The sequence below is a fragment of the Chrysemys picta genome, chromosome 1 (assembly GCF_011386835.1).
Source record: "Chrysemys picta bellii isolate R12L10 chromosome 1, ASM1138683v2, whole genome shotgun sequence".
Lineage (NCBI taxonomy): Eukaryota > Metazoa > Chordata > Testudines > Emydidae > Chrysemys > Chrysemys picta.
The window spans coordinates 187,012,218-187,084,306 of record NC_088791.1 but is presented as its reverse complement, the minus strand read 5'-3'; the positions used below and the strand labels follow the sequence as shown (position 1 = coordinate 187,084,306).

Here is a 72,089-nt window from a genome sequence, read left to right as displayed (position 1 = left end):
TTCCAGATCATTAATGAATATGTAGAACAGCCCTGGTCCCGATAGGGATCCTATTGGCTACTCTGATCTCAACTAAGTTCCTTTCTCACTTGTCCATTCACTCTAATAAAAAGAACATTCTATCTCAGGGGTCGGCAACCTTTCAGAGGTGGTGTGCCGAGTCTTCATTTATTCACTCTAATTTAAGGTTTCGCGTGCCAGTAATACATTTTTAACATTTTTAGAAGGTCTCTTTCTATAAATCTATAATATATAACTAAACCATTGTTGTATGTAAAGTAAATAAGGTTTTTAAAATGTCCAAGAAGCTTCATTTAAAATTAAATTAAAATGCAGAGCCCCCCTGGACCGGTGGCCAGGACCCAAGCAGTGAGTGCCACTGAAAATCAGCTCACGTGCCACCTTTGGTATGAGTGCCATAGGTTGCCTACCCCTGTTCTAACTTATGTCTGCTTCCTTTGAAGCAATAAGCCTGGGCAGGGCTTCCAGGATGACTGCTGGCCAAAAAGAAGGAAGCTCAGGCCCATGGCAGCCAAAACTACGCTCCCTGAGAGACACTGACGGTATGCAAACAACCTGCTGGTGATCAGAAATAGAAGGGGAACCCACATAAACAGGGTGGTGGTAGGCCACACTATTTCATTCTCCTGAACAGGGAAACACTAAATGCCTGTGATGAAACATCCGAGCAGGAGAAAACAGATTCCAAAGACAGCACCTGTTATTGACATGTTATTAAAACAACTGCAAATTTGATGTAGGAGATTTGGAAAGGACAAAGTGTAACAAATATGCTGAAAGGTCACAAAGCTTCCCCAGTGCTTTTTAGTGTCGTTTTCTTTGTGGAGAGAGTCAGAGGCTAAGGTGGAGGGGAAAAAATGTAGGTTGAACGTACTGCCAGATAATGTTAATCACCTGTGTCAGTAAAACACCAGGTCTCCCAGGCTCAAATTGTCGCATTATAATTCTGTGTCCTTCTCATGTCTGCCTCTCTCCAGAGGAACAGGTGGGTTTCCTTTATTTTCAATATTATAATCATTTTCACAGGCAGTTTTCAAAGGCATGGAGAGTATCAGCATAACATGAAAGACCTGTATTAAACTTCCAGACATCTTGGTGACCTGATCTCTTGGAAAAAGAAGTGAGGTTTTTGTTTTAGCAGCAAGAAGAGATTTTTATTTCATATTCAGTTCAGCAGATATTGCATAGAAAGTACTCTGGAGGGGGAAGGGAAAATCCTATGAAATAAATTGGGAAATAATGACTTTAAATTTCAGTAAAACCTTGGCTAAACTCCAAATCAATAAGATAAGTACATAACACACAACAAGAAACCTTTTAAAATACTTTGTGGCTTTCTAAATCTAGAACAAAACATAGGCAATCTTATCTTCAAATCCGTTTATGTACTCTAATCCAGAATGCATCCATGTTTGATTTTGTTTAGAGAAGTAAGAGGGGTTTATAGGAATGTTTCCTTATTTTAAATTGATCTAATGAGACCCAAATTTTGTGTAGATTTCAAACAAAAATCAGGTGCAGCCAGACACAGATATTCCATGCTTTGTTTATCCATCTGTTTCTAGGTATTGGAAGTAAATAGGGAATGTGGCAGAACTATTTCATATAAATGGTAGTGAGCATATGGAATAAGTTACTATGGTTGGGAGCTGAAGTGAGGAGTGTTCAAATCAAGAAATACCTAGATTTGTTTCTCTGGTAGGAGAGTACTGAGGAATGAAAAAGCTAAAGTGTGGTTCAGCTAAATGAAACAAAGTGGCCGATACTGCAGTGTGTACCAGATGGCTGTGTCCTAGAAAGCCCTTATGTCCAAATGTTTCAAGAGAAAACCAGTTGCCTGTGAAGATCAGAGTTCTTAATTCTAGTTCTGGAAATGACAATGACATGCTGTGTGACCTTGGGCAAATTACATGACTGCTGTGGGCCTCATGTACTCCTCTGTAAAATCAGGGTAGTAATAAAGGGATCCTGTGAGGCTTAATTAAGGGATAGATTCTGGCCAGGCCTATGGAGGCATGCAATGAGGGAGAGGGAGTAGTAAGAAGACTTCCCTACACTTCATGGTCTGAGGGAGAACCAGACAGAATTAAATTCCCTGTGCGCAGGAGAGTGCATGGCTGCTGCTGTGATGCATTCCATGGGGAACCCAATGCCCCAAAGGGGGCAGGGTATAGGCAAAGCCATGGTTTTGTAGTGTTCAGTATTTACTCTGAGCCAAGGAGTCTCGACAGAGCTCTGCTTCATGTAGTATCTGAGTTCTAACTGATCAGCATTGAATAACGTGAACCTCTACAGAACATAACAAGTAGATCCAACTAGCTCTTGCCAGAGCCTTTTAAATGTATAGTTCCCCACAGCTCCGCTGTGCTAACCAAATCTGCCAGGAGGGATTATGCTGCATGCATTAACTGAAAATAAAAATTTCTGTACTGTCCCATGCACCAAAGAACTCCGGGAGGTATCTTTCCTCTATGAGGCAAAATGACACCAAAGCTGCCATGGGACCAGTGCACCACCCTCAGTGCACAGGTGTGCATCACCTCATCCTGTGGCTATGAAGGGCTTTATGTGTGTCGGTCCCAGAATCTTAGAGAGACAAGGTGGGTGAGGTAATATCTTTTTTTGGACCAACTTCTGTTGGTGAGAGAGACAAGCTCAAAAGCGTGTCTCTCTCACCAACAGAAGCTAGTCTAATACAAGGTATTACCTCATCCATCTCGTCTCTGTGAAGATCTTTGATGTTCTCAGATAAGTAAAAAAGTACAAAGGATGCTCTGAAATGTTCCTTTGGTTGTGACTGTTGTGGCAGTGTGGGTGGGGCAGGTGTATTCATTCCAGTTTTAAAGCAGCATTTTGCAAACTATGGTGCAGAAATGGATGGCTCTGGAAATATCATTACAAAACCCACCATTCTGGAATTCCCCAGGTCAGTGGTATGGATCTGAAGAATTCTGCTGCGGACAGCTCAAAAGGATTGCATTTCTTTCTCAAAACTCATGTTGCTGCTAAATGTTTAGAATGCTAACAACTATATACATGCTGTGGCTGAAGGCTCTCCTCTGGTTTCTCTGTAATCCAGCAAACCCAGAGGCTGGAGAATGAAAGAGATTTGCTTTCAGACATGTTAACTAAATGAAAACCTCATCACCACCAAATATGCATGCATGTGTGCCTGCACATACACACACAATACACTTTTACCTCCAATAAGAGTATCACATTCAAAATAATGGCAGGATTTACTGGAATTCATAAGATTACGTGAATGGAGGGTGTTCACAACACACCACAATTAATACCATCAGAGCTCCAACTTTATATAGTCTTTAGAGCCCCAACAGTGTCTGTTTGCTCTGGAGTTTTGCCTATGACCTAATGCAAGTCACTGCTTCCAGAGAAATATATAAAGGAGTCAAATCCAAAGTTTGTGGAGCAGAAAGATCTTAACTGAGGTATTTTAATACTTTGGCACCACAGGCTCATACATGTTCGAGATGAGTCCTTTATTCTGTTCCTGGATGTGACACTGACATGCTGTGTGACCTTGGGCAAATCACTTCAGTGCTCTGGGCCTCATTTGACTCTTCTGTAAAATCAGAGTAGTAACAAAAGGTAAATCTACACTGGAATAAAAGATCCATGGTATGGCCATGGCTGGCCCAGATCAGCTGACTCTGGTTCGTGGGCAGGGGCGCTGGAACACTTTGTATAGTGGGGGTGCTGAGAACCATTGAATCAAACTGTAAACCCTGTATACAATGGAAACCACTTCAAGCCAGTGGGTGCTGCCACACCCCAGCACCTTGACTTCCAGCACCTATGCTCGTGGGGCTTGAGCTGTGGGGCTAACAATTGCAGTGTAGACATTCAGGCTCAGGCTGGAGCCTGGGTTCTGGGACTCTCCTCCCTCATGGCATTCCCGAGCTCAGGCTCCACCCCAAGCCCAAACATCCACACAGCAATTTTACAGCCCTATGAGCCCAAGTCAGCGACCTGGGCCAACTCTGAATGTTTAATTGTGGTGTAAACATACCCAAAGGGGTCCTGTGAGACTTATGTGGGAGCCAGGTTAAACACTGTGCAGATAGAGGGGAAACAAGGGGGATGATTCTCTGTGACCTTGCACTTCGTTTAGTCCGTTACCCCTGTGCAAAGTGGATGCAAAACCCTACCAAGTCAGCATGCTCCAGTCATTTAATGGTGGTAGTGTTTTATACCCACTTTGCACCAATGTAAATAACTGCATAAGGAGGATCAGGCCCACAATCCTGATCTCAAGAATAAAGCCGGGTGAAATTTTTCAGACAAAACTTGTTTTGCCTAAAAATTCAGATTTGGTTCAACCAAAACATATTTTTGAATTAATTCACAGAGTTGGTACAGTCAAAAAAAGTTTTTAAAAATTCCAAGATATTCTAAATAATTTTTTTCAGTTCAAAATGACTTCATTTTGAAATTTACTTCACTTTTATTAAAATACAATTTAAAAACAGTGAAAAAAAAATCCCTCAAGTGAAATGAAAAATTTCATTTCAAGTTGAACATAATGTTTGTTTTGAGCTGAAACAAAAAACCTTTTTTAGGTTGCCAAAAATTTAAAAAAAAAAAAATTGGGGTTGCCACAAAATGATTTTTGGGGGGGGGGGTACAGCCAGTGAACTGAAAAATCAGTTGTTTGCACAGCTCTTTTATGGAGCTCCCGGTCTAAAAAAGAGACAGCAAATACAGTTCGGACAAATGCAATACACATACTGAGGATATATCTCAAGGATGTGCGGATATGTTTTTGTTTGTTTGTTTTTACCCCTTACAGAAGGAGTGAAAGGGAATTCCCAGCATAATGGATGGCATGGAAGAAGATAATCAGAGGTGAAAGGTGACCTTGGATTTATAACAGAGGAATATTGAGTAGGTATAAGGAGATTATCTTACTTCTGTATTTGGAGTTCATGCAACTGCTACTGGAATATTGAGTCCAGTTTGAGTTTCCACAATTCAACATGAATGTTGCAAAATTGGAAAGGGTTCAGAGACGAGCCACGAGAATGATTAAAGAATTGGAAAACATGCCTTATAGTGAAAGATTCAATGAGCTCAATCTATTTACCTTATCAAAGAGAAGGTTAAGAGGTGTCTTGATCACTGTCTATAAGTGTGACCTACATATGGAACAGAAATTTGATAATTTAGGATTCTTCAGTCTAGCAAACAAAGATATAACAAGATCCAATAACTGGAAGTCAAAACTAGACAATTTTAGACTCAAAATAAGGTGCACATTTTTAATAGTGAGGGTCACTGACCATTAGAACAACTTACCAAGGGTCATGGTGGCTTCTCCGTCACTGGAAACCTTTAAATCAGGATTGGATGCTTTTCTAAAAGATAGGCTGTAGTTCAAACAGGAATTAATTCAAGAAAATACTATGGCTTATGTTATACCAGAGGTCAGACTAAACAATCACAATGGTCTCTTCTGTCCTTAGAATCTATGTATTTACATCAGGTTAGGATCTAGTCCTACATTTATACTGATATTTTGAACCAAACCTTAGGAGTAACCCCTTATGTTATTTCTGGTCTGTATAGTTTCATCTGTATGCTGAAGTTTAAAGATACAGCCATTTCTGAATGTTTGACAATTAAGGGCCTGATTCACCATTGTCCTGAACTTTGCATAATCATTCAAATCAGGGTAAAGTGATCTATAATGGTGGAATGCTACCAAATCAGAATGACCGCATTCTACAGTCATACTGTTGTGACTTTTCATGGGGCATAAATAACTGAATAAGGTACAGGGCAGCCGTGAATTGGGCCCACAGTTTGCTGATTTAAAGCTGCGGTGTCCATGGCAAATACAACAACACCACTTAGCACAAGTTATATAACTGCATCTGGAGCCACGCGGTTAACCAGGTGCCCAAACTGGTCAATTTTCCAAGATTTGTATAAAAATATGTTGCCATATGGTTCCCCTGTTTTGAAGTTGTGAACTCTTGCTCTTCACAAAGGAGAATAGCCCCTTTACAAATGGGATGGATGAGATTTTATGAGCCATGGAAGATCGTGCTTCTCACTGACACGACTCAGTATGCATATTTTTCAGTTCACGTTGGAGAGAACACAGAAACTGGCAAATGCTTCGCTCTCTCTCTCTCTCTTTTTTTTTTTTTTTGGTAGTGGTGGTTGTGATCTGAATATTGAAATGTAAATATCAATATGTCCCTCTAAAACAATCTGAAGACACAGAAGATAATACAGTGAAATCAAGTGGGAGCAGAGGGCGGGGGGAATTTCTCAGAACTAGAGAGAGGGTCCAGTGAGAGAGAATTTAAGAAGAATCTTTTAAAATGTGTACTGGTTAAAAAGTTTAGGACTCCAGATAAACAGGAAAGCAGAAGTATGGGCTGTTTCAGAGAGTTTTCTTGCCTTGTTTTGTATTCTCCCTATGCAGGGCCGGCTCCAGGCACCAGCCCACCAAGCTTGTGCTTGGGGCGGCACCTGGAGGGGGGCGGCGCGGTGCTCCGGCTCCGGCTGCGGGGGAGAGCGGGGCCACGTCCGGGGCTCGCCGCCCTCCCCCCGGCGCTCTGGCCGCCGGGGAGAGCGGAGCCGCGGCGGACTCACCGCCTTCCCCCGGCGCTCTGGCCGCCGGGGACAGCGGAGCCCCAGCCGGGGCTCGCCACCCTCCCCCCTGGCGCTCTGGCCGCCGGGGACAGCGGAGCCGCGGCGGGCTCGCCGCCCTCCCCCCGGCGCCGGGGAGAGAGGAGCCCCGACCGGGGCTCGCTGCCCTCCCCCCGGGGCTCCGGCTGCCCTCCCCTGCCGCGCTGGGGCGGGGCGGGGGGGGGGCGGCCGGAGGCTTTTTTGCCTGGGGCGGCAAAAAAGCCAGAGCCGGCCCTGTCCCTATGTCTTTACTTTCACACTAATATCAAAAGACAGGCTGTCCTTTACCCCATGTGCACATGCCCTATAATGTAATGTAAATCTGATGAATCTGACTTAGAGCTAGTGACTGAGATGCAGGATCACATCTAAAACTGACAAACTCCAAGTTTAAAGAAAGAGAAAAGAAATGGGAGATCATGCTCCCATTGAAGTTCATGAGATTTCTGCCAGAGACTTCACTGAGATGAGAATTAAATAACAACTTGGGAACTGATCTTCAGAGGCACTGAGCACCCACTACTCTTGGATTTCTGTGGGAGCTGTAGGTGTTCAACACTTCTCTAAATCAAGCCGATGGTTTGCACAGACAATACACCTATTTAGCAATCAGTTTTTCACTTCTTCATAAATTAATGGGTACTTGTTGAAAGCTATCAAGCATCACATTTCACAACATACATTGGTCTCTGGCTGGGGTTGCAGAGAAATTATTTCCTATAGTATAGTATAGTATAGTATGATGTAATTTTTCAGGTGCACTCTGGGGGTGAGGGTGGGTTTACCCTTTCCTCTAAACCATCTTAAAGAATGGAGGAAATGGCGTGGAAGAAATACATGAATACACGGGGAGTTCCACTGTTCCAGTCATTGAAATGGAAACCCAGACTAAAATATTGTGCACACTGACCCTCAGAAAAAGGATCCTCAAGTTGTTACCAGGCTGGTTGTTCCTATAGAGGTTGCATCTACAGTGGTATAACAAGATGTGCTGCACATTGTGTAGTTTTGCCCTGCACTGCAACCACTTGGATTAAAGTTTCTTGGCGTACTGAAGCAATAAATAATAAACATAATTAATAAATAAAAAGACAGACTTCTCTTATGCTACTTTTATTTCAGAGAGATATTAAGTACAAAGAGAGTTTTGCTCTCAGTGGAAAATATCCAACTGACTCCAGTTTACTGTATAATCATTAGGAACTGGAAAATCTCAAACTTCTTGTCTGTAGTAGCTTGGATAACACCAGTTGGGTTCATTCCAGAAATGAATATTGCAGCTGTGATGAGACATGCTTTGTCTCTCCTTTTAGGGTGAATTTTATCCCTGTGCACAGGCCAGATTAAGCCATATACAACTCTTGAGTTCCATTTAAGCCCCCAAAATAAGGATTGAGTGAGATTTGAATGGTGCATATACCTTCTCGTCATTTGCATAAGGATGAATGTTATCATTAAGGTCTATGATTTTCACTATTAATGACAATAAAATATAGACAGAGAAAGACTTCATTTGTTTCTTTTTATCATTTGAATAGTTTATAAAAGTGTCTGAGATTTTGCAACTGAAAAGGAATATTAGTACTTCAGCGTTCAGCTGGCACTCCACCCTTTTTGTCTGTAGATATTTGTCTTCTGATGCTCATCTACAATTGTCTGCTCACTTCGGGTTGTAAGATAGAACCAAACAAAAAACCCTTGCACCAAATTCTGGACCAACATGGAAATAGCACCAAAATGAGAGCACATTAGCGGCAGAAGCAACATCACAGAGCATCAGTGTTCTGACTAGCAGTGTTCCCTTCATCCCCCACCAAGCCCAGGATATATTATAGATACTCCTACTGGGAGGAAGAATAAGCTACATGAATACTTGTGTCAAACCTCAGCCCACTCTGAGAATGCTCTTCTCTGACTGCTGTCTCAGAGGACTTGCAAAGTTCTCTCTCTGCTAGTTTTTGGGGAACCAGAATTCAGATGAAAAATTTGTTCATATGGCAACCAGAACTCGATCCCTTAATGGGGCTTTGTGTGCATTATTGCCAGGTAATATCCAGCAATAGAATTTTTGTTTTAAATTTCTCTTTAACGACTCCTTCAGTTTTACCTTTGAAGTATAGAGAAGCATATTTTCTAGGTTATGTCTCTGATAACATAGAAAAAGACTTCAGCCTCCAGTATTTGAATACCATTTATGGTGTCAAACCCTCAACTGGTGTAAATCCACACCAGCTGAGAATCTGCCCCATAGTTTTAAAAAAATCCTTTGACATTTATTTTATAATAAATCACCAGTATTGTGGCTTTAGTGTATGTTCAAGAATATACCCAAAATTGGGGAAAGACAGTGTGAGCTAGATATTTTTTTATTGGATTAATTGGAGCTAAATCAGTTTTTAACTCCTTCTGTTGTGACATGGCCCCATTTAAATGTAAAGACGTATCACTGACTGAAAGGGTAAGCTTGCGAATGAGGGGGAAAGGAGTTGAATGTTCAAATCTTTGGAAAACCATTTAAAGAAATAATAGTAAAAATACGGAAGTTTTTTAAATACACTCAGATTTATTTAAGTTCTGCTTTTTGTGCCACAGATGTTCTGTTAACTAGAAGAGAGATGTTCAAAAACCACATCTTGGCTGTTAAACTCTGGAGCTGAGATTAATTAAATGTCTGCTGCTTTCAATCCTTCCAGTCTGCTGAAGAAACATCTGTAGAATACATCATGTGTATATCTTGTAGTCTTAAAATGTATCCTTATAACTAATGTCATTTTTATAAGGAAAATTTAACATTTTACCCTTCCTCTCATTAACTTGCTGCTGTTCAGAGAAAAAGGATAAGCGTCCAGCAGCAGCATCTGATACTTCCTGCAGACTGCTGCCTCCACCCAACATATGTTTTAAACAAAATTCATATTATGTTCAATAGTCATGATTCTTCATTTTATTTTATGGCTTGTGAGTTCAGCAGTTGCATCAGAGGCGGGAAGGTGAGAGAACCTGGTCTGTTCCAAGGTGCTCTATATTAATATAGAGGAAGTACCCTTTGTCATTTGTGTCTTCTTTTACTAGTCCCCTTTTGTACAGTTCTTAGTGGACAGGACAGAGAGTGTTCCTTCGGACATTGAACAAAATATTGTACTGCCGACAGAGAGACATTTGAATCTTTGACGCAGTATGTGGGATGTCAATTAAATTGGATTGTGTTATGGAAGTAAATGCGATACTATAAGATGTGATACTATCCTGCATGATTAATTTTATAGTTAGTCACACTAACAACTTTTTTTTTCCTCCCCCAAAAGTGGATACCCTGAACAACCTGATTTTCAGCGGGGCCTCAACTCAGCTTCCTAATTTTAATGTTATTTTGTGTTGCAAATTCACAGCATCCTTCTGTCACTGTAATACAACAATAAAACCATATAAATTTTGCTCAATCCAGCATGAAACTCATATCCCACAAGGCCAGTTCCCTTAGCCCTTAGGGGCTAAATGAAACTGATGTCAAATATAGAATTTTCAGCCTGCTGAAACTGTTAGACACATGCTATGTTACTTACACACACCACTTACAAAAACATAAGGCCTAAGCCAAAGGCGTCTCCTTTGCTTCCCACACGGCTGTAGTTGAGGAAGATGTCATTGACCATAAAGAGAAAGTAAAACATTTCCCCTTAAAGCTATAGTATTCCACACCAAGAAGACTTAACTTTCCTTACTAAGGCACAGCTGTGACGCTGTCTGTAAAGTTTTGGTCTTCTTGTAATTGAATAAGTTTATCTTGGAATACTAAATTAAGTTACAATAAAAGCAGGTGGTTAACTATCACTTTGCAATCCCATGAAAGAAACAACTGGACAATTGTGGTGTTCATGAAATAACATGAATCAGTGCCAGTGTATAGCTCTTCACTGTGATGATATTTAATCCACTTTAATATTTCAATCTTAATGCTTTATAAGGCAAATATAGTCTCTACTTCCACAGTCTCTTAATTTAAAATAATATTACAAATAAGTTAGGACCTACAAAAATGGTGAACTGGCAGCCTTTGAAACTGAAGTCCTTCTTCTAAAAAAAAAAGTAGTACAGAGGCAGCTGGAATGCAAGCTTCTCTATGTTACTTCTCCAGGTGCAGGGTGGGTGAGAAGAAGATGTTAGTTCAATCTCCAGATGTATTCAGTCTTGGTTGTCTGCAGAGACTGCCAGTATGAGCGCAGCTCAGTGCTAATTGTGGTGATGGCTTACTTATTTACTACAGACTGGACCATGCCCACAAACTCATTTCAGTATCAGATGGTAACAACTACTAGCGGTTACTGGTAACAATTTTTAGTCACTATCAAGCATGGCTAAATATAAACTAGTGGTAGAATTTTCAAAAGCCCCTAATTGTCTTAGAAGCATAGTTCCAAGGAGAGTCAACGGGACTTGTGCTCCTATGTCACTTAGGTGCTTTTGTAAACCCCAGCCTGGCAACCTATAGGTGAAAGGATGTATATTCCATTACAAACCCCGACTCACCTAGTCCTTATTAAAATACAAAAGAAACAAAAACACATCTCTTAGAACTGTTTGCAAAATGATCTTGTAACATATTTCCTTTAATAATGAGCACTTTCCATGGAAATTGCTTACTTGGTTTTGAATGCATTTTCATAAGAAATGTTTAAAACAAATTGACTAAAAATTAAGGTCTATATGCTTGGATTGTTAAAATTTCTGACCAAATCAATATGCTGCAGTGATGGATTTTTATTGCAAAGACTACAAAGAATTACCTGTAGATTATAATAATCTTAATAATTATTAAGAAGAAGAAAAGGATTAGAATTACCGGTAGGCACTATGGAGGTATCTTGTGGGTAAAAAGGATGTTGTAATTGATAGGGTACAAGCCTGGTACTCATAAAAGCTTGGGGGTAGATAGCAAAATTTGCTAAGTGCTGTCTATATGTTGTGTGTCTGCTTATATTATTTTTGAATTTTCTAAAAAGCCCATTGCAGAAACATCTGGGTTTGGGTTGACATTCTTTGCACTAAAAACAGTCGGTTTTACATTTTATAAACAAATTAATAATTAAAATAGTCTCCATCCAGTGAATTACAGGGTCTCAGCTATTCTTAGCGTCAAAAATTTTTTATTCACAAGGAAGAATTAATGAAGAAGTGTAGTTAAAATGGAGGCGGCCAGATTGCGCTGAATAGGAAGTCTTTACATTGAGCCTTGACTACAACCAAGGGATTCCAGCAAACAGCGTTGGGGAGAGATTTCCATAGATGGAAATCTATCTGCAATTTTCCCCTTCCTAAAGGACTTGTCTGGTTTTTGTTCTTAATTATTGTTAAAGCCAACATTATAAAAAAAATATGGAATAACTACTCCAAATGATCAAAATAAATTGTTTAAAATTAAGCCAAAATAGCTATGTTTGCACTGGTGTAACTTGCTACAGAAGGTGGTAGGCAGTGGGAAATCAGGCCCACTGTGTTTCCCCATAATCAAAGAGGAGGAACTGAATGACTATTTAAACATGTCACTGTCTAAGAAAGAAGATAATAGACATGTCGCTGTCTAAGAAAGAAGGTGCCATAAGAGCATGAAAACTTTCTGTATTTATTGACCAATCTACAAATGGATTTTAATATATGAAACTTATTATCACAAATAAAGTAAAGGACTTATTATCAAGCACATATTAAACAAATGTCATAGCAATTGTTCCAAAGGAAAAAACAAAGAGAAACCAACTCATGACATGAAAAAAAAATTGTCATAGGCCATCACCACAGTAATCTCTCTTCAAGAAGAAATGAATGGGCCCAATCCTGAGAACGCTGAAACATGGGAGTAACATAGTGAGTTGAGTTATTAGCGTGTGAGTAGTTCCATTGGACTCATTGTACACCCTATTACTACTGCACCAGTAGTTGATACTTAGTTTTCCAATGCAATATCTTTCTAATATTAGTTACAATCCATTGTCAGGTCTGATCCTACAGTGAATTACACAGTGGGACTATTCACATGAATAAAATTATTCAGGGGCTTTAGTATTTGCAGGACCAACCCTGATTATAAAGACTAGGGGTCATAATTTTTTTCACTTCCTGTTTTAAACTACTGAGCACTATTACTGTGTGTGAGGTTTAACAATTGCCCTGTTCCAACTCAGGTGGGGCTACAATTCATTTGTAAGGCACTTCTGGATTAAAGGAATTACGTAAAAGTATGATGTTATCATAAATTAATAAAAATAAATTCAAAACATAAAAAAGACAATAAGAATAGTAACAATGTCCAGAAAAAAATGAAAAAGTCTCTGTCTTTATACTTTACAGCATAAGCTGATCAACTGGAATCAGAAAAAATGTTTTGTGATGATATTGCACATATAAGTGCAGTATGGAGTTTATTCCCCCCCTGAAGCATCCAGTATTAGTCATGGTTGTAAATATGCTATTGAACTACAAAGGCCACTAGAGCATTTTTATATGACAGTTTTTATTCTCCTTTGTAGGCTTTCTTATGGGGAGTTCGCCTGAAAATCAATAAAGGAAAATGAAAATGTTAAGGCTATGAGTTTAATATGAATATGTGAAGAGGAGAAACAAATGGGAATAATATCTCAGACTTGATTAACACAAGAAACAGATTTGCCACCAGTCATAGATTAAAAATGACCCACTGGAGATATAAATACAATCAAATATATAGAGATTAATGATAAATTATTTTTTGATACCTCAGGTCCATGGTTTTCATTCAGGCCCACCTTTGTTAATAAGATTGAAAACCCAAAAAGTGAGAAAATAAGACACGGACATTTTATAGAAAGACTTCTGAGGGAAGAGCAGCTAAACGGATTAACATCATATCAACATTTTCTAAGGCTCGTGGTGGATTCTCCATCGCTTATAATTTTTCAGTCAAGATGGGATGTTTTTTCTAAAGGAAATGTTCTAGGAATTATTTTTGGAGAAGTTCTATGGCCTGTGATATACAGAAGGTCAGACTAGATGGTCACAGTGGTCCCTTCTGATCTTGGAATCTCTGAAACTAAACATCTAAATGTCCTCTCAAGAAATATAGGCAGCCTAAGTTGTTCAATGATAGGAGAAAATACCTCAATGCTGTGATTTGTTACTTCATGGTGAAATATCTCCCATGCAGCAAAACTCCTTTAATCAGAAATCCCATGCTACTGGTACAAATTCATCAGAAGGATTCTAAGCTTTTTCTTGGTCAATAGACAAAGGGTGAGATACAACCTTGATATAAGCAGCTCCTGCTGCTCTATAGTCAATATGACTGGGTCTGTTTAAACCAGTGCTGAAATTGGTCTAAAGTATTTAACTACTTAAGTTGTGCTTTAGATCTAATTGAGGATTTGTGGCCTTGTATCTTTCAGTTGGGAAAGGTCAGTCCCGTGATTTCCAGGTCAGAACTGTTTGACAAGGATTGGTGCTATCCACAACTTGAGATGTGCTACCAGGCTCTCTAGTTTAAAGGGAACACTGTGAGTGTAAAAGGGGCTAAGAAAGCAAAATATAGAGGAAAAGAAAACTATCTTAAGTTATTTACAGAGACTTGAAAATTCTGAGAATAGAAGGCATAATTGAACTAGCTTTCAGTTATCACAGTGCTGAATCATTACAATTCTGAAATGTAAATTGTAGAGCTTGCCAATACTGTTTCCATGGAATAGTATGTTATAAGCCTGAGTCTTTCTTAAGAATCTAGATCCTTTCTGGGGGAAATGGTGTCTTATATATGCTAAAATTTGGTGGAGTTTCTCTAGCTATAGGACAATCAAGGGCAACAGAATGGATAAGCAATAACATAAACCAATCTGAATAATCATTTTAACATTTTTCTCTTTTTCCTGGGCTATAATAAGGCAGTTGGAATTATATTATAATGTGAAAGAACATTACATTGGTCTCTTCAGTTCTGTATTTCCTTTGAGAACTCACACTATTAATAAGAGTTCTGCATTGGTTATTCAAGCAACTTTTTTATCATCCATCTCGTCATTAGCCCATCTCTCGAAGGTACTTTGAGGGTTCAGACTGGTGCTAAATATGTACCAAGGGCCTATTCCAGCTCCTACTAAAGTAAATATAAAAAGATTTCATTGAGGGTGACTAGGCCTACCCATGACTAAAAATCACTGATGCCAGGTGTTCAAAAAAGGGAAGGAAGGAAATTGTGAATATTTTCTCAAAATCTTCCTCTCTTCCCCCCTCCCCTTTTTAATGTCAAAAATTGTAAACACTTCTATCAGTTCTGCAGCTGTCAAATTGAAAGGTGGGAAAACCATGAAAATGTTGACTTTTCATAAATTTACAAAATTCAGAAAGTATTGACCAGCTCTGGCAAGTAGCTCAAGAAACTTCAAATGATGAGCCATTCCTGAAGCATAATGTATCTAGCTCTGCAAATCCACAGATATCCACTTTATATCCACAGATAACCACATCCGATGATGCAGATATCCATGGACCATTTTTTTCAGATTGCGGATGGATGCAGATTCAAATTTTATATCTAAAGCCCTGCAAATCGGTGGATATCCGCTTTATATCCACAGATCTTGGCATCCGCGGATGCGGATATCAACAGATTATTTTTGCGGATCAGATGTGGATACAAGTTTTGTATCCATGCAGGGCTCTAATAATGTAGCCTACCTTTCATAGCCAACAATTTCTGATGGTCGCAAATTACTGCAACAGGGAATAAGTAGCATCAGGTTTCCAAGAAATTAACTATTGAATCCAAGTACTAGTATCTCCAGGAAAATGAAGGATTGCATAGAGAAATGAACAGCTGCAAACTTTCATTTGTGAACTCTCATCCTGGCATAATCATTGAATGATATAATTTAAGACTAGGGATATGTCAATTATATTACTTAGCACTTATATGGCAATATTTGTGTTCTAAATGGTTTACAAATGTTAACTTGTGGTCTAGATAGTTATTTAAAGAAGTATTCTATTGTTTAAGGAGTTTCCAGGAATGCTGAATTCAAACCCTAATCTGACATTCTTTTAATTGCCTGATAATATGGGTCCTGATCCTGCAAGAATTTACACATGTGCTTAAATATAATTCCTGTGAGTAGTTCCATTAACTACCATGGACTATTTGAAGTATGTAAAGTTAAACACCTGTGTGAGATGGCACCTAGATGTACTAACCTGAAAAGACTGGAAAGCTAAGTAGCATGGGCTCTTGGAACCCTTGTAAAGCACCTGATGCAATCTGTCCTTTTCTGGAGAACCTCAAAGGACACACAGAAAATGCATCACACTAAACTCCTTTGCTTTAAGCAATGATTTATCTTTGAGTTACTGCAAAAGAAAGTGTGTGATTTGACCTTCTCTCAGGTAGGTGAATGGGAACAGCAAAAGCAATGCCCTCCTATGTCTGTGTGCCCTCCTTTTCTTCAAGTGGAACAGGTTAGATGAACATCCATGAGGGATGGTCAAGGTGTACTTAATCCTGCTTCAACAAAGGGAGGTGGACTAGATGACCTCTTGAGGTCCCTTCCAGTTGTAGTTTTCTATGATTCACTGAGAGCTGCCTTATAGTGATTCTTCCTTCCCTTCTCAGGAACTGTCATACTGTTTATCAGACAATTCACCTTGGCTGGGTATGCATGGCTTTACATGTTGTGGTCAGATGAAAAAGTAAATTGTCAATTAATTCAGATATCCTCCCTTTGTGGTGTCTCTGCTGGAGCACAAGGACTAGGGCGGAGGGTAGAGGGGTTAATGTGTGTGTGGAACTAGGGGGATGATCTAAGTATCTGAAAGCATTCCAAAGGTTAAAGTAAGAGTTAACTCTTCCCCACCCTCTCTCCTCCTTGGGAATTGAGGGAAATTACAGCCCACCCAGACTAAATAACAGTTTGCTTGAAATAATGACAGGCGTGTGTGCAGAAGAATCACAGTCATACAGACAAAGGGAGGACATTTTTTGCATTTTCTTCTGACCGGGTAAATGTGGCAGCTCCTGTCCAGAGAAGAGAGGCATGAATCTCCCCAACTTCCCCATGCACCAGACTCTCTAAAGTCAAATGCCATGGAAAACCTCCTGCAGCGATCTGTGTCCTTGCAGTAAATACAGGAAGCAGAAAGTCACTGTAAAACACCGGCTTGCTAATTCTTTTTCCCGTTAAACAGAGCAACTCATCCTTTTTGCTGGTTGCACAACCCCAGCCAAGTGGGATATCATGTGCTTTACAGCCCTCTGCGCAAAGGATCACTTCTAAAAGCCCCAACAACTTCCTATCACCATTTTAAAAAAGGCATAAATCTGTCTCATCCACTTAAAAAAATACACACATAACAAGAAGGTAGGGAAGGAACCTTGCGGGACATGAGGTAAGCAAAGCTTAGTCAACCCCGATCAGTTGTGAAATATCAAAAGATCCAGGCGACACTGTGACTTTAAATGATTCAAAGGAAATCTTGTGTTTTTCTTAAACAAACATTTTCTCCCAGTCTCTCTCTCCTCCCCTCGCTCCTTCCTCTCTCTCCTGCCTTCCTGTCTCAGTCCCTCTCTCTCTCTCTCTCTTTTTCTCCTCCCCCCTCAGTCCCTCTCTCTTTCTCCCCCCCCCCCCTCCGCCCCCCAGTTTCTCTCTGTGTCTGATTAAATGAGAAGGAAGTGTGGGAGTGGTGGTTTTGAAGCTCTCCCTTTAAGAGGCAGCCTGCAGTGACGAATTGTTGAAATTGCCATTGCAGGATGGCATTCCGCTATAAATTCATTGTTCCACCTCCTCTCATCTTCACATTTCTCTCCCTTCTCCTCTTGTTCACATCGACAGACTGGGGATAACAACCAGCATTAGAAAGGGAGAAGTTGTTTTACAAAATCCAGGGCATTTTTTTAACCATCTCACCGGAGACGATCGAGCCTTTTTTGGCGTATGCTTCTTCTCCTCTCTTCAAACAAAAGGGGGCAAAGGAAGGCAAGGCACTAGCTTCTGAAAGTGCCGATCTGCATCGGATCCCCCTGCCTCTGTTGAGGAGGATGATGCAGTGACTACAAGAGAGAAGTGGAAGAAGAGTGAAAAGTGCTCAAACTTCTCCGCTCGCCGGGTGTGAGCCTCACTTGTTTGCCGCCTGTTCAGCAGTTGTTTTAGGATTGTGGTGTTCTCATTCCATGTGCTCCTGACTTTTCCCTGCAGAGAAACGCAAAGTTCAAACGCGAGCTGCCTTTGTTGACATTTTTTTTCTTCCTCCCACTCACACTTGCTTCAACCTTGGGAGGATTTTTTTTCCCCTCTGAAGCTCCTCTGTTGATCTCCACCGGGTGACTTTTTTTTTTTTTAAGAGAGACAAATATGGTCCTGAAGTTTGTTTTCCTGCTGCTGGCTGCGGAGTTGCACTTTGCTGTTGCCAAGACCGGAGCTCCAACAGCAACAACAGCAGCACCTGCTTATGATAAAACCCAGCCGCCTCCCGGAGCAGCATCAGCATCAGCATCCCCTCACCCTGGCCCCCAGCAGTTGTCCCGGACCAGCGGCCTGGTGCAGAACATTGACCAGATCTACTCCGGGGGCGGCAAGGTGGGCTACCTCCTCTACGCGGGGGGCAGCAGGTTCCTCTTGGATCTGGAGAGGGACGAGCTGGTGGGTCCGCAAGCCCCTGTGCAGCATCCCCGCGGCTGGGCTCACTGCTATTACCGGGGCACGGTGGACGGCAGCCCCCAGTCCCTGGCCGTATTTAACCTTTGCGGGGGGCTGGATGGCTACTTTGCGGTCAAACACGCCCGCTACACGGTGAAGCCCTTGCTCCGGGCCAAGGGGGCGGCCCCGCGACGGGTCTATGGGCCCGGCTCCGCCCTGATCCCGCACCTCTTCCGCAAGGACCATTTCAGCTTCGAGACGGTGCCTTCGCGCCCCAGCTGCGAGACGCGCGGCTCCGGCCAGGCCCCGCCGCTGGGAGGCAAAGGCGGGCTGCAGGGGGGCCAGGAGCGCCCCGCCCAGCCCCAGCTGGCCACCAGTGCAGCGCTAGCCCCGGGGCCCTTTGCTCCGCCCGGCGCCGGGCGCAGGAGCAGGCGCTCCATCTCCAGAGCCCGCCAGGTGGAGCTGCTGCTGGTGGCTGACGGCTCCATGGCCAAGAAGTACGGCAAGGGCCTGCAGCACTACCTGCTGACCCTGGCCACCATCGCCTCCCGGCTCTACGGGCACGCCAGCATCGAGAACCCCATCCGGCTGGCCGTGGTGAAGGTGGTGGTGCTGGGCGACAAGGAGAAGGGGCTGGAGGTCAACAAGAACGCAGCCACCACGCTGAAGAACTTCTGCAAGTGGCAGCACCAGCACAACCCGCTGGAGGACGAGCATGAGGAGCACTACGATGCTGCTATCCTCTTCACCCGGGAGGTAGGTCGCCTGAGGCCCTGACACCCGCAGCCCAGCCCCACCAGGGCTCAGCACAATGTGCAACAGCAAACAGGCCAGACGGGACCATGGCTATCACCTAGTCTGACCTCCTGTATAGCACAGGCTAGAGAATGTCCCCACAATAATTCCTAGAGCATAGCTTTTAGAAAAACACCCAATCTTGATTCCAAAATTGTCTGTGATGGAGAAGCCACCATGGTGCTTGGTCAATTGTTTCAGTGGTTAATTACCCTCCTTTCTTGTCTGGCCTGATTTTCCTTCCTCCTCCGTTGTTTCCCTTTCTTTGACAGCCCCTTTGCAGTCCTCCAGTCTGCAGGGTTGGTATCTGACCCTGACTTCTGCTGGTATGTAGGTCACTACTCTGGACAGCAACGAGGCTGATTGCAAACCCAGGGTTGTGTGGGATCCTACTGTCATTTCCTAACCAGTTGCTTAGTTGACAGTGTTAGGTTCAAGGAAAATGGACTGGGTTAAAAAGTCCCCGACAACAGCACAACAGAATCATTATGATTTTTAAAAAAATAACCCTTCCACACCTTATGAGTGGTGCTATCTAAACCGAGGTGTAATGAGTGCAGGTGCTTTGCAAGTTTCTCTGGCGCATCTGCCGATGCACTGCCTCCCTGGCCTGCAGCACCCCATGTTTATTCCAGAGTTGAGCCACTCTTGAATAGAGACTGCAGGTGTTTAGGGCTGGTGTTAATTTGTATGACTGGGACTCGTGGCTACTAGAGACTAGACCACCTTTCAGAAGTGGTGTGCCGAGTCTTCATTTATTCACTCTGATTTAAGGTTTCACGTGCCAGTAATACATTTTAATGTTTTTAGAAGGTCTCTTTCTATAAGTCTATAATATATAGCTAAATTATTGTTGTATGTAAAGCAAATAAGGTTTTTAAAATGTTTAAGAAACTTCATTTAAAATTAAATTAAAATGCAGAGCCCCCCGGACCCGGTGGCCAGGACCCGGGCAGTGTGAGTGCCACTGAAAATCAGCTCGCGTGCCGCCTTCGGCACACATGCCATAGGTTACCTACCCCTGGACTAGACCTAGATCAGCAAATTCATCTCCACTTGAGATATTACATTGCTGTCATAGTCTGTTTCACATATCCTTGTTAACAGTAGTGCATCTTTCTTCATTTGTGTATAGTCACAGTAAAGAACTGACAACACCCATTGGATCAAATTAACCCAAGAATGAATTTGACCCATTGAGATTAGGAAAACAGAATGAATTGGTAAATAACAACTTAAGGAGCACATGACTTCCCTGCTTAGCTGCTGTAATTTAACATGGTATTCCCAGCATGACAGAAAAATGGCACTAGGCCTAGAGGAATACAGAACTTGTGGTACAAGACTAGGACTTAAATATAAGACACATAAACAAAGCCACACTAACTCAGTGCAACTCAGTTTGTGGAGGAGCATGTAGTACCTTGCTATCCATATAGTAAAAAATTGGTCTCCTAATCAATTAAAGGCCCAATACCGCAATTCTCATCCATGCAAAATTCTGCCTCAGTTCCGTAATTGCATTGCCATACATAGTTAAGGGGCACTGCTCCTGTGGACATGTGGCATAGTTTATGCAATGATCTACTGTAAAAATATCTCTTTCAATTATATTTTTTCTTTCCTCAGTAAGAAAATAATAAAAAACTGCGGGACTTTCTGTTAGTTTGAATTCTCTTGCTTTGCTACATCACAGGAGGCTGCCAAAAAGGATTCTTTGGATGGTTTCTGGAAGGAGGTACTCGAGGAAAGGGGAAGAAAAAAGCCTAGCTTACTTTTATAGCCGTAAATACTTGAAATATTAGGCGCCGTCTCTGTCATCCCAAACTTGTACAGCAGGCGCTTTCTAGTGGCAGTTCAAACCCATCCATTCTGTTTGTTAAAAGCTATATCAGATCTCATTTTAAAACAGTCACCTTGCTAATTACAATCTGAAGGAGAGGAAGCTAGCTTGATTGTATCAGACTGCTCTTGTTTGTGACTAGACATCAATATTGAATAGCGATTCTGGGCCAAATTCTGTCACTCTTACTTTTCTCTGTAAGTATTCCTGTCGATTTCAATGGGACTAATCGTGCTTCACGCAAATAAGGATGGCAGATTGTGGCCCTAAACTTTGAGATGATCACTAACGACTGGACTGCATTGCATAATATCTTACTCTGTGAGTTAGGCTTCAAAGGGACGAAGGGTGGTAGAATCTGATCCTAAACATTTATTTTAGATGAAAATTTCACAGCAAAGAGCAAAATATCACAATTTCTGCTGTCTGATTGATCTTAGTGATTATAGTAATAACATTCATATGACACATTAGCCTTCATATGGAAAAATAGTTTGCACTGTTACCAAACAAGCAGATATATGTTCCAAGAAAAATCACTGGCTGCGGTTTGCTTGGTAGTATATGGTTTTTGACACAATTAATTATTTGACATATTCTCAGTTGACGTAAATCAGCATAGCTCAATTCAACTTAATGAATTGCTTCACTGATTTACATCAGCTGAGGAGCTGGCCCTGTATTTTAAACTCATGGAGGTTGCATCAAAAGTTTATTTGGCTTAATGAGAAAAAAAACACAGGTATTTTCTTACTATGTGCATTCCTGGATTGGTTTTGAAGGGAATGTGCTGAGATCCATACCGCTTTCATTTCATGGTGTTGGAAGGTTCAAAATGAATCTCAGTTAGACCTCAGAATGTAAACATGAAAAAGGGTTAAAGGATCAACAAGCAGACGAGATACAGCTCCTAGAAAATAGGTTTTTTTAACCTCAAAGAAAGATTCCCCCCACACTCAGAGTTTTATTTTTCAATGAGAAGAAGCAGCAGTTGGCATGAGGCTCCAACTTCTACAACTGTGTTTTGAATGTATGAAGTAGGTTGCTTAGCAACTAGATGCCAAGCTATGGCTCCATGTTTTCATGGGCTCTGAATGCTGCTGTGCTAAGTTTTGTACATCCAGATGTCTTCTTCTAAATGGCTTGTTTTTCAGGCCTGGAGCAAATGTGTGAGATACATTTTCCATCTGTTTATTAGCCAAGGCCACCTTGAACTTTGCGTCTGTGTGTCAACAGAATAATATTGGCAATTCATTTATCAAACTAACACATTTCACAAACTTTAAGTAACTCATTATGCATCATCAGTGTGTACATTAAGCAAGCATATTACCATATAGCTCTCCAGCATAACACTTACCTTGATTCTGGAAGGACTCTCGTACCAGAACTCATATTACACACAGCAAAATATTTTAAAGACACACTGATCTTGCTTGAATGTGAACGTGCTTTCAAGGTCCTTTCCCTTGTTCTTGTTTTCCTTTCACTTTTTTTTTAAAGACAAATCAACACATAAATGTTCATAGTACTGAATGCACCGCGGGCTTTCCCTCAGTGTAGAATTACTACCAGTAATTATGTTGTTAGTATTTAAACTACAGGTAGTGCCTATGCAATCTGTTTTTAAGCAGAACTACTGAGTCCTGATTTAGAAAAAGCAATTGACCTTTATGGCTCAATGATAGGTGATCTGTTATCTGTATTTCATTTGATAAGTGCTTCAAAATGAGCCATGCTGCGTAACACAGGAGGTCAACATATAATTTGCAAGGGATCCGGGTTTAACTCTAGCTAATATAGACAAATGGCCAGGCTTTGAAAGGTATTTAGACACCTAGTGGGAACCTGGATCCATAGTATGCATTGATATCAACAAGTGCTTCTCCTGAGTAAGGATTACAAAATCAGACCCATTAGTTTCAATTAATCCTAACTCTTGTATGACAAATTCAATGATTTGCTCCTCTGTTATCAATGTTACAGAAAAGTGTTATAGAATTTAATAGAGGTGAAATTTTTAAATCACTAGGTTCTGTAGAAATGTGATAGGGTTCTACAGAGATTATTTCAAAGCCTACACAATTTAATAAAGAAAAATATTCTTTCTGTAGGCCTAGTTCTGCCACTACTGCTCACTATGAGAGAACCAGGCCCTGTAGGGTATTTGAATTCTGTAGAATGGTTAAAAAAATCTAATATAAAGTTGATAATTTTCCATTAAATTCTGTAGGACTTTTCATTAGGGCAGATAAATACATTCTCCATAGATCTGTTATTGTCTTTGTTTATTTTGTGACTGGGTCTCTAACTATGGTTCTAAATTTCTGGGCCAAATTCACCCTTTGTGTAAATTCATGGACTTTAGTGGAGTTACACCAAGGATGAATTTAGTCTGTTTTGCTTAAATCTCTTTTGTTTATGTCTAATGCTTAGACTCTGGAAACTATTTATTTGCTGTATTGACACAGCTTATTGACACTATTTGTCACAACACAAACACATGAGTGATGTAGTTTCCAAACTGTACTTGAACCAACACCATTGTTTTCTTGGGTTATGTCTTCTCAGCAAGTACCCAATAAAATCAGGCCAGATTAACGAGTGTGAACGTGCACAGCACTGTCTGCCCCTTTAAGGTCTTGCAGAGTCAGGGAGCAGCAAGCCCTGGCCTAAGGAGAATCCATCAGGCAGGTGTTGGTAACCAGCTCATACAGCCAAGCAGCAGCTTTAATGACTGGCTCTGATTCCCAGTTGGCAGATATAAGGACCCAGATCTGTGAGTGGAGGGGACATGAGAGACAAACACTTTCCTGAGCAGCAGTGGAAGGCTGCAACAGGGCAGGAAAGCCCTGTGGTCCCCCCGAGGCTAAGGGAGGGCCTTGATGTCCTTGGGTAGTAGAGGACCCTGCAGTACCAGTCCAGTTCAGGACTATCACTTTCGTTTCTTATCACTATTTTTTGCCTTTGTGGGGCAGAGGAATAAAAGAACCTGTGCTGAAAGCTAAAACAGAGTTAGGTGTGGCTGATTGTTTTTTTCCCAAATTGGTGGATGGGCCAACCATCTTACAGCCCCGACCACCAAACATCCCTCCCTGCAAAACCTGATTGATTCTGTGAGCCTCTGCTCCAAGTCACAACACCACTCGCTCAGATTTGGCCAGCCATGATGGGGCAAATCTGTGTGAATGGCGCTGTGAACTGGCGCTTTGGCCCTCCACTTCTCCCACAACCACCAAACCAAACAGAGGTTTTGCTGCATGCCCCCTCCTGCCCCGAAAATTTGACCCCTCCCCCACCCCCAGTTAAGACCCTCTCTTCAAGGGGATAGCATTGTTAAGAGTGTATTGTTAAGAGTTTATAGGTGGGGAGCAGCACAGTGAAGTTTTGGCTAGGGCGACAATTGTCTTCTATATCACATGCTCTGTGTAGTTTAAGGGTGGGGCAATTTCCATAATGCACAGGGTCCCAAAATTATTTAATCTGGGCCTGTGTAAAATTCCCCCAATCTATATCATTCATGACCTAAGCTAAACTTGAATGCAAGCTTCCAGAGGAGAACTACTGAAAACATCTGGACAAAATCCCATTCTCTTTCTTTCCTTTCATTCCACCTTGAATCAAGTGAAAACTAAAATAGATACTTCTCACAACAAATACAGGCAACCAGAACATGAAAAAGTCTTTCATAAGTACTGGTCAGCATAGTCAATGATAGTACCGTCATGCCTGGCTCTAACAAAAAAGTTCACATTAGAGCCAGAGGCCACAGTCCTGCCCTTTTCCACATAGCAATTATATGGGTCCTGCTTATGTGATTTCATTTAACTATCAAGCTGACAGTGCTGTTAAAATTTAACAGCAAGCATTGGATTATTTCAGCTCAATGGATGATAATTTCATTGAGTGGAGAACATGCTTTCTTTGGCTCTCTTCTTTTTTTTTCACCATCTCATCCAAATTACTATCCTTTGTTAGTAAGCCAGAGGTCACTCTGTCATTGTGCCAATTGCCAGCGGTATAGCTACATAGGTTTTTGATGTTTAATGTCCAGTGTAACTGATCCTTATTACACTAAGCAATTACAACATTTGCTGTCACTCTTACTTGCAGAGCGGTTCCATTGACCTTATATAAATATAATATGTTTTGTGTAGGAAATGTCATTGGGGAAAATAATATGTGGTAATTTTGTGTGTGTAAGTAGATGTGAGAAAACCGTTGCAATATTTCCCAATATTTGTGTTGACTTCCTCCCAAAAAAAAGCTAGGCCTAACACAGTTATGCACAGACTTCTAATTGTCTGCCAGATTACCAATTTGGTAGCCCAAGGCACTTTTTTTCTGGCATGTCCAGAAACCTCTTTCAAATAGTTTTTACAGTTCTAACATGCAAAAGATGTTACACTATGAAGAATTAAGTGTGTTTGCTAAAACTGAAGAGCAAGGTTTATGAATGGAAGAAGTGTGGGGAAATGTTAAACTTCTTGCTCAAAGTATATCTAGCTAGAGCTTAAGAGACTATTTAATGTCAGGGTTCAAAATTTGCATCTGTTACAGATAAGTTTAATTCCAGTTCTCAGATGTACAACTGGAATTAAAGATTTTCAAGTGAAATTAGTTACTAGTCTCAGTAGGGACACTTCACACTTGTCTTCATTCACAACGATGCCACATGTAGGTGGCAAAAGATCAGACTTTCTTGATGAACTTCAAGAATGCCGAGAACATTTGGCCTTTAATGAGCTGTCCAATTAACTACTGATCTTACGATGCACAACTCATTGTTCCTAAATCATTTCTTTGCCAAACCTTTAGGGATTACCATCTATTGTCTCCAGTACAGCGAATGCATTTCCTATTGATGCATCATTTTGAAACTACTGCAATCTAGATCAAAGGGCAGGCTGAATTCTTTCTTTAGAAACTGCAATAAATGTTTATTCTTGAAAGTTTCCACCATTATTTGGAGATAATTAAGTGAGCTAAAGGTCAGATGAAATTAGACAGATATGAATGGGTATCTAACTCTTTAAATGAACACCACACATTATGTGGAAATAATGCTTGAAAACTAACTAAAAGTATTATATGGGCCCATGCTTGCTTAGTGCTTTTGAAGCAGTTTGAAAAATTGAGCAAGCCTGCAGATTTATTAGGTTACATCATTACATCAGGGTCTGATTTTAAGCAAGAATACTCTTCAGGTGCAATAAAAACCTCCAATATACTCCCAGCAACCTTACTTTAGGAGCAACTTTAGGAGCATCTGAGGTTGCATCTGACACTTCCCAGGGAAGCTAAGAATGTTATTGATACTTACAACTAACCATCAATAGTCAATGGGACCACTGAGGTGTATACATCAGGACAAAATTTGTCCTACAAGCTTCAATCCGCATAAGTATAAACAGGCTAGGTTCTTAATAATATAGTCCAAGTCTTTGCTATTGAAAAAGACCAGGCAACTAGGGAATGGGTAGCGAGGTGAGGTAAAGAGTATGAAAGCAATGTAATTGCAGAACAGTTGTCTCAGAATTATCACTTAGTAGGATTAAAAAATACATGGTGTACATTATACAGAACCACAGTAAAATGAGTTACATAGGTCAAGTCTGAGCAGCCATGGAGAGGCCAGGGAAAGGAAACGTAGTTGAGATCATGAGCTGAGAACGGCATGGAAATGCATGTCTAAAAGTCTGCCTAAGTTAATGTTGATAATGATAGCATTAACTTAAGTAAAAAAGATGCATCTATGCATAGTTACCCAAGATTGAAAAACAGGATAAACCACCGCTGGCAGTATGTAAATCTGAATCTCCAAAACCAAGCCAACGCAAGTTTGACTCTAGTTACAGCCATTGTAAAAGAGCAACCCACAGCCACACTCTTCCAATAATCACTCTACACCAAGAAGCTAACACCAGACAGCAATTCCAATCCCCACACCACAGGTCCTCCTTCCACCACTACCCCCAACCTCTCCTCTCATGCCCAACTCTCTCCCAAAATTCACTGACTGAGCCTGCAACGTACATCCACCCTTCTTCCATATTGCCTGGCACCTACTGCATCACAGGAATGGAGGCTTAGATGACCCAAATGACCAAAGTTTTTTCCACCACCAAATACTGGATCCATGGGTGTGCTCTCTACATCCACAATTTCTGTTGTTCCCTTCATCCCTTCTTCTTTTTCCCCTATAGGGGTTTATGATCACATGCTTCATTCCCTCCCTAAGAGGGAACATACACCCCTTCCTAATAGCATGATATCTTAGGAACACCATGGCTAGAAAGCTATGGCATTTTCGGTGTAATTGATCTCCTCCCTTGGGATTTTCCGGTTATGACCACTAAATAATGCAGCTCATTGGGGACTCAAATCGCCTTATGTGAAGTTCTGTAAAAACAGGAAAAAGGGTTAAAGAAATTATAGGGGACATCTTTCAAGCCTGTTCTATTTTGGCTACATTCAAATGTTATGAAGACAAGCACGGTAGTAACATTTGTTGGTGGGCTGTTTGGGTATAGGTTTGACTTTGGCATGTACAGCACTTTGGGCAACTACTGGAGATGAGAATACACTTTTTGGGCAGTGTTGCAAAATTTCTGAAAACCTGTCTGTTGTATGGTGACACACAGCATGCAGTCTGATGTGATGTCAGCAACATGACCATATTAACAAAGCATTGCTGAATACAGATGCCCTGGCGTGTTGAAAGCCACATGTATATATGTGAGACAAAAGGTTGGTGAGGTAATATCTTTTATTGGACCAACTTCTGTATATGTAGCAGTCTTGACATTAATAGAAGTGGCAGGGTAAAATCCCCATGCACCACCTTGGAAATTTAAGAGTAATATGTATGTTCTGGCAGAATTCATTTAGTGAAGTATTGTAGTTAACATCTCTGTCATGAATCTACCAGCTTACAGAGGAAAATTCAGAAGTGAATCTAAGGGCTGTTCTACACACAAAGGTTATACCTCTTTAACTATGCTGGTATAGTTAAAGCAGTACAATGCCCCTAATGTGGTAGCAGTTATGTGGTATAAGGCACCTTTATACCAGTATCACAGCATCCACATTATGGGTTTTGCCGATATTACTATCGTGGTAAAAAATCACACCCCTTAACAAAATAGATGTACTGGTACAAAAACTGTGTTTAAAAGCAGGAGTAGCCAGATACAAGTGCACCTTCCTCTGCCTCTCTCCACATCTAAGCTATAGCTTAGACTGCGCAAACTCCATTAAACACCTTTATGCCTGGCCTGCTCACAGCTTTTGTAATTGTCAGTGGCTTGATAGAAGCGGTCCATTTTAAATGGAGATTTGAAGGAAGGAAGAGAATCTGAATGATTTTAGAGAAAAAAGGTACCAAGCAGAGAGATTTCTTTGACAGATGCATTTTAAAATATAGTTGTGTCTTCAAATGGCACTTTCATCCAACCATTCTTAAGTGGTAGATCGGCTGTGGAATAGGCATATTTTGGTATTTTCCCTTTAAGCCATCTGACCACCTCTGTTGCACAGGGTCTGTTAATTGCATTTTACACATTACAGTATGCTAAACTTTCTGACAGATTTAGCAGTCCATACTATGTATATGTAAAATACATAAGGGCCTGATCCAAAGTCCATTGACATTTCAATGAGAGTCTTTCTGTTGACCTTTACATCAGGCCAAATATATGCATGGCCACTCAATGTAACATTAATGCTACCATCTGAAAGCAGAAGCATTGGGAAAATTAATATTGGTTGTTAATTTTGTTGGTGAGAGAGCTCTGTGTAGCTTGAAAGCTTGTCTCTTTCACCAACTGAAGTTGGTCCAATAATGATTTGACCTCACCCACCTTGTCTCTCTAATAGCCTGGGACCAACATGGCTACAACCACACTGTATAGTTTTTAGACACTCTAAAGGACAGAAAGAAAGGTTCAGTGGTCAGGGCACTCACCTGGATTCAATTCCCTCCTCTGCCACAGACTTCCTGTGTGACCTTGGGCAAGTCATTGAGTTTCTCAGTGCCTCAGCTCCCCATCCATAAAATGGAGATAATAGCACTGCCTTTCCTGACAGGGATGTTGTAAGAATAAATACATTAAAGCCTGTGATCTACTGATGAAAAATATAAATATTATTAATTATAATTATGCCATTAAGGCATAGCATAGTTTTGTGGTTACAACAGGAGACTGCGAGTCAAGACATCTGTTTTCATACCCAGCTCTCTCTAAGTGATCTTGGAAAAAAATCACGTACAATTCAGTTACCTCATCTATAAAATGGTGATTAATAATACATGCTGTACCTATCTCCTATGTTTTATTCTGAGGCTTAATATTGCATAGGAGATATTGGACCATCTCATTTTCTTAAGTATAGGTAAAAAATGACCTCTTTAGAAAGGAATGATGGTCTTAGGGCTAAGGCACTGGACTGGGACTCCGGAGGTCTTGGTTCAATTCGGGGTGGGCAAACTTTTTGGCCTGAGGGCCACATCGGGTTTCCGAAATTGTATGGCAGGCCGGTTAGGGGAGGATGTGCCTCCCCAAACAGCCAGGCATGGCCCAGCCCCCGCCCCCTATCCGACCCCCCCTGCTTCTCGCCCCCTGACGGCCCCCCAGGACTTCTGCCCCATCCAACGCCCCCCCCCCCGTTCCCTGTCCCCTGACGGCCCCCAGGACCCTGTCTCATCCACCCTTCCCTGTCCCCTGATGGTCCCCGGACCCCCGTCCTTGATTGCCCCCCGCCATCTCATCGAACCCCGCTTCTCATTCCTGACTGCTCCCCCGGGACCCCTGCCCCCATCCAACCACCCCTTCTCCCTGTCCCTTGACCACACCCGGAGCCCCTGCCATGACTGCCCCCTGCCGCCCCATCAACCCCCCCTCTCTTTCCTGACTGCCCCCTCAGGACTCCTGCCCCCATTCAACCCCCCTGTTTCCTGTCCTCTGAGCACCCAACCCCTATCCACACCTCCGCCCCCTGACCACCACCCCAAATTCCTCTGCCCTCTATCCAACCCCCGCTCCCTGCCCCCTTACCACATTGCCTGGAGCACCGGTGGCTGGCGGCGCTACAGCCACGCGCCCAGAGCACCAGGACAGGCCGCCATGCTGCCCAGCTGGAGCCAGTCATGCCACCGGGTTAGATCACAGCTCTGCAGCTATGCTGCCCAGCGAGAACTCGCAGCTCTGCCGCCCAGAGCATTGCGCCAGCGGCGCAGTGAGCTGAGGCTGCAGGGGAGGGGGAACAGCAGAGGAGGGGCTGCGGGTGAGCCTCCCGGGCCAGGAGCTCAGGGGCCGGGCAGAAGGGTCCCGTAGTTTGCCCACCTCTGGTTCAATTCCTAGTTTGGCCACTGACTTTCTGCGTGACCTCATTGTCTCTGTTCCACAGCTGTAGAATGAGATTTATACGTCTCCCGCACCATCTTTATCTATTAAGATTATAAGATCTTCTGTGCAGGGACTGTCTCTTACTATACGTATGTATAGCGCCTAGCACAATGTGACCCTGATGTCAGTGGGAGCCTCTAGGCACCATAGTAATTAATTACAAGTCTTATCCAACTCCCCTCAAAGTCAATGAAAAGTCTCCCATTGACTTTCATGGGGGTGGGATTGGGCCATCATGCTTTTAAACTGCACTGAGATCCTTAGATGACTGTCCAAAGTAGTAGTAGTAGTATCCGGGTCCTGCTGTTTGCAAAGGGCCAGTGACTCTACTTGTTGTTATTTGTGGGTTTAAAATTTTATTTTAATGATTTTTTCCCCCTTTCTTGGCAGGATTTATGTGGGCATCATTCATGTGATACTCTGGGAATGGCAGACGTTGGGACCATATGCTCTCCTGAGCGCAGCTGTGCAGTGATTGAAGATGACGGCCTCCATGCAGCTTTTACAGTGGCTCACGAAATTGGTATGCAGTGCCTTTTCTGTTCCCTTGCCAAATCAAACACTTGTAACAGCTGCATTAGTAACCAAAATACTTCACAATTAATTCCAGATTTCCCCTGGTTCAGATGTACACTTGGGGATTAAAGCTGTATACATATGCACTTTGGGGTTAACTAATAAGAGATCAGAAGACAAGTGAAGGCACACAGTAGGTGTTTCCTTTCTGACAATGTCATTTTAAATCAGTAGTTGAAGTGAAAATTCAAGGACTGCTACTGTCCAAAAATGTCAGTACATGTCCCTTATGAGAAAGTATGGGCCCGGTCTATTATGGTTTATATGCATCTAGCATACATACTGTGGGAAATAACTTACATTGCAGAATCACTTACTGGACCTTTTAGGAGCAATCATTATGAACATTCACTCAGTATGTATTTTATTGTCTGCTGAGTGGGCTGAAATCAGCTTTCATGGAATGGGCAAATGCCGATATTATTTTCACCCTATTAACATTCCAATTTTATGGTGAAATGCAATATTAAAATCAGTTCTGAAATAGCTGAAAATAGTATTTAGGTGCCAGAGACTTAGTCTCAAAAATCACTCAACCATGTGTCAGCTGATCCTCAGCAGGCAATAATTTACACTAAAAATCCACTCCATGGCCTTCAGAAGGTGACATTTAAGACTGCATTAATGATGGAGGAGGGGTTGCATACCTGTAAATTACATCTGGTATCATATATTCCTCGAGACAGATTGCTCACACCTTCATCAGTTTTAATTTACCGGTAGATCCCACACTATGTTTCAGATCTTCACTTTCCTCAATCATTCACACTATCATGATTGCTGGAGATTTGTTTGTATAAAAACTATTAGCTCTGCAGCATGAACCGTAATGGAAATGGAAAACATAATTTTTTTAACATTCTTGGAAGGAAATAACAAGGCAAGAGACTTTCAGGCAGTGCCAACTTCTGAATTGCCTTGTACCTCATGCCAAACCAAAGTAAGGTTTGTTTTGGGAGTATCATTGCACTAGTTCAATTTTCAAATAGCTAGCAGGTAGGGGAAAAGAGTCCTGTGTCTAATATCCCTAGAATGGCAATCAGAAGTCACTTGGGCTTTACTCATGGTTTTCATGTTCGTGGCTCTAGTCCCTCTACCAGACACCCTCAAATAATAAAGAAAAATTAACCCGGCACTCTTGCAATGACACAGTCGAATGAAACTACAGATGGCTTGAGCTAAATCATTTCCTGTAGGAAAACCTATAAAATGATGTCAGAGTGGATCCTGATCCTGAAAGTTCTTAAACAGGAGGGCTGGAATCATAATAGGAGATAAAGCCGTTCTAAGTCATGAATTCAAAGCATTGGTAGATAGGTGACACTATATGATAGTTATTCATTGACCCTATAGGAAATGCGTTTGCTTAGTTCATTTCCCAGCAAGAAGAGTCCACATCACAAAACCCACCTTCAAAACTGGAGCTGACTGAGTCCCTCCTTGACACCCGTAGCAGAATGGCCAAGGAATTAAAGAGCATATAGACTGAATTATCCTCTGACTTCTAGAGTTGACACCTCCAGCTAAAGGTTAATGCACACTGGCAGAGAATGATGTGAAGGCTTGCACTGCTGCCATTCATACTAGATCTGTTCTGTGGATACTTTTCACCAGCAATAAATTCATATAATATTTTTAAATATCTTATACATTAAAGAGAAGAGAGGAGATGAATAAAAAGATGAATGAGTAATATGATACCTTTAAACTCAATGAGAAGAAAATATAAACATGCTTGAATTATTTTTAGTAATTTGGAAGCAGATTTTTCTTAAAAAAAAAAAAAAACCCACCACTTTCTTACCTAGAGGTTTACCGTGGACCTGTAAAAGCTATAATTTTAAATATAAAAAAGGCATGGATTGAAACTAGTGGATAAATAAGTACCTTACTGCACACAAAAACTCTAGTTCTAAGTTGTTTAATAGCTAGGTTTTCCTCACCATAAGATTTTCAGAAAGAGAGGGTATTCAGTCACAGAATGGTCTTTGTGTGTGTGTGTGTGTGTGTGTGTGTGTGTGTGTTTGTTACCCAAAGCGTGAGATGCTGGGAAGTGTGTGTGTGTGTGTGTGTGTGAGAGACCCAAAGTGGAAGACGCTGGGGAAAAACACACTAACATTGCTTAGTCTGGTACTTAGATGACAGTAAAGGTCAAGAAAAATAAAAGTGTGGTGGGACTACCTTGTAGTTAAACTCTTTGGGAAAAACCCTGATGTGTCTAAGCTGGAGGCCGAATTCCTTCCTACCATACTGGAGTCTTACAGTTCTCTTTTTTTGCAGGAAGGGAGTGGCTTTAATTTTACAGTAACTTAGTTATTCAGTGGAATTCACCTAGCAGAGCAGAAAACACCCTCAGGGCAGGGGTATTCTAAGTATTCCAAAGCTAGCTGGTCTTTTCTATTAACAGGATTGGTTAAGCAAACCAGCTAAGAAGCAAATCAGAATAATTGTCTGCAGCTCTTTAAGGGATTTGTGATGTGTTATAACATGAGAAACCAAATGTGATAACTAATTAATCTGATCCTGTGAATTGTTGTACACCCTTACTTTGCACTGAATTCAGCGAGATTTGAAGGCCTGGATTTGAAGGCTGGACCTTTTGCAGGATTGTGTCCTTTTTTAAGAAGATCAACAAAATAAATGGAAATAAGGATCAAATCCACAGCTGTATGTGCAACCCAAGTGCACAGGCTGGGGCTGGGTAAATGGATAGGGGGCCAGAAGGGGACTCATCTGCCTGCTACAGCATGGAACCTCACTGGTTCTGGTACCAGCAGGACTTCCACACCCACATACATGGGGTTTGTATTTACCCCTGAAAGAGAAAATAGGTGAATTTTGCTCAGTGGTTTTTGAAAGATTGAATATGAATGACTAGCAATGACTGGCGAAATCAACAGAGGACTATGAACATGAAAGCAAAAACAAACTAGTGGAGTCTTGAAATAACAACATTCATAGAGCAGTGGTTAGCAGACAGTAAGTTAGACTTGGAGAAGGTTTCATAGCAGGGAACTCAGCAAAGTTGGGCTTCAATTTTCTCCTACTTATACTGGTGTAAAACAGGAATAATTTAACTGAGCCCAGTGAAGTTAGACTCACATAAAACGGGGGTATGGTGAAGGAGAATCAGGCACAACATTCTTCATGCTAAGGATGTTGCATAAAAAACAGTATTTATGGAAAAGACCTCCATACCTTTGAAGGTAATAATCCAGTTTCTGCCATGAGTAAAAGCAAGCAGCAGGTATGGGCTATGCTTTTAAAACATAACATGTAAAGATGTTCAATCACTTGTGGTGAATATATATGTATTAATTTTCCTGTATTAAAATATGCATTGGATGTGTAGTTGGGATGGTACTATTTATGTGATTGATAACATTTGCAATGGTAGATAAAGGTTAATTATAACCATAAACCCACAGGTTGCATACTAATAGAAAACGGGTGGGACATCTCAGGTGTATTGGAAAGTATGAGGCCAATGATCTAATGCCTTGAATAACATTAATAGGTCACCAGTAGGTTACTCATGCACATCCTGATTGTGATTTATATTTACCTTTCAGTTTTAAAAATAAAACAATTCTAGGAGTGGTTATGCAATGTATCCTTCTTCCATGACAAATAGTTCCTAGTAGAAAAGTGAACAAATACATGTAGGAAAAGGTTTGTAAATAACTTTTCCTATTACTTTGGATCTATTTTATTGGGTTCTGTTTTCTGACAGTTGCTACATTTTGTCCTTCCCCTTAAGGAAGGGAGGTCCAGAGTTTAGGGCTCTAACCTGGGACTTAGAAGACATGAGTTAAATTCCCTGCTCTGCCACAGATTTCCTTTGTCATCTAAAGCAAGTTACTTAGTTTTCCCTGTGCCTCAGTTCCCCCACTTTAGAGTGGGGGTAAAAATACTTGCCACCTCACAGAGGATAAACACATCAAAAATTGTGATGTGCTTAGGCACCACGGTAGTGGGGACCATAGAAATGTGATAGCTAGATTTCATTGCTAACACTATGGAAGTCCCAGCTGTGCCCTGTTGAGACATGGTGCATGGGAGTGATGTCATTAAAAGACTCAAGCAGCCAGTCAGAATGCGGCTTTTGACATGATCCAGAGTCGCCAGACATCCTTTAATTTTCAATATTACACTTGTCAATTTAGTAACCACTTGTTGTTGTTGCTCTTTATATTACCACCGCATCTAAAAACCCCAGCTGATTTCAGGACCCCAATGTACTAGATTTTGTTCCTACACATAATTGGAGACAGCCCCTGCCCCAATGAGTTTACAGTCTAAAGAAATAAGACTTGCAAAGGCTAGAAGAAAGCATAATTGGGGATCTGAGGCAAACAGAGAACCAGTGATCTGCCCAAAGTTACAGAGAAACCCTGCGCCAGAGCCAGGAATCCAGGCTACATCACCCGCATCCCAGTCCACTATCTTTGCCACAAAACAGCATGCAAAACTCCTGTTTACTTCATGGAGAGTTACACATGCATAGAAACTCGCCAGGTGAGGCTCCAATTGAACAGTTTCATTGTTCTTTATTTCAACTTTGCAGAAGGCAATTTTGGTAAGCAGTAATACAGGATAACATCAGTCTCTCTGCTAGGAACCTTAACATTCATTTGGCCTTTTGAAAATTGCCTAATTCTCCATATGTGATCAAACTGGCACATCACTGCTGTCTGTATCCTCCTGAGTAATGTGGCTCAGGTATGCTCTTCCCAGTGTTTTATTTTTAGAATGTAACTTGACATTTATAACACTGAATTAATTAAGCTTCTGTTTGTTCATTAATTTCATTCTTTTTCCTGTAATTCCTCCTCTCCACTTTCATCAGATAGGTACAGTCATGACATTATGGAGCTGTATGGAAGCTACAATTTGGGAATAACATGTTTAATACTGAAACCTTTTCTCTGTGTCAACATCCTATAGTATATGTTAGCACATGCTCCCATATTGTGAGAACCCAGTTTACAGTTGCAAGCGCAAACACTGTTAATACTGCAAACATGCTTCTGAGCTCAATATAAAGACAATAAGAACAGGAGTACTTGTGGCACCTTAGAGACTAACAAATTTATTAGAGCATAAGCTTTCGTGGACTACAGCCCACTTCTTCGGATGCATATAGAGTGGAAAGTGGGCTGTAGTCCACGAAAGCTTATGCTCTAATAAATTTGTTAGTCTCTAAGGTGCCACAAGTACTCCTGTTCTTTTTGAGAATATAGACTAACACGGCTGCTACTCTGAAACCTATAAAGACAATGGTATTGCAATCCTTACTCAGGAAACACATAATAAAGTACAGACACAAACCAAAACCCCAGATGCAAAAATGATAAAAGGCTTGAGAGCAGGATCAGAACCTGGACCCAGCTGTGAATTTGATAGCTGTCTCTTATCTCCATAGAAGGCCAAACCAAGAACCTGGATCTTAACCTCCCTCACACTGAAATAGGCATGTTTAAACTCTGCATGCAAACTTTGTGACTCTGACCCTTCTCCACAAGACTTTGAAGTCAATGTGAGTTTCGCTTGATATCTGAGCACCGCTTTTGCTCACAGATAAATTATATTATATGACAGATATGTGAGTAAGCATATCTTTGTCTATGTCAGTGTTTTAACATTTGTGTTATTTTGTATATGCACAAAATGTAACTAAATTCACAGTAGTTTTTTGTTTTTACTGATAAATATGTAGCCTTTAAGGCTGTCAAGATAAAACAGATAAGAAAAAACCCTAGGCTAGATAGGAACAAATCTTTTGTAGTCCTTCCATCCCAAGGGGATACATTGCCAAGGGCACAGAATCTCATAGCGCGAGAAACAATGGTGAAGGATATCTAACTTTCATCTTACTCTTCCCACATGAAAGGTAAAGTTTGGGCAAATATCCAGGTGACTATAATTAGGCTGAGTTCCTTTCTAAAACCAAGACACTACAATTCATCCAAATCTTCTCAAATGGTATCCATGGGAAGAATTACTTAATACATTCTTTTTTATATCTTCTTTTTCAAGCTTACATTTTAACTTTTGATGCTACCAAAGCATCTGGGTTAAGCCCTCAGAAACAAGATGAGCACTCAACACTAAGCCCCGGTGAGAGGTAAGGAACAGGGCAGAGACTTCAGCTGCTGTTTCAAAATACAAACATGAGCTGTACAAAAGGTTTGTAATTAAGGCAAGGTTAAATTTTTACTAAAAATTCTTGGCTCATCCAGAAATATTTTTATTAACTTGTAATGATGATAATTGTTCCACCTGCTGCACACATGGGGCTTAAAAATAACCCTTTTCCTGAAGCTGGGCCAGTTTGTTATTGGCTATAGGTGGGAGTGGAAGGTGGGATGGTGGAAGGAGGTTGATTTGATTTAGAATACTTGAATCCTCAATTTCTGAACATGCGTAAGTTTTCTTTCTCTAATGCTTGTTTTTAAGCATGTTAAGTTCCTTGCTTTATTGAAGGCTGTAAAGTGATTGTGAAGGAGAAGTGAGAGGATCCAAAATCAGAGCAAAATGTTCAGCCAGAGACTTAGGAAATGGCTTAGACACAACAGCCTCACTGCCGAGTTTTGCTGCTGTGGTTAGAGGTTTTTGGGAGTTGTGCTGATCTAGGTAGGAATATACCCCCATACATGATTAGATTAAACAAGGCTGTGTTTTGAAAAGCTGCAGTGGATCTTGAAATATCATAAATTAAAGCCACAGAGTCAAATATCAGTGTCCCAGCCATCTGAAGGGAAGTGGGAATGAAACCAGATTTTGCCTGATGTTTCAACATGATCATTATTATCAGTAAAAGTGTATGTTGGGCATGTGCGTCCCATCCCATACCCTTTCATGTTCTAGAGGAGAGCAAAGAATTTTTTAATGTTCTGGTAGTGCTGTAAATGAAGATAAACATTGTGGTCCTGATCCCTGTAGTCCTCATGTTGTAGTCAGAGAACCAATGAACCTGGCACAGGGAGATGTAATTTATACATTCCTGCAGTATCTAATCTCCTTGTGTCTCGTTAGGGGATTCATGTGGTGTTCCTCAAAATTTGGGCTGGGGGAAACAGATTTAAGGCACAGGAATCCTGCTGACGCAGGCTGCTGAGAGAATGTGCTGAATCAGCACATCCTCTGGCCGTGCCTTCTTCTCAGGCAATGCTAAACATTTTTTGGAATGAGCTACTTTTCTACAGTCCTCCCTCTCCCCCCTTCCCTCCCCCAGTGGAGGCAAGATGGCAGCTGTTTTCTTCTCTTGAACCTTTCCTCAGTGGCCTTTCTGCCACCCATGTGCTCCATCAAGGACGACACCAGCAGATCCTGATGTAGATCCTGGACTGAATGTATATGTGAACTCCCATTGAAGCCTGTTATGATAAGTGACTGGTAGGAGTTCTGTGTATGTGAGGTCTGTAAGACAAGGCCCTTTTGGCTGTGTTGTTTTCTGTTTTTGTCTGCTATTGCATTGAACTTTAATGAAATCATTAAGGTGCAGGTCAGTGATCCAGAGCTTTATCAACTATAAGATTTTAAAATTGCCTCTGGGCTGAAGATTTAAATTAAAAAGTATTTTTTTGCCATAATTGAAGAATACCAGTCAGAGAAAATGAAGATTCAAATGGAAGTAGAGGGTAAAGCACATTGTTAGATATCAAGTATCAGGGGGTAGCCGTGTTAGTCTGTATCTACAAAAACAACAAGGAGTCTGGTGGCACCTTAAAGACTAACAGATTTATTTGGGCATAAGCTTTCGTGAGTAAAAACCTCACTTCTTCAGATGCATAGAGTGAAAGTTACAGATGCAGGCATTATATACTGACACATGGAGAGCAGGGAGTTACTTCGCAAGTGGAGAACCAGTGTTGACAGGGCCAGTTCAATCAGGGTGGATGTAGTCCACTCCCAATAATAGATGAGGAGGTGTCAATTCCAGGAGAGGAAAAGCTGCTTCTGTAATGAGCCAGCCACTCCCAGTCCCTATTCAAGCCCAGACTAATGGTGTTGAATTTGCAAGTGAATTTTAGTTCTGCTGTTTCTCTTTGAAGTCTGTTTCTGAAGTTTTTTTGTTCAATGATAGTGACTTTTAAATCTGTAATAGAATGACCAGGGAGATTGAAGTGTTCACTTACTGGCTTATGTATGTTACCATTCCTGATGTCCGATTTGTGTCCATTTATTCTTTTGCGGAGGGACTGTCCGGTTTGGCCAATGTACATGGCAGAGGGGCATTGCTGGCACATGATGGCATATATAACATTAGTGGATGTGCAGGTGAATGAGCCCTTGATGGTGTGGCTGATGTGATTGGGTCCTCTGATGCTGTTGCCAGAGTAGATATGGGGACAGAGTAGGCAACGAGGTTTGCTACAGGGATAGGTTCCTGGGTTGGTGTTTCTGTGGTGTGGTGTGTAGTTGCTGGTGAGTATTTGCTTCAGGTTGGGGGGTTGTCTGTAAGCGAGGACTGGCCTGCCTCCCAAGGTCTGTGAGAGTGAGGGATCATTTTCCAGGATAGGTTGTAGATCGTGGATGATGCGCTGGAGAGGTTTTAGCTGGGAGCTGTATATGATGGCCAGTGGTGTTCTGTTGTTGTCCTTGTTGGGCCTGTCCTGTAGTAGGTGATTTCTGGGTACCCGTCTTGCTCTGTCAATCTGTTTCCTCACTTCCCCAGGTGGGTATTGTAGTTTTACGAATGCTTGATAAAGATCTTGTAGGTGTTTGTCTCTGTCTGAGGGGTTGGAGCAAATTCGGTTGTATCTTAGGGCTTGGCTGTAGACAATGGATCGTGTGATGTGTCTTGGATGGAAGCTGGAGGCATGTAGGTACGTATAGCGGTCAGTAGGTTTCCGGTATAGGGTGGTGTTTATGTGACCATCACTTATTTGTACTGTAGTGTCCAGGAAGTGGATCTCTTGTGTGGACTGGTCCAGGCTGAGGTTGATGGTGGGGTGGAAATTGTTGAAGTCCAGGTGGAATTCTTCAAGGGCCTCCTTTCCGTGGGTCCATATGATGAAGATGTCATCAATGTAGCGCAAGTAGAGGAGGGGCACTAGGGGATGAGAGCTGAGGAAGCGTTGTTCTAAGTCAGCCATAAAAATGTTGGCATATTGTGGGGCCATGCAGGTACCCATAGCAGTGCCACTGACTTGAAGGTATAAGTTGTCCCCAAATCTGAAGTGGTTGTGGGTGAGGACAAAGTCACAAAGCTCAGCCACCAGGCTTGCTGTGGCCTCATCAGGGATACTGTTCCTGACAGCTTGTAGTCCATCCTCATGTGGAATATTGGTATAAAGTGCTTCTACATCCATGGTGGCCAGGATGGTGTTTTCAGGAAGAACATCAATGCATTGTAGTTTCCTCAGGAAGTCGGTGGTGTCTCGAAGATAGCTGGGAGTGCTGGTAGCGTGGGGTCTGAGGAGAGAGTCCAAATAGCCAGATAATCCTGCTGTAAGAGTGCCAATGCCTGAGATGATGGGGCGTCCAGGGTTTCCGGGTTTATGGAGCTTGGGTAGCAGATAGAATACCCCTGGTCGGGGTTCTGGGGGTGTGTCCATGTCGATTTGTTCCCGTACTGTAGCTGGGAATTTCTTGAGCAGATGGTGTAGTTTCTTTTGGTATTCCTCAGTGGGATCAGAGGATAGTGGCCTGTAGAATGTGGTCTTGGAGAGTTGCCTGGCAGCCTCCTGTTCATAATCCGACCTGTTCATTATGACTACAGCACCTCCTTTGTCAGCCCCTTTGATGATAATGTCAGAGTTGTTTCTGAGGTTGTGAATGGCATTGCGTTCTGTACGAATGAGGTTATGGGACAAGTGATGTTGTTTGTCCACAATTTCAGCCTGTGCACGTCTGCGGAAACACTCTATGTAGAGGTCCAGTCTGTCATTTCGACCGTCAGGAGGAGTCCACGCAGAGTTCTTCTTCTTGTAGTTTTGGTAGAATCTAACATTGTTAGATTCTCAGTAGGTATTTTGTTGTGCTTTTACAATTCAAAACACCTTATAAAACAGAACTTTGTAAATCACTATTCCTTAGCGTCATCAGTTTTTATGTAAAGCTCCCATTGACTTCAAGTGATCTCTCCCCGTGAGTGATAGCAGGATGTGGCTCTTAATGAAGACCAATTGTTTTTCATAGTTAGAAAAACGTAAAAAAATGTTTTTATTCTAAATGAGTTACTGCACGGAAGTGAAAAAAAGTGATTATCCAACATTTATGGACTGGTGATTAGAGCAAAAACCTCTGAGCCAGGATATCACTGGACTCTAATCCCATGTGAGCTACTGACTCATTGTATAACCTTGGGCAAGTCTCGTGACCTTCTTGTATCTCAATCATCCCAGCTGGAAAATTAGTTGAAAGTTATGACCTCACTGAAAACAGATGCTTCATCTGAGCTGAGCGTTCCTAAGTAAACAAATTACAATGTTTATAATATTTTTTAGCATGCTGTGTCATCGCATATGTCCAATGATCAAACTTAGTTTATGGACTATACTTTAGTATGCTGTTTAATCCAGGGACTAAACTTTAATGTATACCCATAACAGACTTTACTCCCCAAACACCATTTTGGATGTTTGATTGCATTTTACATTGTAATTTACATGCTATATGTTGGGCCCGATTCTCATTTACTTTGTTCTTGGGACAGGCAGGCCTGGCCTTATCATGAGGTGAACTGAGGCGGCTGCCTCAGGTGCCAGACTCTTGGGGGGCACCACTAGGACTCAGAGTGTAGAAAATTGTGTCTGCTGCTGGTGCATATGTATTCTCTCTGCTCTAGATGCACAGAGATGGTGGAGTGCTGTGCTGGAGGAAGGAGGGCACAAGAGACATAACAGGCAGGCAGGAGAAAAGGTGAGAGGGAATAACAGAAAGCAGCAGGAGCTGCAGGGAGAGAGAGGAGGAAGAGCCTCTTATGTACCTCTCTAGCACCCCCAGGAGCCTGGACTGATTAACACCAGCTTCTCAGGGAGCTTCCTGTTTCCTGCTGCTTCCCTGAACCCACTTGAGGAGAACAGGCAGTCAACTGAAGTAGTAGGAGCCAGTTAGGCCCTTAAGATGCTGATATCTTCCCTCACTCAGGCCCTGCTACCAGCCTGCTTATTTGTCCCCTTCAATTGAGTGTTGAGAACCACTACAGCTGGCACAGAACAGCAGTCATGAGTGGAAGAAGAAAACGCCCCTCTGGGGCAGCATTCAGAAAAAGAAAGAAAGCAAAGGTAGCTTTTTTATCTAAGCAGGAAGGAGCTCTCCTAAGATACATAGACACAAATGTTCATGGTGAGTCTTCCAGCCCCAGTGAGGATGTGAGTGGTGAGGAGACACCTGATCTTCGAATTAGTCAGAGTGCAGGTGATCTGGCAGCTACTGCAGCATCCATATCTCCATCTCAAATGGATGTAACCATGCACATTCCTGAAGAAGTGTAGCTCAGAGAAGTGTGTGGTGGAGGCGCAAGAAAAAGCTACTGCTGAGTTTAGTTCCTTAAGTCTAGATGATCCAGGACTGTGGACCCACTTGAGAAGTAGCCTGAGGGACTTCCTTGTACTGCATGGGCCACAGAAAGTGAAAAACTTCATGTTCCCCAAAGACAATGAAAATAGAAGTTTCCATCCAACACATTACTGGCGTCAAGTCCCCAAGGGTGACAAAGTGGAGAGGCCATGGCTTATGTACTCAAAAACCCAGAATGCTGCATACTTTTTTGGTTGCTGGAAGATATGGGAAATGCGATAACTGACATGAGAGGTCAGGGCTACGATAATGGTGCCAACATGAGAGGAAAGAACAGAGGAGTGCAGACACAGATCTGAAAGTTAAACCCTCGAGCTTTTTTTGTCCCATGCAGTTCTCATTCATTGAACTTGGTGGTCAGTGATGCAGCATCAGCTTCTAGTGAGGCTGCCGAATTTTTTAATGTAATTCAAAACATCTATGTATTTTTCTCCGCATCAACTCACGGATGGCAAATTTTGAAGCAACATCTGGGAACATCCTCTCTGACACTGAAACCACTGAGTGTCATGCGATGGGAAAGTCGAGTGGAGGCAATAAAGCCTATCAAACACCAAATTGGGAAGACAGATGATGCCATAGTTGCCATTATGGAGGATAATGCTATGACAGGAACTGTTCGTGGGAGAACAGTGCCAGAGAGAAATGGAATCACCAGAAACATACATAACTTCAAATTTCTGTGTGGCTTAGTGTTGTGGCATGACATACTGTTTGAAATAAATGTTGTAAGCAAGAGACTCCAAAGTGTTGACCTTGATATTTATGGAGCAATGGAACAACTGGACAAAGCAAAGTCATACCTACAGTCTTACCGGTCAGATGAGGGATTTCAAAATGTTCTGAAGAGTGCACAGAAGTTGGCAGAGGAACTTCACACTGAAGCTATTTTCCCACCCATTCAAGAATACAGAAAAAGTCACCAAAGAAGAAGACATTTTGATTACAAGGCACGGGATAATCCCATAAGAGACCCCAAACAACAATTCAAAGTTGAATTCTTTAACCCGGTGCAAGAATGTGCAATACAGTCAGTTGAAGAACGTTTCATGCAGCTCAAGGAACATAGCAGTATATTTTGGACATTGTATGATATTCCAAAACTCCTCACTATACCTGAAGAAGACCTACACCAGCAATGCAGGGCACTAGAGACAGTGTTGACACATGATGACATGTGCAATATTGATGCGAGTGATTTAGGTGATGAACTGAAAGCCCTTTCAAGATACATTTCAGCAGGATCAACTCCAAAGGCTGTTCTGGAATATATGTGCACAAATAAAATGACCACCCTCTTTCCAAATGCTTTTGTTGCTCTGCACATACTTCTAACACTTCCTGTAACACTTGCCAGTGGAGAACGCAGCTTCTCCAAGCTGAAGTTAATAAAAACACTTCTACGCTCCACAATGACACAGGAGAGGCTGGTCGGCCTTGCAACCATCTCAGTAGAGGATGAGCTAGCCCACACTGTGGACCTTCAGGAAGCAGTTCAAATCTTTGCAACCAAGAAGGCAGGGAAAGCACCACTTTGATTATTCAAACAGATAAAAATGCCAGTGTTTACTATGCAGACAAATACAGTTACATTTGCTGTTCAGGTGTTTGAAAGTTAAGTGTTACTTAAAATTTTTGAACAAGGCATTTTAAGTTGTTAGTTCAACTTTATTGGGGTAGGTAGCAGAGTAGTACCATGAGAGGCGTAAAACAGGAAGAAGGCAGAATTGAGACCTTTCAAAGTTTTGGCCCAAGCGAGCGAGCATGGGGGCATCATTTGAGCTCCCCGCCTCAGGTGCCAAAATGTTGTGGGCTGGCCCTGGGGACAGGGATGGAGAGTAAATGTGGTTTGAAGCTATTTTTGCACTCCCCATGTACAGAGGCCTACCTGGGATCTACTTGACCCTCAGCATAAGTTAGAGCAGACGTGGTGCGCTCAAACTTCTGTTCTGTTTTCACAGTCCCTGGGAAGAAGAGAACAGCCAAAATGTTCTGGTCACAGCTCCCAACACACCCTTTATGTGCCCACAAACCATCCTTTATGCCAGGTGCTGTGAGCAAGGCTAGCAGAAAGCCCTTTATGCCAGTTCCATGCTGGCCAGAGAGACCCTCTGCACCCCTTTGTTCTGCCAGAGCACAGTAAAGGAATTGTGGTCTAACTGAGAATCAGGCTTATTGTGCACTGGTTTTCAGAGAGGATTTAGACTTTGGTGGGTTTGTGACAGTCCCTTAGGAGTATTCTCACTTTTCTGCAAGATTCTGTGTGTCCAGCTGAGAATATAGGCCCCAACCCTGTGAGGTGTTAAGAATTCCTCCATGGTGCTGAATTCTATCCTCTCCCATTGGCATCAAGAGGTTTTGAGGGCACTGAGCACATTGACAAAGGGCATTCAGCATTTCTGAGGACAAAGTCCTTATACTGTTTTAATGTTGCTTTTAATAGTTTGGAAAATAAGCAGTCCTTCGCTAATTTCAAAACAGATGCATTAATAAGGGTGTGAGTCCATTTAAATTCTCTTTTGCTGTTTTGGAAGAACAGTTTAATGTGTAAGCAGACTAGCATGCACCAGGGGGAACCTTGCATCATCTACTCTCTGTTTCTTTTACCCTTTTGTGCATTCCTGCAGCATAACATAACTAAAAACCATCCTTCTGGGAAAATGAGATTGTGTCATTTTCACTCAGTGGGAACTGTCAACGCCAGTAAGATGCTTCATTAAGTAAAAAACATAAGATGATCTACTAACTCAGTCTGAGTCAATCATTGTCAGACAGCTGTTGGGAGCCTTTTTTAGTGTTATTATTATTCTTTCCTGACTTGAAGTTCATAGTAGTACAAAATAGTGTCATGCTGCAGTTGGCACCATTTATAAAAACACTTGTTAGAAGAATATTTTTCCAAGATTTCTGTTCTTACCTGTAGCTTTCAGTGTGGTTTTGCTTGCTTATAGGTTGCATGTGCAACTTTAATTCAGGCATTCCCTAATTTTTGAGTGCTTGACTTTGCTACCCTACTATTCGTTCAATGTAGGGGTGAGTGTGGGTGTTGGTGTTGGATATGTGGATGGATGGATAGAAAGGAAGGTACGTGTGACAAGAGGGAACAATAATGCCTGTTCCTCACCTGTACAATGGCGATAATAATTGTACTTTTTCCCACTCTTTTTTTGTCTTGCCTATTTACATTGTAATTTCGAATTTACTGTCTCAGAAATCAGTAAGCTACTAAAATTGTTTTCTGACAATTGATTTCTCACTTTTTTTAACGTGCCAAAACATTGATTCTTCATTCTCTAAATTTGCTTTGGTTGACAAAATTGTAGCAGTATGAACAAGCTCCAAAATCATCTGAGCCTTTTACTTTGAGATAGGAAACCCAGTAAGATCTAAACTAAATGTGATTAATAGTTTCCCAAGCAGCAACAATGTCATTCATGAATTATAGTACTGAGTTATTGCAATATTTTAAATGAAAAAATAGCAGGAGGCTATATTGCTCCTAAAATCATAGGCCAAATTCTGTTGTCAGTTACCTTGATGTAAATCTGGATTAGCATCAGATTCTGATCTCAATTACACAGGTATAAATCTTGAATAGTTCCAGTGGACAGTGTGAAACATTGATTAACTACAGCACTTGCAATTGTGAAAAGTTGAGTAGTCCATTGGGTGACTTAGGTCACCATTAATTTTGTTAGGTAGTAATTGGACTACATGAGCAGATGGCATATATTTATAGGGCCAGCTTTGTGGTGATCCAGCTATGTTACCCTGGAACATGCTGGGGAATATATAAAAATGTATAAATACATTTTTTATTTAACCTCACTGATGCTTAATATTAACTTCAGTGGGTCTTCCCTTTTTATTGTTAAGTTTTGTACTTGCTGATTCACACTCAATAACTATCCATCTCCAAATACTTAGTGTATAGCGTGTGCCATGTAATATTATGTATCCCTACTTTCTATGGTAATCATAGAGTATTTATAGGCACTTAATGGCAAATATTTAGCACAATGCCCAAAGACTTAGAAATGCAGCTCCTCGTGTTGTTAATGGGATTTGAATGCCTTATTTCACAAACAGACTATCCTGAAAATAATTAATGCAACCGTAGTGTCCTCTAATGACCTTTGATATGTAGATATCATGCTGTTAATTGTTTTTGAGCCATTAAAGCTGCAATCCATTATGCTGTTAGATCTCATCAGCATAGCATTCTCATGGCTGTTGGGCTATTTTAAATTATTTTTTGTGTTAATACTACGATTATTTTGATTGGAAATATATATAATCAATGCATCAACAAGTTAATTTAGCTTTAGCCACGGTAATAGCCAGTTGTTCTCATTAGAAACCGACCAACGCTCCTGCAACATGTGAGCAGAGTTGTGGGAACTAATTGTGTAAATTTGTTACAAGGCAGTGATTTAACAAGTCAGCACAAAGCAGTTCTAGTTACAGTGGCTAAGAGTCTTATGTGAGTCAGACTTTATTAATATGTCAGTTGGATTGCACCTAGAGTTCTTTTCAGACATTGAATACACCCTGGTGCCTGCCGTTCATTTCATGAATATGATACAAGTACTCTGAACTGATAACATCGTATGGTGAGACAGCAAAAAGAAGCACAGTCTTCAGGTTTCTTGAAGAAGCTCATTGTTTGAGTAAAGGCTTGCAGGGCTTTTGGCAAAGTCAGAAGCAGAACATCATAGAGCCTTCATTGTTAAATTAGTTGTTGATCTGCTAAGCTATCAGTCTATAACATCATAGAGTTTGTAATATAGGTTACCGATGGTACATTGATTATTCAATCGCTCTTTCTAAGAGACACATCTCTTCAAGATAATAATATTGCCAGTAAGTTTTATTCAGCATCAATAGTTGCCTTAAACAAAGAAAAATTCAACTCTTTTAAACTGGTGTTTGTATGGGGTTTTTAAATAGTAACATAGGGCCAGAATTGACCACCCTAAAACATGAGTACTGCCTTCCTGCAGAGTGAGGGTAGCAGAATATGGCTCATATATAATAAATATTCCCAAAGGAAAATATTCATATGTACAGAGAAAAAAATGCCTACATGTCATAGATATCACAAGTCTATAATTAGACATTCATTACATATACCGGTAAATATTTGATTTAATATATTGTTATAGTAATGTATGAATGAGTGCAAGCATACTGTTGTATAGAATTGTTATTTACATTGTATTACCACATAATAATATCACATTACTATAGCAGACAGTAATGGGGCTCAATTTTCATTGCAATGTACAGGTTTTAACTATATGAGACTAATTAAATTTAAAGAGAGTTGTATAGCTAAATTCTGCTGAACATTTATGCCACAGTACGTAGGAATACATTATATGTTTTCTTGAAATAGAAGATGTATTTGAATGAATAGAGCAAGCACATTGCTTCCCAGAGACTGAGAGAAGTAGATGTTGTTGCTAAATTTAGCAGCTGATTAAATCTGGTATTTGAGCACACTCAGAGATATTCATCTTGAGCACACTCCTGACCAGTCAGTCACAGAATATCAATGTATTTGTAGAGATCACTGTTTGTCCTCCTTGTTACACCTTTTGTCCCCGAGCCTGCAAACACTAAGGACCAGATCTTCAGTTGATATAAATCAGCATTGCTCCATTTATGTCTCAGCTGGTGTAAATCAGCAGAACTCTATTGACTTCAAGCTGAGCATCTGACCAATGGGAAGCTTAAAAGTGACCATCTTCATGTTGTCATTTCATAGAATCATAGAATATCAGGGTTGGAAGGGACCTCAGGAGGTCATCTAGTCCAACCCCCTGCCCAAAGCAGGACCAATTCCCAACTAAATCAACCCAGCCAGGGCTTTGTCAAGCCGGGCCTTAAAAACCTCCAAGGAAGGAGACTCCACCATCTCCCTAGGTAATTGATGCATCCCACTCTGAATATACAGTTCACCTTCTAAAATCCTATCCACTGGGAAATAATATAATTACATTTCCTACTTGCATTCCTACAGGGCACCTGCTTGGGCTTTCCCATGATGACTCCAAATTCTGTGAGGAGAACTTTGGCTCCATGGAAGATAAGCGCTTAATGTCCTCCATCCTGACTAGCATTGATGCTTCCAAACCCTGGTCCAAATGCACTTCAGCAACCATAACTGAATTTTTGGATGATGGTCATGGTACGTATTATTATACCTGGTGTCAGATATAGGTTTCAGCTTTGCACACTCCTGTTATATATCACAGTAGTGTTTGCAGAAAGCTCATTCGTATGTTATCAGGAAAACTGTGGACCATATTCTGCCATCCTTACTCCTATTGAGCACTACCAAGCAGCTACTTGCAAGCAGTAGGTAGTACACAGCATGCCTAGGAACTTGTTTGTATGAACAGTTAGCACATGGCAAGCTGGGGTGTAAATCGACTCCTGTTTCAAAATGGTGTAGCTCAAAGCACACTATGGAATGTTCAGTGTGTGATGGCCACACGGACAGTTAGTACACAGCAGGCTGGTACAAGATAGATTTACACCAGCTTGCCCTGCATTTTAACTGTTCATATAGACAAGCCCTAAGGCTGGCAGAATCTAGCCCCTTGAGTAGCCTGCATAACATAGATAAGCATGGATAGCATGTAGATCGATTATGGTCAGTGGTGTTTTCACTGGGAATGTTGGTGAAGTTTAGCTAACAACCACAGTATTACTTTTTGTTTCCAAATGCTGAAGAAGAGAGTCCAGAGAGCATTTTACCCAAAAGATGCATGAACACCTTGGCTTATCAAGTAATTAAAATGGGCATTAAAGGTTATCAGATATTCGGCTAAAAAGTGAAGATGCTACACTTAGAAGCCTCATTCCTCCTACTTACTATTATTTATTATTTATGTCATGTTAGTGTCTAGAGGTGCCAGCCAGGAATTAGGACTCCTTTGTGCTAGGCACTATTGACACACATAACAAAAAGACAACCTCTGCCCCAGGGATCTTACAGTCTACTATACAGTACTTTAGAGAACAAAACTAATATTCTAGCTCTTGCCAAAACGAGATAGCTATTTAGAAATGGCTAGTATACTCAGAGGCGAAAGGCTCCTCAGCTAGCAAGCCAGAGTCTTTAGTTAGGGTCTTTAATTATTAACCTGATCCTGAATAAATACTATACACTGTAGTATGTTAACATTTTATTTAACTTTTACTTAATACAAAGCTTTTTTTAAAAAAGCATAATCAATAATCCTAAATGCATTTTAAATTGTTCATTGTGCTTGCAAAGCAACTGCAATTATTAAACAAGCCAAGAAAATTCTAAAATACTGAGATAAAAAATACGTAATTGAGTGAATGAATCAAGTTGTTATGGTAACTTCAGTACTTATGGATGAAAGGTACTGCATGCCTGCAGAATGTACGGGATTTTTTTTTTTAAGCAAGTAAAGTAAATATTTTATTGGCTAATTTCAGGGCTGTCCAAAATGCTTTATCCTATTATTGTATCTGGAAAATTACTTCATTTTTTCTCTCCTAATTTTATGAGCTCTATTAATCTAGGGTTGTCCTGTTTTATGGTACATATCACTTTGGCATTAATTTAATTTAACAGGTTAGTTTCCATATGTGCAAGAGCAGATCTGTATCACATAGCTGTGTCAAGCCTGGAGCAGACCAAAGAATGAACTGTGATTCAGAACCACAGTTTATCCCCTTTCCCCCCACCTTTCTCTGGGGAGGGAGTAAGTTACTTCATCCCTTTTCTCCCCATACTGTGAACCCAGTCAGCTACTCTATGAGGGGCAACGAGTGTGAGTGCAAAGACAGGGTTCCTCCCATTCTCCTCACTGCCAATTTGCTTGCATTGGGAAGTGTATAGTGAATAGCCCTTGCTCCCTACCCCATGGCTGGAGTCACGATCTGAGCTGGAGAGTAACTGGAGTTGTGACAATCAAGCCCAAGGGACTCATGCCATTTACTTCAATGGGAGCAGGATTGGGCCCAAAATCATTCAGGACCATGTTCCAATCCCCTTACTCACAATAAGTAGTACCTTAGCACAAAAGACATCCCCAAGATTTTGGTGCCACTTCTCCCACTGTAACTTACTACACAAAGTGAGGAAGGCTCTCAGAATCTGGCTTTCATTTAACATGATTGGGTCAGGTTGTGTTGCCCTTACTAACCCTGCTGAGCACTTAGTCACTAACACCAATAGTTCCATTGAAATCTCCAACATGGTGAAGTGCTCCACAATCTGACCTACAAGCCACTTTCATGCCTGGCATTACTCCATTTATTTCAAAATCATAATGGAGTCCCTGTGGAAGCTCAGGCACTCTGATTGTTTGAGTGTCTGAACTTTCAGAGACATCTTTTCTAAACAAAGACATTTTTTGTAATAGAGTTATGTTTCATTCTATTGTATCCCCGTGCGTGGGATCTTCCGTCTATTTTTAAATCAAGGATTTGTATTGACAAAAGATAAACGTAACCTGTGAAATCAATCCCCTCTCCCAAAAAAACCCTATCCAACAGTCTAAATTGTTAAATTTCCCTGAATAACAATGTTGCAGGGGCATTCGGTGTACAAGGAATGGGAATCTTTTCGTTTATTCTTTTTCAGGCTCACTGAAATCACAGATCAAAAGCTCCCACTTAGATTAATGCTCCAGCATGCGCTATACAAATGATGTCACTTCAGCCACTGAACCCTATTGGATCATGAAGCCAGTTTGAAGGCTGGGGTGTATTAAGAGTAAACGGGACCTAGATCAGTGGTGGGCAACCTGCGGCTCACGGGCCACACGCAGCCCATCAGGGTAATCCGCTGGCGGGCCGCGAGACAGTTTATTTACATTGACTGTCTGCAGGCATGGCCGCCCATAGCTCCCAGTGGCCGCGGTTCGCCATTCCCAGTCAATGGAAGCTGCGGGAAGCGGCAGTCAGCATGTCCCTGCAGCCCGTGCTGCTTCCCGCAGCTCCCATTGGCCAGGAACAGTGAACCGTGGCCACTGGGAACTGCAGGTGACCTTGCCTGCGTACAGTCAATGTAAACAAACTGTCTCGCAGCCCGCCAAAGGATTACCCTGATGGGCCGCATGCGGCCCGCGGGCCACAGGTTGCCCACCACTGACCTAGATACATCAGATTTTCAGGGCTCCCCAAAATAATTTTGTGCCAGCCCTTCCCCACTGCACCCTTTCCCCTCTTGACCAACTTCTGGTGGCTGAAGTTTAGGATGGCTCCCTCTGAATTTTTCTTTTGAAGAAGTTACCTTTCTGCAATGTGGACAGGTGAAAAGACCGTAACTCCAAAATGCTATCAGGCAGAGAGAGGTACCTACCCATTCATTCAGACATAATGAGTGCGGAGCTGCAGTTGCCACACTATAGAGGAGGAGATACCTTGCAGAACACACTGTAGCATCTCTGAGAGAGAGAATATCTCCATATACTTTGGAGTTGTTTGTCTCTGGCTTTTACAGTGTCATGTGCAGTCTAACATAGGAGAGATTGTACAAGAAGAAGATACTTTCTTTCTTTGGAACATAGTAAACTAGCACTGTATTTTGCTTTGGACAGACAGGAGCTTGTGAACCATGAACTGTGACAACTAGAGCATGTGAGCATTGACGTGAGAAAATAAATAAATAAAGCATTCCATCTTCTGCATGTTACAGCTAAACTTACAGAAACCGAAATGAAATCCAAATTGCTGGACTTATTGGTAGGCTGCCTTCGTAAAAGAAGGTGACTTCCTTACTAAGACTTTAGTTAACCTTCCTATATAGTTTTTTTCCCCCCATCGATCTAAGGTGCTTTTATGGCCCTGCTACCACAGTATTTGAGCATCTCACAATCTTTAATATGTTTATCCTCACAACACCACCTGTGAAGTAGGCAAGTATAATTATTCCCATGTTACTGACAAAGAATCAGAGAAACTAAGCGACTTGCTGAAGGTTACAGAAGAAATCTGTGGTGGCAGTTGAACCGGGGTCTTCTGACACCTAGCTACTACCCTAACCACCGGATCCTCCTTCTTCTCCTTTTGCAACCATGATTTAATTGCTGACTTTGTTACTGATTTGACTTAAGGCACCAATATAATATTGTGGAAGAAAAGGCCTAGTTACTCTTCAGAAAACAGGAGAAAATTCCTTCCATTTGCTTTTACCTTTTCTCTACCATATTGTACAGATTATCTGTATTTTTGGTCATTATTTATTGCATGCAGGCAATGTGTTCAGTACCATACATAGCCTAGATAAAGAGAGTCTCTGTCCCAAGAAGTTTACAAGCTCTGCTCATCTGCCTCATGCAGAGTTTTATTGTGCAATTCTCTCTTGTGCAACATGTGTGTAAGACTGCTAGAAGAGATAGTGAGATGGCTTGGACTGCATTGCCATCAAATGTCAATAACGTGTACCGTAATTCTAGATCTTTGTTTAATCAGATCTGGACTATGCAGTCAGTCACAGTGCGGTTGTGTTCACAGATCTTGGCTGAGATAGAGGCTTGGAAACTGGCTGAAGCTCACCCTGCCTACGTTTATAGTCCCTAGATATATTTGTCCAGGGGCTGGAGACAGGGCATTTTCAGTAAAGAGAACTCATCTCTGGAATTCATTCCCCACCCAGTTAGGAAAAACCTGAGTTTGTTGATTTTCTGGGCATGAGGGGCCATATGTAGAATGTCTATTCTTGAATGAACAATTGGGTTTTAATATGTGTTAACTAAGAGAACAGAAAATTCTAGTGTATAGAAGGACACAATCATTTTAGCTGATCATGGTTAATCCAAGGGTCAACTAAAATGACTGTGTCCTCTCTGCATTAGAATTTTCAATCATGTCAGTTAACACATGTTAAAATCCAGTGGTTAGTTCAAGTGTAGACAAGCCACTGGGGGCTGAGGAATGTTTGAGTATTAATACTATGGCAGTTTTGTATTATTTTTGTCATATGTTTCAAACTGCGGAATAGTTGGTGCTGTTAGAGTTTGATAAGCACTATGTATATCTGATAGTAATGAATACAGCTAAGTCTAACAAGCTGGCCCTCTCTCTTGTCAGCATCCCAAAGTGGTGCTAACTTCCTCCATCAGCAGGAATGATGTGACGGGGCAGACATTTGCTGTTTTTTTATTTTTACTAAACACAGTTTTTGACAGAAATTGCTGCAAGTTTTTGTTTTCCTTTTAGAAACCCCAGCCCTTTGTCTTGTAGAAAACATCTGTGTGTCCTCACCTCCACTATGCCTTTAATATTTTATGTTACAAGACACATTTCACAGTAGGGTCCTTTTAATGACTTTTATCTTGGGACACCAGCCTAGCTGTTAGAAGAAGCACACCTTGTTTTCATTTTTAAAAAGGCAGTGTAGTCCAGACTAAAGATAAGATCAACATGTTGGGTAAGTCAAGGCCACTAGGGGACAAACGGAGTAACAAACTTAATGAGATGGGTCTTCTCAGTAATAAATAAGTGATGATGCTGAAAGGATTTTTGGCTGAATTTAGCTGTTGAGAGCCCTTAGTGGTCTTTAGGGAAAGCAAACAATTGCAGTAAATGTGTTTTCTTGAGGGAAATGAAACCTGTTGTTCATTTTTTTTAAAGCCTCTAAACTAGGTCTTGAAACATGATGCCAGACCTTGACTTCTCATATTTTGTAAGCTACAGTAATTGTGAAGTATTTATATTACACATTTTTTACCCATGAGTGGGCAGGGGTGGTGCTGGTGTTGGTTGCAAAGCAAGATGGGTTGTGGTAAGTTATTCTGGCTGAGGATAAGTGAAGTATGCCCATACCACATGATATGACAGAGTTTAGAGTGAAGACTCTAAACTCATGCCCATACCACATGATATGACAGAGTTTAGATGCATCCGAAGAAGTGAGGTTTTTACTCACGAAAGCTTATGCCCAAATAAATCTGTTCGTCTTTAAGGTGCCACCAGACTCCTTGTTGTTAGAGTGAAGACCGAGTTTCCCACGTCAGCATGTGAGTTTGTCAGTGGTGTGAAAAAATTTTTTAGAACAGGACTCTTAAAGAATGTGAATGTGCTTTATATTTTTAAAGAGAGAGGGAGCCAGGCAGATTTTTGACATTTACAAATAACAGCGTTCTATCTTATATTTTAATTTATTTTCTATTTAAAGATTAATAGAACTGTTCAAACTGGGTCCAGAAGTGGCTAACTGTGATTCTTTACATGAGGAGCCCAATGCAAATTTACCACCAACATAACCTTTGATATGCTGCATATATTTTTTTTTTGAACTGATGTTTTTTTCTTAAAGGGCCCCACTGGCTACAAATCTATTTTTTCATGCGTTTTCTGGCTTTCCTTTAAAAGGTTTGCCTTTTCAAATGTTCTGGCTCAAAATTCAAATGACAGCTTTGCTTATTTTATGTGTCTCTTGATCCTGCCTCAAATCACAGATTGATAAATAGAGTGGAACCCACTTTGAGTGAACTCAGATACAGTGAAACACAATGCAAGTCCCAAATTGCCTCAGTGCAGTTCAGTGTTCTAATGTTTAAAGTTTTGGGGGGCAGGGAGGAAGGGCTCACCACAAGATGAAATAAACAGCTAGACAAACAAGAGTTTGATACCCTGTTCCCTGAAGAAGTGAGGTTTTTTACCCACGAAAGTTTATGCCCAAATTAATCTGTTCGTCTTTAAGGTGCCACCGGACTCCTTGTTGTTTTTGTGGATACGGACTAACACGGCTACCCCCTGATACTTGGTTCCCTGGAGTGCTGTAGATAGAGAACCCAGTTGCAATAACAGTGCCTGATCCAAAGCCCACTGAAGTCAATGGGAGTATTTCTGTTGGCTTCATTGAGGTTTGGATCAGGTCCATAATCATTATCACTCTGTCTGGCTTGAAAGCTAGAGGTCCTATAGTACAGATAACAAGGAAGTGAGTAATAAATGGATTGTTCTTTCAGGGAACTGTTTACTCGACCAACCACGAAAGCAGATCTTGGGCCCTGAGGAGCTTCCAGGACAAACGTACGATGCCATTCGTCAGTGCAAACTGGCATTTGGACCCGAGTACACAGTTTGTCCTGGCATGGACGTATGCTCTCGTCTGTGGTGTGCAGTTGTTCGCCAAGGTCAGATGGTGTGTCTGACCAAGAAGCTACCTGCTGTGGAGGGGACACCATGTGGGAAAGGAAGGATCTGCCTCCAAGGAAAATGTGTTGACAAAACGAAGAAGAAATATTATTCGGTATGTTACTGCTCCAAAGGCCAAAGCCTGGGGAAATCTTAGAAGGCTTGATCCTGCAATGTGCTGATTGTAATGGGTGTTTTTCAAGGGACATAGCATTGGCAGGGTTACACCCATAGTCTATAGCAGGGATCGGCAACCTTCAGCCCGTGGCCCGCCAGGGTGCTTACCTGTGGACGCAGCTGGTTTGTTTACCTGCCGCGTCCACAGGTTCGGCTGATTGCGGCTCCCACTGGCCGCGGTTCGCCGCTCCAGGCCAATGGGGGCTGCGGGAAGCGGCACGGGCCGAGGGATGTGCTGGCTGCGGCTTCTTGCAGCCCCCATTGGCCTGGAGCGGTGAACCACGGCCAGTGGGAGCCGCGATTGGCCGAATCTAAGTGCATTCGCTCTTTATATAACTGTATTTTCCCAAATGACGTATTCCCATCCTCATAGTACAAAATGCATACATTTCAGAAGTATAATTACAGTGCAAGTGGTGCATTGTGCACAGAGTTTTTTCACTGAAGTGAGCCAAGTTAGTAGAGTGGCAGGCTTAGCTGCAAACAGTATCTGACTGCTCTCTCTTATGCCAATGCCTCTCAGCACTTTAGCTCGCTGGTTGGAAATTGCTTTAACTGCACTCCTTTTTCACGCTCTGTTTTACCAGCTCATACCTTTGCCTCATAAACTTAGAACAGCTATGAAATCAATCTGTATTTCTGTTTATGTGCTGAATAAATTAAAGACAGTCACTTAATAGGGGAAGATTATAGCACTATAATTCAGGAAGATCATTTAATTAGCAATGTGGTAGGCATTCTGTGATATGGCTGGCATGCATGTGAAGTGTAACTTTGAAAACAAAAGTGATTTTGGTAAAGGTACCATGAACACTATTCACATTTCTTGAGAAATCTAAAATACAAATCGGAGTCACATAATCTTGCTTAGGTTGGTCAGGTCATAGCTATTTATATAACTGATAATTAGCAAAAGGACTCCATGATGAAGAATAATATCTCCTTACCACAAGCAGTGCCATATAACTGTACTACTTAATTATTCAGGGATCACAATGATCAATAATAGCAGCATATTACCTAGGCAGAGTAGAGCTAAGTGAAGAGGCCCTGGAAGAACAATCATTACAAAGAAAGAATGGAAATGTGATTAGGAGTCCTTTAAATTGAAGTGTGTCCCCACAGTGAAATGGGTAGAATTTGGTTCTGTCGAGTTAGGCCATATACTGCCCTTGACTCACATCCAGAACTCCCCCAGACATCATGCCACCTACATGAAGATCAAGGGCAGTAAATGGATATGACTGCAAGTGAAAAGTTTCTCAGAGTTATTGCACATCCTAATATGAGGAAATCCCCAGTTTAAACAAGAGGAAAAACATCTGCCATTTTGGGGACAAGTATCTGTGCTTTTGAGATATAGTATCTTCATTCAGGTTTGGATCATCTTTTCACATCCCACTGTTTCATGTGTTCTAGGCTTCAAACCACGGTAACTGGGGTTCCTGGGGCCCGTGGGGACAGTGCTCCCGAACATGTGGTGGAGGAGTTCAGTTTGCCTATCGTCACTGCAACAACCCAGCTCCTAGAAACAACGGGCGATACTGCACTGGAAAGAGGGCCATCTATCGCTCCTGCAATGTCGCATCCTGCCCAGCAAATGGTATGTTCTGCAGCAGTAAAAGCTGCTTGACTTTACAGCCTTTGTTCCTGTTATATGGTAAATACTAACCTACATAGGAGAAAAAAAAGAAGATGGTGTCCATTATAGCTTCCCTCAAATGTACCACAATGTGGAAACATTAGCAACAAGTGATAACAAAGTCACTGTAACACAGTTTAAATTCAAAAGCATAATTAACCCTGCAAAGAGATGATGCCTACTAACAGGAGGATTCCATAAACAGCAGCCCTGTTCTGGAGAAATGAACCAGATGAGCAGAGTTTTGTCATTAAGATGCTTATAATGCCATGGGAGCATTGCCAAAATAAAAGAGTCAGAGGATTTTCAAAGGCCATTAACAAGTGTTGGGGCAAGGAGGAGGAATGGTGTGAATTAAATATGGTATCACAAGACCAAAGAAGGTAGCTGTGCATACTGACATTTGCAGTATATCCTATGATAAACACTAATGAGATGAATGATAATTCTCCAGCTAAAGCCTTTCGACAAGAACAATGTGAAGCAAGAAATGGCTATCAGTCTGATGCAAAGGGTGTCAAAACGTTTGTTGAATGGGTCCCTAAGTATGCTGGAGTGCTTCTTGGAGATGTGTGCAAGCTCACCTGCCGAGCCAAAGGGACGGGTTACTACGTCGTGTTTTCTCCAAAGGTAATGTACCTTCAGTGACAATTTCAGTGCCAGGCTCTGAAGGGTATTTTGGAAAGCTCTGTAGCTAGGCTGTATCAAGGAGAAGAATACCTTTTGTTTAATCATATGTTCCAGAAGAGCATTGGCCAGAATTGACCTCTAAAATTAGTCAGTTTTCCACATCTAAACATGTGCATGCACATGAAATTGTGTTTGCTAATTCAGTCAGTACTACTTTCACATCAATAGTAGGTAAAAAGGTTTTTCTATTTATAGATGGCAGTGCACATTGGGGTCTTTCTAGTTGAAAGAAATTGCTTTGTCTGTCCGCAAACTGCTAAATTTTGTTCCAAGTTGCATTGATATGAATCCAGAATAGCTCACTTAAACCCAATGGTCTGTTATGTGAACTATGATCAGAGTTTATGATATCTGACATGGTAGACTCAAGAGTGAAGTGATTCCTATGTATCCCTTAGTTATGGGCCTTTCTTCCTCTAGATGTTCTGAGGCAGAATTAATTCAAGTTTTATAAAGTACTTTGAGATGGCCAGATGAAAGTCTGTCTATAAGTGCAGTCTCTATGCAAAAGAATAAATGGACACAAATCTGACATCAAGAATCATAACATTCAAAAGCCAGTAGGAGAACACTTCAACCTCTCTGGTCACTCAGTAACAGACTTAAAGGTGGCAATTTTGCAACAGAGAAGCTTCAAAAACAGACTCCAATGAGAAACTGCTGAACTTGAATTAATATGCAAACAAGATACCATCAACTTAGGTTTAAATAGAGACTGGGAATGGCTGAGCCATTACACACATTGAATCTATTCCCCCATGTTAAGTATCCTCACACCTTTTTGCCATCTGTTTGAAATTGGCCATCTTGATTATCACTACAAAAGTTTTTTTTACTCCTGATGATAATAACTCATCTTAATTAATTAGCCTCTTAGAGTTGGTATGGCAACTTCCACCTTTTCATGTTCTCTGTATGTATATATATATATCTTCTTACTATATGTTCCATTCTATGCATCTGATGAAGTGGGCTGTAGCCCACGAAAGCTTATGCTCAAATAAATTTGTTAGTCTCTAAGGTGCCACAAGTACTCCAGTTCTTTTTATAAGTGCAAAGTATCACTGTTCATAAAATCATCCTTAAATCAGAACTTCTGATTTAGTGCCTTAGGGTAAACAGAAGAGCCATATGGCAGATGCCTGTGGCCCCTTTGTTAATGTTTCTGCTGAGGGTTAGATTGCATCAGTCCTGGCTGGCAGAATAAGAACTGTATTCTGTTAATCATCACACCAAATGCCAAGCAAGCAGAAAAGTGTGAACTAGAATTCACACATGCAGAGGGCACTGTTAAAAAACACACAGAGTAATTGCTCCTTTATAGTACAGCTTTAGATAATTCACAGTAGGTATACTGTGCTTGCCAATCAAAAAGCAAATCTTTTTTCTTTTACAGTTTTAACTAACAAAGTCTTAATTCCATAGGTGACTGACGGAACTGAATGTAGGCCATACAGTAATTCAGTATGTGTCCGGGGAAGATGCATTAGAACTGGTTGTGATGGCATCATCGGTTCAAAGCTCCAATATGACAAGTGTGGGGTGTGTGGAGGAGACAATTCCAGCTGCACGAAAGTCATGGGAACCTTTAATAAAAAGAGGTAATAATTTTGTATGGAAATAATTGAACCCTTTTGTGCAAGCAGAATTATTATCAGGCTTTAATAACTATAGATGCAAATGAAGCTTACTGAATAGATGTGTCTAAGTTAGAAGTAAAAGTACTGCTCATAAGTAAGGCTGCGAGTTTGTCATAGAGGTCACGGAGGTCACAGATTCTGTGACTTTCCATGACCTCCGTGATTCAGCAGTGGCCGGTGTGTCTGGTTTAGGGGCCGCTCAGGTGCACTGGCCACTGCTGGGGAAGTCTCAGGCAGCAGCAGAGTTTGGGTGTGGGGGTGGAGGGACAGGGGGTTGGGGCTCAGGACAGGGTGAGGTGGGCTCTGGGCGGTGCTTACCTGGGGGGCTCCCCGGAAGAAGCGACATCCCCCTTGCTCAGCTGCTAGGCGGAGGCGTGGCCAGGCAGCTCAGGGTGCTGCCTCCGCCCAGAGCGGTGGCTTCGCAGCTGCCATTGGCCGGGAGCCCCAGCACCCACAAGGCCCCCGGGCAGCACCCCCCCCCCCCCAAGTTTTATTCACTGGTATTTTTAGTAAAAGTCATGGACTGGTCATGGGCCGTGAATTTTTATTTACTGCTCATGACCTGTCTGTGACTTTTACTAAAAATACCTGTGACTAGAACTTAGCCTTACTCATAAGACCTTGTAAAGGCACAAGTCTGACTGGGTGCCAGATTTCTATTCATGAATTTTATTCATATAAGACATCCCAGACAGGTGCATTTGCTAAGTTTTATTGCACTTCTCAGATGTTTAAAACAAGCTTCCTAACACTATCCAGGCTATGTAATAATCAGAGAAAAACATTGCACCCAATTCACTTCTGAGGTTCTGATAGAGAACCTAGGCTGCAGCCCCAGCAATGGAAAATTTGCCCGGAATAGGGGCATAGTTTTACAAGCTACCTGTAACCATCGATGTATCAGAGGGCCTGGAGCCAGGTTAATATCCCCTAGAATGTGGGGAACCAATCAGAAAGGGTTGGGGCTGTAACAGTCAAGTGATGCACTGATATGGTGCATTTCCCAGGTGACCTGTGCTTGTGAGGGTCCTATGGAGTCACAAATTGAATTTAAAACTGTTCAACTCTGTTGGAGGGCTAGCACTATTACTTACCCCTTGCTAGGTTAGGTGCAGTTTGGAGGCATGGTTGCAAATTACATCCCTCTATAATCATGTGCTCAAATCAAGCATATTGCCTTTAATATCTCATTGTCTGTATATCACTCTCTACCTATGGACACCAAATCAGTCAACCTTTGGTGCCCTTATTTCCCAGGCAGCTGAACAGTTGTGATTAATGCTGGCCACCAAGGATGGATTTTTTATTCAATTAAAAATATTTATCGCAAGTTGTTGATCAAAATTTTACCACCATCACTACAAATACAATGGTTAATTTAAAAGAAAACCCTCCGTTTAAAAAAAAAAATCTCTTTGTCACAGAAAAGACAGAATTATTACTGATCTCAATGGTATTATTAGTTTCTTTCCAACCAGTATATCCTTCACAGTAAAACAGTGGCTGTTGTTTTTCTGTTTATAAGGGGAACAGTAACATCCCTTATATTAAATTTATCTAATAATTCCCATTATAAAAAATTCTCATAATAATGTACAATTTGTTTATGCCTTTTTTTCTTAATTTTTAATGTAATTTTCTATGGGTTTTTTTAATGTTAAAGAACTTTAAGGTTGCAAAATCAAGTACTCAGAAGTTAGAAAATGCCAGAATTAAGACTATCTGTGCAATCTTGTGTCTTTGCATTATGATACAGTCTTTAATTATATGATCACATACTGTTTTTCCCATGAGCAACCTTAATACTGACATTTCCTAACTTTTGGGCTCTTGACTTTGTAACCTTAATAACATTCTTTTAACACAGATTTTTGGTTATGTATTTTATATAAATATTTCCTGCAGTGGTGGATGGTGCAATTCTGTACTGCATTACTCCTGGCAGTGTAACTCGATTTTAATCATTAGTTATTCCAGCAAAACAATGGAATAATACAAGTACTTAATCTAGAGTAGCACAGTTACTTAGTCTTTACATAAATACTCAAAACTTCATAAACATAGCAGCCTGTCAGCTAACTGGCTCCCAGGGAGACGTCTTCATTTTTTATATTTTTATCACATTTTCTCATGACCCCTTCCTTTTACTTTAAAAAGATATTATACTGCCCTTTTCAAACACAAATGTGATACTTCCAGCATCAGCTTTTTTGTCAGAGATTTATAAATGAAAATAAATGTATCGACAGTCCAGCTAGTAGTTTATAATGATGTATTTATTATTTCTCTAGATGTATTGTATCCCTCTTGAGATATTAAATATTCTAGAGAGCCTACAATTCTGAATGCTTGTGACCTTGAGTATAAGAATTAGACATCTCTTTCTAAATCTGAATTGAAATAAGATACCTTGCAAGTAGTGGTTGACAAATGAAGTAAAGGTGCTGTAATTATCTGAATTAAGCATTTGGCCGTGCCTTTCATTAGACATTTTGCAATTAACCTTTAGCTGTATGAAGTTTCAAAGGAAACACAGTTTTTTCTCAGTGATCAAGATTATTTTTAAATGTTCCCAAGGTACCTTACCCAGCTGTTAGCTTGCTCACTCTTTCCTTAATTATCATTATAGCAAAGGCAGTATGAAACAGCTGTAACCAATGCATACAGAGGTGGCAGAAACTCAGTTTGAAGGGGTTAGAGCTGAGGCGCTCTGCATGGGGAGTGGGGGAGCAAGCAGCGATGGAAGTTTGGGGTGTCAGGGATAGGAAGGTGACTGGGATGGATGCTCTGCATGGGAAGTGAGGACTGCTACAGAGACTCAGCTGTAGGGGATGGCTACCTGCTCCCGATGCGTATCTTTTTAGCTTTCCTTGGCAGACCTAATGTGCTTCAGATTTCATATCTCCCCTCTTATGCGCAAATACATAAGCTTCAGGTATATAAACTGTTAGTTATTGTTCATTCTTCTTGAATCCAATTCATATAAAATTAGCACTGAAACCAAAGATTAAGTCCTTTGAAGTAAGTGCAGTGAATTTTTTTCAAGGACATAAAAATGAATTAAAAAAATATAATGAACAACATGTTAAAAAGTAATTGGATAGCATCAATCTGAGATGGGCCTCAAGCTGAATGCTTTCAAGGCCTGATCCAAAGCCCATTGAAGTCAACAGGTGACTTTCTATTGACTTCTATGAGCTTTGAATTAGGACCTCAAAGCATGTCCATTTTTTTCTCACTAGCTACTTAACATGCTCCTTTCCTCCTTGCAGTAAGGGCTACACGGATATAGTGAAAATACCCATAGGGGCAACTCACATCAAAGTGCGGCAGTTCAAGTCTAAAGACCAGAACAGATTCACAGCTTACCTGGCCCTGAAGAGGAAAAATGGTGAGTATCTTGTCAATGGAAAATACATGATCTCCACTTCGGAAACAATCATTGACCTCAATGGAACTGTCATGAACTATAGTGGCTGGAGTCACAAGGATGATTTCTTGCATGCAATGGGACATTCTGCCACAAAGGAGATTCTTATAGTACAGATTCTTGCCACTGACCTAACTAAAGCAGTGGATGTCCGTTACAGTTTCTTTGTGCCAAAGAAGCAAACGCAGATGACTAACTATGTCACGAGCAATAGCAACAGTAATAAAGTAACACCACAGCTCACGCAGCCACAGTGGGTGACTGGACCTTGGCTTTCTTGTTCTCGAACATGCGACACAGGATGGCATACCAGGACTGTCCAGTGCAAAGATGGGCATGGAAAACTAGCTAAAGGATGTCTTCTCTCGCAGAGACCATCGGCATTTAAGCAGTGCTTACTAAAAAAATGTTAACCTGTGGTTATGATCTTCTTAAAAAGAGGTCTAAGTAAGCCATTGTTGACATACTAGTATTAGGTCTACCTAGACAGATGAAGCCAAGGCTTCAATATACTTACATACAGTCTCAAATTATGGGCAGAATCTGCCTATTTGGACCAAATGAAGATGTGCACTGCTCTAAGTGACAGTGGGGTGATCTTAGTATGTCACAGAAACTAAACATTAGAATTGTTATAAGCCCTCTGTGTCTGCAAAAAAGGAAGAGGAAAAACCAGTGAATGGACAATCATGGGGTATTTGAAGGTTACAGAATCATCTCCCCCTTTTCACCTACCTCTAATACAGTATGTCCTTAGACAACTTTGTCATACTTACCCATGATACCACAGTAGCTTATTTTATACAGTTTATAAATATCTTCCCTTTGGTATGTCACTTTATATCACTTGGTTCTACTCATTAAAAAAAAAACAATCTTTCTATAAGCAAAGTGATTGACCAAAGTATGTCTGCAGCCATTGTGACCTCTTCCATTTTTCAGAAATGGCTGTGGATGTTTTACTGGAAAACAAAGCGCTTGCTGTTGTTTTTAAGAGTTGTTACAATTTTCTGACAACAGGAAATGCATTTCCTTTCTAGGAATTTCCTGACAGCAAAACTTAATTGTATAATAAACAATGCTCTTCCTCCAAGAAATTCTCACAGAGGGAGCATCTCAGCAGCCATGCAGATGAACAATAGCTGCTAGTCTTTAAATAAAATAAAGGCATATATTATTTTGTAGAAGCAAGTTATAGAACCAAAAATTACAGTTCAGATAACTCAGATATTTTGAGACTGTTCTCAGCTGCTTTCTCTGTTATTTTCTCTATGGCTTCCATGTGAAATCTAACAATGTGTAATGTACCTACATCTACTGAAGAGACTATAAAAGGTCAAAAAACACAGCAAGCAGTTAATAGTATTTGATCAGTGTTTTGTCCACCATATCTAACTCTGGTATCCATTTTACCAGTAGAAGTTTGTAAAAAAAAATCAGTTTGTTTCATTGTGTTTTAAAAAGCTGTAGAAGTCATTCACATTTTGTACACCTTGCATATTTTGGAGGATTAAGGGTCACAGGGAAGTTAAACCACGTCAGGATGTGGTGGATATAACCAATCTCAGTAAGACTGTTTCCACAGAGTAGGTAGAAGCTCTTAATGTTTTTCAGCAACTCTTTCCAGATCACGTTGTTATCTGACAGAAGATCTGCCACTGCACAAGGCCATTTCATTGTAGGCAAGTAACAGATAGTGGGCTGATCCAAGGCCCAGTGAAGTCCTTTCTTTTGATCCAAAGCCCCCAAAAGAATAAACGTTGCTTAAAGTCTACATAAACCTGCTGATGCACCTAATAGAACCTAGATTTAGACCAAAATAGATTCTGACCCAGACCTTATCCACCAGTTTGTCCACATGGTGTGGGTGTATGTAATTAGGTGTCTGTTTTTAAGTCAGGATTTTCAAAAGAGCCTAAGGAACTGAGGGAATCTGACTCCTTTAGACTCTTCTGAAAATCTCAGTCTTTGACATCACCAGTAAGTCAGTAAAGGAAACTGGTTTGTTTGCAAAGCCCAAAAGGGAAATTTCCCTTCAGGCTGGCACAAGCATGTATTTGGGACTCTGAACTCTAGAAAGCAGATAGTCATTTTCAAATAGCAGAAAATTACTACAGCTGTACATTTGGAACTTGGAGAAATGTCTATTTTTGTACAATATATTAATTATACTAATAGAAACAGGACATGTTAATTTGTGATAATTGAATGTGTGGGTATGTTACTAGATATAAGACCAACTGCTGTTGTCAAGAGTACTGTGGCCTTATTGCTAGAAATGGTCCTGGACAAAAAATATTGATTTTTTTTTTTTAGAATTCCTACACTGAATTGAATCAAATGAATCTAAACAGACACTGACCATCCCCAAACTTTTGGACAGTTCAAATCCAAACTTTCCATCTCTGTTCATTACAAAGAAAGACTATGCCCACAGTGTCAGTGTCACTTCTAAAATTACATTACTTATGAAGACAGAATGTCCAAGCAGTTGTGTTTGAATCATATTTCTCATATATTAAACAGTGATGAGTAAACTTTTTTTGGATGTTATACAAATTCCAGAAAATGAAACCACAAAGGATTCTAAATTTAAAGCATTGTTAGATCAAATGTATATTTTTCCTAGAGTTTTGTGTAACAAGTAGGTATCAGAACAAACCAAATAGTGAATATTTCCCTCTCACGGTCACCCATCCTTTAACTAAAATTAGTTTTTCTAACTCATGTAGCACCTTAGCGGGATAGCCAAATACATAAAATTGGGCAACTGACTGTGGAGTAGGGGAAACTGGATTGTCAGATCTTCAGACTGATGTTCAAGAGTTGATTCCCTTGAAGTTGTAGAGAAAATGTGAGGGGGAGTAGACAACAATCTCACAATGGGACTGATTCAAAGCTCACTGCCTTCAATGGGCTTTGGTTCAAACTCTGATTAGGGGCGTGAGATTTGTCTTTGTGCATGTGCGTGGAATGTTCCCTGTCTCTCCCCACAGCTGCATCATGAGCAAGTGTCCCAAAGACACTTGAAATCAGTGAAGTTACACCAGAGATGAATTTGGCCCTTGCCCAGAGGCAACCTTTCACAGTAAAAGGCAGTGCTAGAGGAAACTTATGAAGTGAACATGGACTGCTCAGGTGCAGGAGAGGGAGGACTCAAAGGAAGAGGAGCAACTTCCTTAGAAGTCTCCAGGCCAAATCTTGTGGTGGTATAACTAATAGTTTAAGTTAGGCATCAGGAGTAAGTTGGCCAGAACGCAGGTGAAAGTAGTAAGATAGTATAAATTCCATCGATTTAGCATTCAGTGAATATGCAAAACAAGTGTAATTTACACACTGAGGGGGCCAAGAGTGGCATAGCAAGAAAAGCAGCTAACAGGATGGTGAAAAGTAAGGTAAGTTTGCCTGCTTTATTTTACACCCTCCTTTTAGCTGCTTTCTTCACATGTCAGTTACATTTGTTTTGTGCATCTGCTGAATGCAATTTTGGTGCAAGTTACATGACTTTATCATTTTGACTCATGTTTTGACCAACTTAATCCCTAAGTATTCAATTAATATTTTACATCACAGTTTATATCACTGCTGAGTTTTGCCCAAAGTGCTTCAGAAAATGCTTCTAGCTAATGGAAACCCAATTCAAAAACTCCAAATAATGTTTTCTATATAGAAGTGAAACATAGAAGGAATCTCCTTTAGTGTCTCCAGTGCTACATTAACAGCTGATGTATTGGGATTCAGTTCCATTGTCTTCCACTCATATCACTATTACTTTGTATGTCTTACACTAAATATGACATCACATTCTTAGAATAATTATTTTCATTATGACAAAGGTTATCACGTTTGATCTGAGCTGATCAAGAAATTCAACTTAGTCACCTTCCTGTGGAAACAGTTTTATCCCATGGGGGGGGGGAGAAAGGGGGGAGTTAGGGAGTTAATCACAAATGTAAAAAAAGCAACACAGCACTGAAAATAAATAATTTATTATTTTTACAACTGGTATGTGAATGGATGTAATGAATTTATTTATTCTTATTTAACAAAATTACCAATTGTGCAAATTCTATATTTAAAATGTTTTGCTATCATCTTTTCTTTTCTTTTTTTTATTTATGCTTTGTATTTGTGTGGAAAGTACACTTTGTGAGTTTACATGATGTGTAGCACTGGTTGCTTTTGAGTTTTGTTTGTTTTGTTTGGTTGTTTTTTTAACGAAAGTTTTCTGCATGAAATAGGTGTGTGTGTGTGTGTGTGTGTGTGTGTGTGTACACATATGCGCACACACACTGTATATATGTATATTCATTTTCTGCTACCAGATTTTTCCTTTCCAAAAGAAGTTATGATTTTTAATTTTTGTGAAACAGTGTGCAAAGCTCCTTGATCTACTTAATGTGCTTCTAAAGTCTCATAACAACCAAATCGTAGAGCCCATTGACCTAAAAATCACTGAACCAGAAGTACCAGATTCTCATTTCAGATGCATGCATACAGATTCTATTAGAGGCCTCAATCATTGACCATTCAAGTCAATGGGAGTTTTGCCATTTAATTCAATGGAAGCAGGAGCAGGCCCATAATGAATGGGAGATGTGTATATGCTTCCAACAGTAAAATTTGTCTGAGTTGTCGAGATGGTGTGTGAGCGTTCAGTCGCACAACCGCTTGTACTTTAATGTGGACACTATGAAAAGTTCTTCCTTTGTGCCTTTTAGAAAATTTACCCCAAATACTGTAGGATTTGATTTACAGCGACATATGCTACTTTTCCAATCACATCAGCACTAGTAGTTCAATACTATCATCTTCCTATCATCAGGTATAATGAAAAGCCAACCAGAAACACTTGCTTCATTTTAGTTTTATTATTTTCTAGCCATGCATACTATATTGGACTTCAAAAAGGCACAAAAAAAAGTCATCCAAATGTGCATTTGCCAGAAAGCCCACAATATGGCCCTATGAGCTCTCATTGCATCCACTATTTGTCTGATTCAACTCCAGTTGAAGTCAATGGGAGTTGGACTGGGCCCTATTTGAGGAGAAATTAGCAGTGTAAGCAAACTTACAACATCTGTACAGTCATTTATTTAATGATGCAAAATAACCTTCTGATCACTCCAGCTTAATGCTAGTGCCATACAAAGCAAACAACCTAGTCCAAATTATTCAGTTGTGTATCATTTATATAGTGTGTACAGTTCTCCCTCACTTAGGACTGATCCAAAGTCCACTGAAGTCAATTAAAGCCTGTTCATTGACTTCAGGGAGCTTTGAATCAGACTCTAAAAATAGACTTGTGGGGAAGGAGAGTTAATCATTTTGTCCTACTGAGCAATCTTTTTTGGATAAACATTCTCCTTTTATTAAGACTGATAAGAAAAATTATATGTTGTCCTCTGCAAAGAAATGGTAGGAGCAAGGAGCACCTTGCTATATTGGTGTAGCCAAAATTGAACATTCTCTAAGTGAGGACTGAAATTTGCAGCCGAAACAGGGAGTTTATTTTTTGCACATCCCTGCGATAGTGCATAGTTTGTAAATAGCTGCCAACACATGTCTATGCATTAATATACGTCACTAGGAGCATTCCCAAGAGGGTTATTGTTTGTTGTTACCATCCATATGAGTGCACAGAATATTGGCTTGTTTATAAGGCTGGTTCTCTAGTTTGAAACTCTACATATTTGTCAGTGCCTTTGCAAATACTTGCTTATGTTTACGCTTGTCAGTTCCATTAACTGTTCCTTCAGCTATTTCGGGTTTTAATGTGCACACCTGTAGTGATTCTTAGCATGAGAAAAATGGTCAGTGACATATCGTCAGCTGGAGTTAATTGACATAGCTCCAGGATCTGGCCCATTGTTGTTGCAAATTCAAGTTTTCAGTGGTGACACAAAAGTCTTAGAAGAACCCAACTAGAATAACAATCTTCTGGGTGAATGAAATGAGAACTTGTTTCCTGACACACAATATTTCTCCTGAATGTCTTGGCAGATTTGTTGTCCTGCTTCTTTATCTACTGCAGCTTTAATTGTCAAAAACAAAAGCCACACAATTGTTTCTCCTTACTTAGATATTTACAATAGCTGTCAGGACATTAAAAACACTTCTGTGTATATCAGCTGAAATCTTATCTATTCAAAATTGAACAATTAGGAATCTGTATGAATGTATAGATTAACTCAGTCTATATAAAAATGTATTTTGTATGTATGGACGGGTATATGGGTCTCCAGTATACTCACATATACAGGGCCAAATTCTGATTTGTTACACCAGTGTAGATCTAGAGTAACTTCATGGAATGATTTGACTTCTAGTTATACTATTGTAACTAAATGCAGAATTTCTCATAATGTATCATAAACTGGTTTGCACAATTTGACATAAAAATGTGATGAAGTATGCGGTGAACACGGTTCATCACTGAAGCATTACTCAGTGAAAGTCATGCAAATGTACATTACTAATGCCTCGTGAGACACAGGAAATATGCTGAATCTAAATGCTTTTTGGGCAGTTGTTTAATAATCCATTTCAGTTTTACCACAGGGGCATGTACGTAAAGTCATGTAGGACCAAAATGAGAGGTGTCGTAGGGAAGACTAGGGGAAAAACACATAATTATTGTCTTTAGTTAATTTCACATATCTCTTAATAAGCTGTACCGGAGGCCACATATTCAGTGAGGCATTACATAGTGTGTTGTTGAAATTCCAGTACCTTTTGGGAAACTAAGAGATATGTTACTAAAATTTATTTTTCTTTTGATAAATGACTAATCAAAGTGAATTAACAAAATAGAGCACTACCATGTCAGCCAGTTTACACCATAAAATAATCTGTTATATAGGCTAAATCTGTTTGAACTTCATTGTATGAGATCTGTACTGTGTCCTGACAATACTTTGCCAATGTACTATTCCCTGTGTATAACTTACCAGCTGTAATTTTAAAACACTTGATTCTGTGGTTTCAGTGAAATTAATAAATAAAAAATTTATCTTAGGTTAAAATATTCATTCTATATGGTATGTCTGTGGACTATTTTCCAGTTGTAACCCAAAAATGTACAAGCTAAAAGAGAACAAGGAGTCCAGTGGCACCTTAAAGACTAACAGTGTTGACAGGGCCAATTCCAGTAGGAGAACACTTCAATCTCCCTGGACATTCTATAACAGATTTAAAAAGAGCCATACTTAAACAAAAAAACTTCAGAAACAGACTTCAAAGAGAAACAGCAGAACTAAAATTCATTTGCAAATTTAACACCATTAATTTGGGCTTGAATAGGAACTGGGAGTGGCTGGCTCATTACAAAAGCAGCTTTGCCTCTCCTGGAATTGAACCTCCTCATCTGTTATTGGGAGTTGACTACATCCACCCTGATCGAATTGGCCCTGTCAACACTGGTTCTCCACTTGTGAGGTAATTCCCTTCTCTTCATGTGTCATCATATAATGCCTGCATCTGTAATTTTCACTCCATGCACCTGAAGAAGTGTTTTTTTACCCACGAAAGCTTATGCCCAAATAAATCTGTTAGTCTTTAAGGTGCCACCGGACTCCTTGTCGTTTTTGTGGATACAGACTAACATGCTACCCCCTGATACTTAACACCACGCAAGCTAAAAGAGGTTGACCTCATCCAGAAAACAAGGCATACATTTCTTCTACAATGTAAACATCATACATTTGTATTGTTGGGCTTGGGGTCTTCCATAGCGGTTTTTGTGTGTTCTGTGGAAAATGGAAACACCTATGTGTTTGTTCACAATCACAAAGCTCGCATTTGCCTCAATCCTTAAATATGATGAATGTAGGTGGACAACTGCATTCACAGAGCCCTCTTGGAGCCTCACTGATTTCAAGTGAGTGCAGGAATCAGTCTCTGAGCATCATATTCCAGGAGCAGGGCCAATGACTTCAGTCATGCAGAACAAGATACATAATAAGCAATTTAGGCCACATTTCTATAAACCAGACTAAGAATAGTTAAAATATGATACTGTCAAAACAAGTAATAGAAACATACAAGGTATGCACAGAGGAGATGGAATTGTGTATATATAACAAAGGAAAGAAAACAGTAGCATCTCTGTGATTAGGGAACTGATATGTAGATGGAGTGGCATGCTCCAATGATTAAGAAAGCAAAAACACACACTACATAAATATAGCCTAGTTCTGGCCTTTAAAGGGACACTATCAAGCTAAAATTATTTTTTTAAAACCCAACAGTTATGTTGCTATTTATTAAAATTGAATTTTAAAAAAACCCTTTTTTTGCTGTTTCTTTGGATATTACATTTCCTTTGAAACTAAATTGGTTTCTGGTTCTCTTTCCATAAAACTATCTATATTAATGTTTGTGGGGTTTTTTTTTTAAATCATTTTTTAAAATTGATTAGAACAGCGGTTCTCAAACTTTTGCAACCCAAGGACCCCCATTTTGATTTTAAAAATTTTAGGGACCCCTCAAGCCTCCCCGTAATCCCGCACCGCCCTTGCCCTGTCCTTTCTCCAAGGCCCCGCCCCCCGGCTCACTCCATCCCCCCCTCCCTCCGTCTCTCGCTCTCCCCCACCCTCACTTTCACCAGGCTGGGGCAGGGAGTTGGGCTTCAGGAGGGGGTGCGAGCTCTGAGGGAGTTTGATTGTGGGAGGAGTTCCTACGCACTTTAGATGTTGCAACACATGTGTTGTACAAAACCTAGATGATTTGAGAGTGTGGGTCTGGTTCTCATTTAAACAAAGGGGCCTCTACACCATTCATACCTGTGAGAATCCGGCTTTAGTATGCCTATATTTAATAAATAATAGTATTAAAAGACAAACCCAGAAATAGTTTAATAAAATCTGGTACATAACACAGATTTAAACTGAGATATGATT

At 40.8% G+C, this 72,089-nt stretch overlaps 1 protein-coding gene across 1 annotated transcript; it reads left to right on the top strand.

Annotated features, from left to right (window-relative positions):
• The first annotated feature begins 17,897 nt into the window (after positions 1–17,897).
• Positions 17,898–64,134, top strand: ADAMTS5 (ADAM metallopeptidase with thrombospondin type 1 motif 5). The gene is made up of 8 exons (XM_042855747.2): positions 17,898–19,085; positions 30,765–30,897; positions 48,505–48,672; positions 55,442–55,725; positions 57,207–57,390; positions 57,884–58,059; positions 59,545–59,720; positions 63,032–64,134. The coding sequence occupies exons 1-8, from the start codon at positions 18,045–18,047 to the stop codon at positions 63,600–63,602; spliced, it is 2,733 nt and encodes a 910-aa protein (XP_042711681.2). The 5' UTR covers positions 17,898–18,044; the 3' UTR covers positions 63,603–64,134.
• The last annotated feature ends 7,955 nt before the right edge of the window (positions 64,135–72,089 follow it).

Coding starts and splice junctions, on each gene's coding strand:
- ADAMTS5 (XM_042855747.2), top strand. CDS start 18,045: ATGGTCCTGAAGTTTGTTTTCCTGCTGCTGGCTGCGGAGTTGCACTTT. Junction 30,898..48,504: donor TACAGTGGCTCACGAAATTG/GTATGCAGTGCC, acceptor GCATTCCTACAG/GGCACCTGCTTGGGCTTTCC. Junction 58,060..59,544: donor ACGTCGTGTTTTCTCCAAAG/GTAATGTACCTT, acceptor TTAATTCCATAG/GTGACTGACGGAACTGAATG.